Source organism: Petromyzon marinus, chromosome 1 (assembly GCF_048934315.1).
Source record: "Petromyzon marinus isolate PM22_M1 ecotype Great Lakes invasive population chromosome 1, UKy_Petmar_22M1.pri1.0, whole genome shotgun sequence".
Lineage (NCBI taxonomy): Eukaryota > Metazoa > Chordata > Hyperoartia > Petromyzontiformes > Petromyzontidae > Petromyzon > Petromyzon marinus.
Window position 1 is genome coordinate 11823157 of NC_133667.1, and position 60558 is coordinate 11883714.

Here is a 60558-nt window from a genome sequence, read left to right on the forward strand (position 1 = left end):
AAAATCGCGTGACGTCATTTATGGACGGCCCCTTACGAATTGGCTGTGTCGGGTGGTGGCGGGTTTCACGACACAGTGCTGATATATTTACGCTGCTGCTAGAACTCCTCCGAACTCTCAATTCCCCACGACCGGTTAACTCGCAACCCACTGCGATCGGCTCCGTGCACGGCGCGAAAGACGTTCAACACACACACACTATGCGTGCGTGTGACATTCAATGTGAGCAATACAACACACACACGTTGCACAACGTGCGTGTGACATTCAACGTGAGCAATTCAACACACACACGTTGCACAACGTGCGTGTGACATTCAACGTGAGCAATACAACACACACACACAGGCGTTGCGTGCGTGTGACATTCAACGTGAGCAATACAACGCACACACACACAGGCGCTGCGTGCGTGTGACATTCAATGTGAGCAATACAACCCACACACACAGGCGTTGCGTGAGTGTGACATTCAATGTGAGCAATACAACACACACACAGGCGTTGCGTGCGTGTGACATTCAACGGGAGCGGGGCAACGCGCGCTCCCGTTCCTTCCCCTAGATCGACTCGGCCTACCGGCCTTCGGAGGTCCTACGACTCGCAAACGGCACTTGCCCCGACCAGCTTGTGAAGGCTATGAGGGGGATCTTTGTCTTTTGCATTCATGCAACCCGAAATGATCTCTACATGACTCGACACCACTGCTGTAAATCCTACAGATTCACAACCACTGTAAATCCTACAGATTCACATCACTGCTGTAAATCCTAGATTCACACCACTGCTGTAAATCCTACAAATTCACAACCACTGTAAATCCTACAGATTCACACCACTGCTGTAAATCCTACAAATTCACAACCACTGTAAATCCTACAGATTCACACCACTGCTGTAAATCCTAGATTCACACCACTGCTGTAAATCCTACAGATTTACACCACTGCTGTAAATCCTACTAATTCACAACCACTGTAATTCCTACATATTCACACCACTGCTGTAAATCCTACAAATTCACAACCACTGTAAATCCTACAGATTCACACCACTGCTGTAAATCCTACAGATTCACACCACTGTAAATCCTACAGATTCACACCACTGCTGTAAATCCTACAAATTCACAACCACTGTAAATCCTACAGATTCACACCACTGCTGTAAATCCTACAGATTCACACCACTGTAAATCCTACAGATTCACACCACTGCTGTAAATCCGAAGAGCTTCGAAGCTCTTGTTCTCACAGACGCCGTACGCGCGGTGGGGGGGGGGAGCTTCCAATTGGGCTCTCCCTCGACACACCTCGACCGTAAAAATTCCCTCGACAAAAACTCGCCGCTCAGCGTTTATTCGTTCATGAATGCATCGCCGTCAATGTAACCATCAAAACAACACAAGGACAGCGTGTCCGACGGTGGAGCACAGAAAATGTCCCTCCCGATGGGCCTCATCTCTCTGAGCACCTATCGGCAAAAGAGCCTCTCTCCTCGGGAACACCTTTTACTACCCAGTATTCTCTGTTCCCCCCCCCCCCCCACAATTCACTGCGAGAGAGAGGGTGTTTTGTTTTTTGTTTACTTCCCATCGGCCAGCATTCTCGTTAGGGGTTGCCACCTCCTGGGGCACGGCACGGGAAGAATGAAGATTGATGCTGGTTTCCCTCGCTGTTCTCGGTAGCGCGCCATGGTCGCGAGATGTTAACTGCCTCGCCTGGTATGCAGGAGGTCGTGGGTTCGATCCCAACCCGTACGACGCCCGTTGCATATTCGGAGTTTGCGGTGTCTCTCTCTATCTCTCTCCCCGTGGCCACGTGGATTTTATTTTGATTCCGGGTCCTCTGGTCTTTCCCTGCACGTTTGGAATCAACATCGCGCGCTTCGGGCTCACATGGCCGCCACAAATTGTCCGCGTGACGGTGAGCCCACTTCGTTGAGCTGCCATTTGTGACGTCCAGGTCGCTCCTGAAGCACAGCTACAACAAATGAGATGTTCCGCTATGCCGGAAACGGAACAATTTCCCCCCCAAGAATGAAGGTGTGTCCCGTTGACCTGAATCTTCGTGAAGCTCCAGCGAGGGGTGAGGCTGCCCCAGCCGCCTTACGCCTCTCACTCCGCGGTACTCGTCCGCGACCTCGCCGCGCTACGGGAACCAGCGCGAACGTTTGCGCACGTAAAACAAAAAAAAATTCGAATTAAAGCTCTCGTGACTGCAGGGATTCATCTTCTTGGTTCTTTCGGTAAAGTCACCGCCGCGTAGAATGGAAATGAAGTAAGTGACTTTAGCGAAAGAACCAAGAAGGTTCAATTTCCCTGTGACGCGATTTCTACGGGAGCAATTCCCCCGTAAGGTCGGATTTCCGTAAGTCGGGATCTTCCGCAAACCCGGGGTCGACTTTCTGTATATAGCTCGGTGGGACCTTCCGCCTGGAAAAAAATAAAAATACAGGGCGCTTCAAAAAATAATGTTAACACTTAAATGGGACTATCGTTTTTAATGGAAAAAAAAGAACGGACACTACTACACTGTAACGGTGATAACAAATGCAATGTTAATGGCTTCAAAAGAGTCTCCACTTAAATTTTGATTTGAAGCTTTCGTGACTGCAGTAATTCATATTCTTAGCTCTTTCGGTAAAGTCACGTTGAAGGGAAACAATAAAATAATAAAATATATATAACAATTAAAATTCTCACGACGTTTCGACCATAACACAAACGGCGGCCATCATCAGGTGTGAAAAGCAACGGCAAGAAACACCTTCTTTCAAATGTTTCTTGCCGTTGGTTTTTCACACCTGATGACGACCGTTTTGTGTTATGGTCGAAACGTCGTGAGAATTTTTATTGTTTTATATATATTTAATTATTTTATTGTTTCCCTTCAACGTTGGTGACTTTACCGAAAGAGCTAAGAATAAGAGTCTCCACTTGTTCGCCATCGTTGTCAACGCGTTGCCTGGCATCTTCTCCAGGTGGGTGTCCAGAGCCCGGAGGCAGCATTTCTTGTGGTGTTTGTTTGCAAATTCTCGGGAGTGTTAACATTTTTTGAAGCGCCCTGCAGTTACATTTTGTTTTAGTTTTTGCCTGATGCACGTGGGAACATCGCCGCCGCCGCCGGCCACCATACTGTCAAACCTCTCGGGACGTTGCCCAAGAGTATTCGGGCGGTCACCGGCTTACCGACGATCCTCGTTCACGGCGTTTACGCGGACGACGCCGCGCGTATCGACTGACTAACTCTGCACGAAACTCGACTCGCGACACGTCTTTCCCGTGCACGCCTCCCGGCGCATTCGAAGCGGGAGGGTCGGCTCCCGGTTATCCGACGTGACTTGGGCGCGGGGAGCTTTTTGTGTTAACTCTCAAAGGTGTCTTCTTGTTGGTTTTGAACCGATTTAAACGCCCTCGCGTTAAGACACGGCCCAATAGGCGGGAGAAAAAGAACGCACCGCGGCAAGTGATGTTTCTGCTGTCTGCGTGGAAACAGCGGTCCCATTTGCAACAATGGCGGGTTCCAGCAGGGCATAAGAGCCGCCGGGGACCGCCTGTACACAAGCTGAGCGGGGTGTCCCCGGGCCGAGTCAGCTGGCTTTGAACGACAGCCTGCTGGGGTCTCAAACGAATGTTTGCATTCATGCGCGGAGACGCCCTAACATTGGTTAGGCCACTTCCGTTGCGCTGTCATTTGTGATATCCAGAGGTGGCCTCTCAACAAAGGAAACGATAATATCTCAGTGGGCTTTAACTGCCGTGATTTGGGCATCTTCTTTTTTTTTTCAAAGAGATTTGTTCACCTTTCCGATACTCCGCACTCCTACCGCGTTTTGCCGTACTGTGTTTGTTGCTGTAACGTCTTTCTCACTCCATGCCCCTTGCTGGACATCTGTGAAAAAAATAGCTTTATAGCTCTTAGGATTCCTCCTCCAGCTATAAATAAGTATCCTGACTCTGAATTGCCAATTCTCCGTTCAACGCCCCGGTTGATGGTTAAGACAATGTCGTCGTCTGACTGAGCAATGGTGGTGATAAACTACACAAACTATTTATATTTTACCAGGTAAGGCCCGCTACCGAGATGCACAGCTTCCTCTTCCCGAAGCGACCTGGCCAATCACAAACGATAGCTCAACGAACGTGGCTTACCGTCACGTGGACACTTACAGCCGTTGCCAAATCGTCTAAACGGAGCGGGAGTTTCTGCTCATTTCCATTCTCGTTGAGCTTCGACGGCAGGCTTCCCCCGCCGCGCTAGGCCGTCGGTTTCCCAGCAACCCCCGCCGCTGTGGTTTTCCCAGCGTCCCTGCGTGGTGGCGGCGGCGGCGGCGACGGCGGCGGCAGCCAGCCCCTTGCTCCGGAGGAAGGCCAGGTTGTTGGGGTCACGACCCAGGAAGTTCTTGAGCATCACGTCGGCGTCCAGCGAGCCGCCTGGTGTAAGTATGAACCTGCGGTAGTCGTTGCCCACCTGCAACGCACCGCGGCGCACCACGGCGGCCCATTACCACGGTTAACGACGACGCACATCCGACCGTCGCTTAGCTGCCCTGAACAATTCACCGATGAACGGTTGGTTGCACTACCGTTGTGCTCTACCCGTCGTGGTGGTGGCTACGCCGCTGCACGTGTGCGCGCGTGTGTGTGTGTGTCTGTGAGTGGAGTGCACGCGTATGTGTGTGGTTGTGAGTGGAGTGCACGCGTGTGTGTGTGTGTCTGTGAGTGGAGTGCACGCGTGTGTGAGTGTGTGTGTGTCTGTGAGTGGAGTGTACGTGAGTGTGTGTGAGTGGAGTGTACGTGAGTGGAGTGTACGTGAGTGTGTGTGAGTGGAGTGTACGTGATTGTGTGTGAGTGGAGTGTACGTGATTGTGTGTGAGTGGAGTGCACGGGTGTGTGTGAGTGGAGTGCACGGGTGTGTGTGAGTGGAGTGCACACGTGTGTGAGTGTGTGAGTGGAGTGCACGCGTGTGAGTGGAGTGCACGTGCGCGTGTGTGAGTGAGGAGTGGAGTGCATGCATGTCTGTGAGTGGAGTGCAACGTGCGTGTGTGAGTGGCGTGTACACGTGTGTGTGTGCGAGTGGCGTGTACACGTGCGCGTGTGCAAGTGGCGTGTACGTGCGTGTGTGAGTGGCGTGTACACGTGGGTGTGTGTGAGTGGAGTGTACGTGTGTGTGTGTGAGTGGAGTGTACACGTGCGTGTATGCGAGTGGAGTGCACGCGTGTGTGTGTAGTGTACACGTGCGTGCGTGAGAGTCTCACCGCTGGGTCCATGATGCCCTGCTCGCGGAAGCGTGAGTGGAACATGTCGTCAGAGAACACCTGGCTCCACAGGTAGCCGTAGTACTGCGCGTCGTAGCCCCCCGCCAGGTGACCAAACGACGCGCACATGTTGGTGCCTGTGGGGACACGGGGGGGGACACGGGGGGGACACGGGGGGGATGAGGGGGGACACGGGGGGGGACACAAGGGGGGACACGAGGGGGATGAGGGGGGACACGGGGGGAGTGGTGGCGCAGCGGTTAGCGCTACGCTGTGCTCCGAACCCGGCTTCCCGAGTTCAATTCCCGCTCATGGCCAACACCCAGTGACGATGATTTGAACCGGTCCTGGGCCTCCCCTAGGTCGACTCAGCCTCAAATGAGTACCTCGTGCGGTGTGTAAACATCGCCACTAGGGAGACAAAGGCGACCGGGCGTGGTGCTGGCCACCCACCCCCTCGTGTGCCGTGCAGGCCTTCACAGGTGCTGCTCGCTAACAGCACTTGCCCCTACAGTCTGTTAAGGCTATACGGGGGATCTTTGTCTTTGTTGTGTGTGCGTGTGTGTGCATGTGTGTATATATGTGTGTGTGTGTGCACCTGTGTGCGTGCATGTGTGCCGGCGGGCGTGCCTGCGTGCGTGCCCGTGTGTGCGCGCGTGTGCGCGCGTATGCGTGTATACGTATGTATGTGCGCGTGCCTGCCTATGCGTGCGGGTACGCATGCGTGCGTGCGTGTGTGCGGGTACGCGTGCGTGCGTGTACGCGTGCGTGCGCCCACCTGGGGTGGCAGGGATGCCCATGATGTCGGAGCAGAGGCGCGAGTACTCGCGCGCCGTGTCGGCGCTCTCCCCGCTGTGGATCACCTGGTCCAGCTTGCTCAGCACCACCTGCCTCAGCGTGAACACTCCTGCGGAGACAAAGGCAACGCCCCGCGGCCCCGTGGCGCAGGGCCGCCGTCAGCGAGCGCCGAGGGCCCCCAAAGAGGTTCCCCCCCGCCCCCCCCCCCCACCGCAGCGCCGACGGCCCGCGCGAGCCCCGCCGTCGCCCGTACCGACGTTGGCGAGGCGCGACGCGGCCAGCAGGCCGGCGAGCTGCGGGGGCACGGGCGCGCCGTCGCGCACGTGCCCCGACACGAGCGCCAGCGGCGCCGCCTCCCACGCCCAGTTCTCCAGCATCTGCGACGGCGCCTCCACGAAGTCGCGCTCCACGTGGGTGCCGCTGAAGGCCGCGTAGTCCGCCTGCGGCCCCACGGGGTTGGTGGGGTGGAGGGTGGAGGGTGGAGGGGGGTGGAGGGGGTGGGGGGTGAAGGGGGTGGGGGGGGGAGGGACGAATTCGCGTCCGGGGTCGAAACTTGTTCGGCTCCGCCGAGGTCCGTGACGTTCGCGGGTACAGACCGGTGCGCAGGCAGGCTGAGCGCACGTCCGTCCGTACGTCCGTATGTCTGTCCGCGCGCCGGTGCGCGAACTCTCAGCAAGCGCGCGTGTGTTGGTGTTCGCTCGCTCGTACGCTCGGACGAGACAGATGGCTGGTCGGACAGACGGACAGACGGGAAGGCCGGTGGGTGGACGGTCGGACGGACAGACGGTCGGACCGTGCCGCTCACCTGCGCGCACACCGAGTGCATGACGTGGCCGAACTCGTGGAAGAACGTCTCCACCTCACTGTGCGTGAGCAGCGCGGGGACGTCGGCGGACGACGGGCGGCTGAAGTTGGCGACCATCGCCGCCACGGCGGGCTGCCGCTCGCCGCTCGGCAGCAGGCAGCCCGGCTGCAGCCCGAAGCACGCGGCGTGGCCGTACTTGCCATCGCTGCGGGGGGGGGGGGGGAGGGGGGGGGCAGGCGGTGTCGCGAGCGTCGGACAATCGGACTCGCGCGTGTCTGTGTGTGCGCCAGTGTGTGTGTGTTGACGTGTGTGTGTGTTGACGTGTGTGTGTGCGCGAGCGTGTGTGTTGACGTGCGTGTGTGTTGACGTGTGTGTGTGTTGACGTGTGTGTGTGTGTTGACGTGCGTGTGTGTTGACGTGTGTGTGTGCTGACGTGTGTGTGTGTTGACGTGCATGTGTGTGTGTGTGTTGACGTGCGTGTGTGTTGACGTGTGTGTGTGTTGACGTGTGTGTGTGTTGACGTGCGTGTGTGTTGACGTGTGTGTGTGTTGACGTGTGTGTGTGTTGATGTGTGTGTGTTGACGTGTGTGTGTGTTGACGTGTGTGTGTTGACGTGCGTGTGTGTGGACGTGTGTGTGTGTTGATGTGTGTGTGTGTTGATGTGCGTGTGTGTTGATGTGTGTGTGTGTTGACGTGTGTGTGTGTTGACGTGTGTGTGTGCGTGTGTGTTGACATGCGTGTGTGTTGACGTGTGTGTGTTGACGTGTGTGTGTTGACGTGCGTGTGTGTGTGTTGACGTGTGTGTGTTGACGTGTGTGTTGACGTGTGTGTGTGTTGACGTGTGTGTGTGCGTGTGTGTTGACGTGTGTGTGTGTTGACGTGTGTGTGTGTTGACGCGCGTGTGTGTGTGTAGACGTGTGTGTGTGTTGATGTGTGTGTGTGTTGACGTGTGTGTGTGTTGACGTGCGTGTGTGTTGACGTGTGTGTGTGTTGATGTGTGTGTGTGTTGACGTGTGTGTGTGTTGACGTGTGTGTTGACGTGTGTGTGTGTTGACGTGCGTGTGTGTTGACGTGTGTGTTGACGTGTGTGTTGACGTGTGTGTTGACGTGCGTGTGTGTTGACGTGTGTGTGTTGACATGTGTGTTGACGTGTGTGTGTGTTGACGTGTGTGTGTGTTGACGTGCGTGTTGACGTGTGTGTGTGTGTTGATGTGTGTGTTGACGTGTGTGTGTTTTGACGTGCGTGTTGACGTGTGTGTGTGTTGACGTGTGTGTGTGTTGACGTGTGTGTTGACGTGTGTGTGTGTTGACGTGTGTGTGTGTTGACATGTGTGTGTGTGTGTGTTAACGTGTGCGTGTGTGCGTGTGTGTGTTGATGTGTGTGTGTGTTGACGTGTGTGTGTTTTGACGTGCGTGTTGACGTGTGTGTTGATGTGTGTGTTGACGTGTGTGTGTTTTGACGTGCGCACCAGCGTGTCGTCCCTACGTTCCCTCGCTCGTCCCAAACTCTTCCCCCTCCACTGCCCGTCGTCAACACCACCGATACCTGTTCTTCACAACTTCCCGACCGGCTCGTCGCGCCCGGTCATCGTCGACTGCCCACGAGTCGCTTTCGCCGTCACGCATCCGTCACGCATCCGTCACGCCACCCCCCCCACCCCCCCCTCCCCCCACCGTCTCATCCCATTGCGCCGTTTCGCCGAAGCGCTGGCAACGGGCGCCTCCACCGAGGGCGCCGGATGTACAAGTCGAGACGTTGCACCTACGGAGGGCGGCACACGAGGGGGGTGGGTGGGCAGCTCCACCACGCCCGGCCGCCTTTGTCTCCCCCAGTGGCGATGTTTACTACACACACCACCACACCGGGTACTCATTTGAGGCCGAGTCGACCGAGGGGGAGGCCCGGGACCGGTTCAGGCAATCGTCCCTGGGTGTTGGTGTTGGCCGTGGGCGGGACTCGAACTCGGGTCGCCGGGTTCGTAGCGCAGCGCGGCGCTAACCGCGGGTGCGCTCACAGCCACGGGCACGCGCAGCGCGATCGCACGTGGCCACTTAACGTCCGGCCCAACGTGTCGTCCGCGCATCGTTGTTTCGTCCCCGTGCATCCCCGTGCCCCGCTGTATATAAACCAAAAACTAAACTCTCTCTCTTTTTTTTGGTTTCACCAGGTCAAGCCCACTGAGATACGTGGCTCTGTTTCAGGTGCGACCTGGCCATCGCAAACGGGGGTCTCGACGGACGTGGCTTATCGTCGTCACGTGGACATTTGTGGCAGCGGCCAAAGTACTCGAAATGCACAGAGATGCACTTCGGGACCCAGAGAAACTCGTGACGCCGATTCTAAACGTGGCGGGGAAAAACCGCAGGACCCGGAGAAAAATCCACGCGACCACAGGGAGAGAGAGGGAGAGACACCGCAAACTCCAAATATACAGCAGCAGCAGCAGCAGGCGTCGTCAGGGGTCGGGATCGAACCCACGACCTCCTGCATGCCACGGCGTGGTAGTTGACATCTCCTTGCCACAGTGGCGTGCTGTTAAAAGCCAGGCATCAGGGTCGAGATCGAACCCACGACCTCCTGCATGCCAGGCGAGGTAGTTGACATCTCGCGCCCTCCCACCTCATGCCCCCTACCCCATGCCCCCTACCCCATGCCCCCTACCCCATGCCCCTCCCCCTCTGTAACCCCTCCCCCCCCCCACCGCACCGTGGGTGCAGGTCGAGGTAGAAGTGCCCGAGCAGGCGCTGCGAGGCGGCGTCGGTGACGCGGTAGAGCCGCACCTCCTCGTGCCACGCCCCCGCCGCCCCTCCCCCCTCCTCGCGCAGCTCGTAGCGAACGCCCAGCAGCCGCTCGTAGATGCCCAGCAGCCCCTGCGTCACCACCTACACGCGGGCACACGCGGGCAAAAAGACAAAGATCCCCCGTGTAGCCTTAACAGACTGTAGGGGCAAGTGCTGTTAGCGAGCAGCACCTATGAAGGCCGGAACGGTACACGAGGGGGTGGGGTGGCCAGCACCACGCCCGACCGCCTTTGTCTCCCCAGTGGCGATGTTTATTACACACCGCACCAGGTACTCATTTGAGGCTGAGTCGACCTAGGGGAGGCCCGGGACCGGTTCAGATAATCGTCACTGGTGTTGGCCGTGAGCGGGAATCGAACCCGGGTCGCCAGGTTCATAGCGCAGCACGCTAACCACTACACTATCGCTCCCCGCGGACACACGCGCGGACACACGCGGACACACACGCGGACACACACGCGGACACACGCGGACACACACGGACACACACACGGACACACACACGGACACACACGGACACACACGGACACACACGCGGACACACACACGGACACACACACGGACACACACACGGACACACGCGTGTGAATGTTTGCGTTAGTTCCGTGAGCGCAGGCAGCGTGGCCGCCGGTGAGGTCGCGGTTGAGCGTTGCCGCGGAGCGGCGAGGCGTGGAGGCGGCGCTGCCGGGACCGCCTTCAGGACTGCCTGATCCGTAACGCCCGCCGCCACAGCCGATTAGTTAAGGTTTGTCACCTAGTGGGGAGTGGTGGTGGTGGTGGTGGCTTCATCAGGCGGACAGTGAAATCTGGCTGTCGCCTGATGATGCCGGTTGCAATTACCGGCGAAACGTCGTACTCGGATTGTAAAATGTTGCGGATTTGCTCTGCAACACACGACCGGCGCGCTGCTGTACTCGTGACGAACCGGCCGCGTTCCGTTAACGTGACAAGCCTCACCAGCTGGCTGTGGCGGCTCTAACGGCGCATTTGTATGTTTACGCGATCTAAACCCAACAACAACAACAACAACCTGCATTATGGACGATAACGCTCGCGCAAGCCCTGCTGCCTCGTGTCGAACTGAACTGCTGATGTTGAACCCGATGACGAAGACGTTGACGAAGACGTTAACGCCCGCCGCCGCCGCCTCCTCTCCTCTCCTCTTTCCTCACCTAGCAATGAAGTTCGCGATCGTCATCATCATCATCCATCGCGGGAGCAGGAGTGGGAGTGGGGGGGGTACGAATCTTTCACTTTCCGCCGTGCGCAAAATTCGGGTGACGGATCGGAATGAAACCCCCCGAACCGCCGCTGCGTCAAACCCCGGGGGGGGGGGGGGGGGGGGGGGGGTGGACCGCCTCGTTTTCGTATTTGGAGCTCGCCCGTACCCCCCCGGTACCCCGCAACATCGTCAAGATACCCCAACGCCCCCGCCGACCCGCGATCACCTGCAGGGGGAAGTACTGCCTCAGGGCGTCGTGGTCGAGCGTGAACCTCTCCTCCTCGACACGCGTCGCGTAGTAGCGCAGGTCCCACGCGTGGAGGGCCACGTCGGCCCCTCCCCCCGTCTCCTCACGCTTCAGCGCCAGCATCTCGGCGCGCTCGGCCACTCCCAGGGGCGCCAGACGCTCCGCCAGCTCGTCTGCTCCGACCCACCACCACCACCACCACCACCCCGCGGCGACGACAGTAAAGAAGAAGGGATGTTAACGGCCTCGACCTGGTACGCAGGAGGTCGTGGGTTTCGATCGCGACCCCCTGACGGTATTTGGAGTTTGCGCGTCTCCCTCTCTCTCATCATCATCATCACGATGGCAAGGAGATGTTTCTCAACACGCTTCGCCGGAGGACCCCGAGAAAGAAAAACACGCGACCATGGGGAGAGAGAGAGGGAGGGAGGGAGAGACACGCAAACTTCATGTATACAAAAGGCATCGTCAAGGGGTCGGGATTGTTGTTGTGTCACGTGTTGTTGTGTGATGTGTGTCGTGTTGTTGTGTGTCGTGTTGTTGTGTCACGTGTTGTTGTGTGTCGTGTTGTTGTGTGTTGTGTTGTTGTGTGTCGTGTTGTTTTGTGTCATGTTGTTGTGTGTCGTGTTGTTGTGTGTCGTGTTGTTGTGTGTCGTGTTGTTGTGTGTTGTTGTTGTGTGTTGTTGTGTGTCGTGTTGTTGTGTGTCGTGTTGTTGTGTGTCGTGTTGCTGTGTTGTTGTGTGTCGTGTTGTTGTGTGTCGTGTTGTTGTGTGTTGTGTGTCGTGTTGTTGTGTCATGTTGTGTGTCGTGTTGTTGTGTGTCGTGTTGTTGTGTGTCGTGTTGTTGTGTGTCGTGTTGTTGTGTGTCGTGTTGTTGTGTCGTGTTGTTGTGTGTTGTGTTGTTGTGTCGTGTTGTTGTGTGTCGTGTTGTTGTGTGTCGTGTTGTTGTGTGTCGTGTTGTTGTGTTGTGTTGTTGTGTCGTGTTGTTGTGTGTCGTGTTGTTGTGTGTTGTGTTGTTGTGTGTTGTGTTGTTGTGTGTCGTGTTGTTGTGTGTTGTGTTGTTGTGTCGTGTTGTTGTGTGTCGTGTTGTTGTGTGTCGTGTTGTTGTGTGTCGTGTTGTTGTGTGTCGTGTTGTGTGTCGTGTTGTTGTGTTGTTGTGTGTCGTGTTGTTGTGTTGTTGTGTGTCGTGTTGTTGTGTGTCGTGTTGTTGTGTCGTGTTGTTGTGTGTTGTGTTGTTGTGTGTCGTGTTGTTGTGTCATGTGTTGTTGTGTGTCATGTGTTGTTGTGTGTCGTGTTGTTGTGTGTCGTGTTGTTTTGTGTCGTGCTGCATGCCGCCATGTTGCGTCGTATTGGGTCGTGTTGTTGAGTTGTGTCGTGTTGCCATGCATCGTGTTGTCGTCATGACGTCGTGTGGTCCTGTCGTGTCGTCGTCATGACATCGTGTTATCGTGTCGTCGTCATGACGTCGTGTGGTCCTGTCGTGTTGTCGTCATGACGTCGTGTTATCGTGTCGTCGTCATGACGTCGTGTTATCGTGTCGTCGTCATGACATCATGTTATCGTGTCGTCGTCATGACGTCGTGTTATTGTGTCGTCGTCAAGACGTCGTGTGGTCCTGTCGTGTCGTCGTCATGACGTCGTGTTATCGTGTCGTCGTCAAGACGTCGTGTTATTGTGTCGTCGTCATGACGTCGTGTTATCGTGTCGTCGTCATGACGTCGTGTTATCGTGTCGTCGTCATGACGTCGTGTGGTCCTGTCGTGTCGTCGTCATGACGTCGTGTTATCGTGTCGTCGTCATGACGTCGTGTTATCGTGTCGTCGTCATGACGTCGTGTTATCGTGTCGTCGTCAAGACGTCGTGTGGTCCTGTCGTGTCGTCGTCATGACGTCGTGTTATCGTGTCGTCATCATGACGTCGTGTCGTCGCCGCGACGCACCCAGGAAGCGGTTGACGGCCGCCGCCGTCTTGGCCATGTTCAGCTCGACGGCGAAGTCGGCGTGCGACGCAAACGCCAGCAGCTGGGCCTTGCGCCAGCGCAGCCTCAGCAGCTCCTCCAGGATGCGCGTGTTCGCCTGGGGCAAAGACAAAGGTGCCCCCCGGTGGGGCGAGCGCAAGTCACGGGCAGCACCCAGGATGGCCGGCACTGCGGCACACGGAGGGGGTGGGGGGGGGGGGGAGGGGGTGGCCGGCACCAGCACCCCCGCCCGGCCGCCTTTGTCTCCCATTGAGACGCAGACCCACGTGCCACGCAAACACGCGCACACACCAACACCCACAAAGACGCACTCGCAAACGCAGAAGATCCCCCGTGGAGACTTTATCAGACTGTTGGGGCAAGCGCTGTTAGCGAGCAACCAAGGAAGGGCGGCAATGTGGCACAGGAGGGGGTGGGTGGCCAACACCTCGCCCGGCCGCCTTTGTCTCCCCCAGTGGCGATGTTTTTACCAGCATCGCTTCCCGTTACAATACCACCACCGCTCACTACTACACTACCACCACCACTCCCCCCACTGCACTACCACCACCACTCCCTACTACACTACCACCACCGCTCCCCACTGCACTACCACCACCGCTCCCCACTACACTACCACCACCACTCCCCCACTACACTACCACCACCACTCCCCCACTACACTACCACCACCGCTCCCCACTACACTACCACCACCGCTCCGCCACTACACTACCACCACCACTACCCACTACACTACCACCACCACTCCCCACTACACTACCACCACCGCTCCCCCCACTACACTACCACCACCGCTCACTATTACACTACCACCACCACTCACCACTACACTACCACCACCGCTCCCCCCACTACACTACCACCACCGCTCCCCCACTACCCCACAACCCACTTGGCGTGGTGCTGGCCACCCGCCCCCCGTACATGCACACACACAGAGTGAGGCACCCCACCCCGTCACCTCGATGCAGCGCGAGGTGAAGGCGCGCTCCATGCGGGCGCGCGTCTCCTCCACGCTGCACTTCTTCATCAGCGGGAAGTAGTGCGGGTACTTGAGCGTAACCTTCAGGCGGTCGTTCCCCTCCGCCTTCTCCAGCGACGACACAAAGTCCCCGGGCATCCCCTCTGCGGGCGACAGAGACCCCACCGCCCGGTCACCCACCCGGGGGATCGCTGCCACCCCCCCGCCCCCCCACTCCCACGTCGCCCTTTGACGTGTTCCGTCCCAGCGGTCCACTCACCCACCAACTCACTCACCTAGCCACTCACTCACTTAGCCACTCACCCACCAACTCACTCACCTAGCCACTCACACACCTAGCCACTCACTCCCTCACCCACCTACTCACTCACCTAGCCACTCCCTCACCTAGCCACTCACTCACCCACCCACCTACTCACTCACCTAGCCACTCACACACCTAGCCACTCACTCACCTAGCCACTCACACATTAAGCCACTCACTCACCTAGCCACTCACAGACCTAGCCACTCACCCACCAACTCACTCACCTAGCCACTCACTCACTTAGCCACTCACTCCCTCACCCACCTACTCACTCACCTAGCCACTCACACACCTAGCCACTCACTCCCTCACCCACCTACTCACTCACCTAGCCACTCCCTCACCTAGCCACTCACTCACCCACCCACCTACTCACTCACCTAGCCACTCACACACCTAGCCACTCACTCCCTCACCCACCTACTCACTCACCTAGCCACTCACTCACCTAGCCACTCACACATCTAGCCACTCACTCACCTAGCCACTCACACACCTAGCCACTTACTCCCTCACCCACCTACTCACTCACCTAGCCACTCACACACCTAGACACTCACTCACCTAGCCACTCACACACCTAGCCACTCACTCGCCTAGCCACTCACTCACCTAGCCACTAACTCACCTAGCCACTAACTCTCCTAGCCACTCACTCACCTAGCCACTCACTCACCTAGCCACTCACTCACCTAGCCACTCACACACCTAGCCACTCACTCACCCACGAACTCACTCACCTAGCCACTCACTCACCTAGCCACTCACTCACCCACCAACTCACTCACCTAGCCACTCACTCACCTAGCCACTCACTCACCTAGCCAGTCACTCACCTAGCCACTCACTCACCTAGCCACTCACTCACCTAGCCACTCACTCACCTAGCCACTCACTCACCTAGCCACTCACACACCTACTCACTCACTCACCTACTCACTCACCTAGCCACTCACTCACCTAGCCGCTCACTCACCTAGCCACTCACACACCTAGCCACTCACTCACCCACCAACTCACTCACCTAGCCACTCACACACCTAGCCACTCACTCACCTACCCACTCACTCACTTACCCACTCACTCACTCACCTAATCACTCACCTAGCCACTCACTCACCTAGCCACTCACTCACCTAGCCATTCACTCACTTAGCCACTCACTCACCTAGCCACTCACTCACCTAGCCACTCACTCACTCACCCACCTACTCACTCACCTAGCCACTCACTCACCTAGCCACTCACTCACTCACCCACCTACTCACTCACCTAGCCACTCTCTCACCTAGACACTCACTCACCTAGCCACTCACTCACCTAGCCAGTCACCTAGCCACTCACTCACCTAGCCACTCACACACCTACCAACTCACTCACCTAGCCACTCACTCACCTAGCCACTCACTCACCTAGCCACTCACTCACCTAGCCACTCACACACCCAGCCACTCACTCACCTACCCACTCACTCACTTACCCACTCACTCACTCACCTAATCACTCACCTAGCCACTCACTCACATAGCCACTCACTCACATAGCCACTCACTCACTCACCCATCTACTCACTCACCTAGCCACTCACTCACCTAGCCACTCACTCACCTATCCACTCACTCACCTAGCCACTCACTCACCTAGCCACTCACTCACCTACCCACTCACCCACTCACTCACCTACTCACTCACCTAGCCACTCACTCACATAGCCACTCACCTAGCCACTCACTCACTCACCTACTCACACACCTAGCCACTCACTCACCTAGCCACTCACACACCTAGCCACTCACTCACCTAGCCACTCACTCACCTAGTCACTCACACACCTACCCACTCACTCACCTTCCCATTCACTCAATCACCCACCTACCTACTCACCCACCTATCCACTCACCTACTCACCGACTGCCTCACCTACCCGCTCACCTACCCGTTCACCTACCCGCTCACTCACCTACCCACTAACCTGCCCACTCAACTACTCACCGACCCACTCACCCCCGCACTCACCCGCCACTCACCTACCCACTCACCTACCCACTCACCTACTCGCCCTCCACCCCCCCGTCGCACTTTCCCCAAGCGTACTCAGCTCTTCGGCGGTGAACTCCAGGAAGGAGTTGTCTTCTGTGAGGTTGGTGTGGAAGTCGATGCACAGACTGGAAATTTTCTCCTTGATCACCTTGATCTCCTGACGGATGGCACGGCGAGACACTCGATTAAAACTACTAAACTATACGGGGGGGGACTCCTCTACTTACGAACGTTCCACTTACAAACTTTCAGAGATACAAACAAAGCTGGTCCGTATGTCCAGTTGCCCGTTCGGGCCCAGAGTCGTGAGTTCAACCGCCACGCAATATATGGAAGAACCAGTGGCATCTACATCTACAGAACGTGAAGAACCAGTGGCATCTACATCTACAGAAGGTGAAGAACCAGTGGCATCTACATCTACAGAACGTGAAGAACCAGTGGCATCTATATCTGCAGAACGTGAAGAACCAGTGGCATCTACATCTGCAGAACGTGAAGAACCAGTGGCATCTATATCTGCAGAACGTGAAGAACCAGTGGCACCTTCATCTACAGAACGTGAAGACCCAGTGGCATCTACATCTGCAGAACGTGAACCACTGATTCTTCGTGAAGAACCAGTGGCATCTACATCTGCAGAACGTGAATAACCAGTTGCATCTACATCTGCAGAACGTGCATAACCAGTGGCATCTTCATCTGCAGAACGTGAAGAAGCAGTGGCATCTCCATCTGCAGAACGTGAAGAACCAGTGGCATCTACATCTAAAGAACGTGAAGAACCAGTGGCAGCTACATCTGCAGAACCTAAAGAACCAGTGGCATCTACATCTGCAGAACGTGAAGAACCAGTGGCATCTACATCTGCAAAATGTGAAGAACCTGTGGCATCTACATCTGCAGAACGTGAAGAACCAGTGGCATCTACAACTGCAGAACGTGAAGAACCAGTGGCATCTACATCTGCAGAATGTGAAGAACCAGTGGCATCTACATCTGCAAAACGTGAAGAACCAGTGGCATCTACATCTGCAGAACATGAAGAACCAGTGGCATCTACATCTGCAGAACGTGAAGAACCTGTGGTATCTACATCTGCAGAACGTGAGGAACCAGTGGCATCTACATCTGCAGAACGTGAATAACCAGTTGCATCTACATCTGCAGAACGTGCATAACCAGTGGCATCTTCATCTGCAGAACGTGAAGAAGCAGTGGCATCTCCATCTGCAGAACGTGAAGAACCAGTGGCATCTACATCTAAAGAACGTGAAGAACCAGTGGCAGCTACATCTGCAGAACCTAAAGAACCAGTGGCATCTACATCTGCAGAACGTGAAGAACCAGTGGCATCTACATCTGCAGAATGTGAAGAACCTGTGGCATCTACATCTGCAGAACGTGAAGAACCAGTGGCATCTACAACTGCAGAACGTGAAGAACCAGTGGCATCTACAACTGCAGAACGTGAAGAACCAGTGGCATCTACATCTGCAGAATGTGAAGAACCAGTGGCATCTACATCTGCAAAACGTGAAGAACCAGTGGCATCTACATCTGCAGAACATGAAGAACCAGTGGCATCTACATCTGCAGAACGTGAAGAACCTGTGGTATCTACATCTGCAGAACGTGAAGAACCAGTGGCATCTACATCTGCAGAACGTGAAGAACCAGTGGCATCTACATCTGCAGAACATGAAGAACCAGTGGCATCTACATCTGCAGAACGTGAAGAACCTGTGGTATCTACATCTGCAGAACGTGAAGAACCAGTGGCATCTACATCTGCAGAACGTGAAGAACCAGTGGCATCTACATCTGCAGAACATGAAGAACCATTGGCATCTACATCTGTATAACGTGAAGAACCAGTGGCATCTACATCTGCAGAACGTGAAGAACCAGTGGTATCTACATCTGCAGAACATAAAGAACCAGTGGCATCTACAGCTACAGAACGTGAAGAACCAGTGGCTTCTACATCTACAGAACGTGAAGAACCAGTGGTATCTACATCTGCAGAACGTGAAGAACCAGTGGCATCTACATCTGCAGAACGTGAAGAACCAGTGGCATCTACAGAACGTGAAAAACCAGTGGCATCTACATCTGCAGAATGTGAAGAACCAGTGGCATCTACATCTGCAAAACGTGAATAACCAGTGACATCTACATCTGCAGAACGTGAAGAACCAGTGGCATCTTAATCTACAGAACATGAAGAACCAGTGGCATCTACATCTACAGAACATGAAGAACCAGTGGCATCTACATCTGCAGAACGTGAAGAACCTGTGGTATCTACATCTGCAGAACGTGATGAACCAGTGGCATCTACATCTGCAGAACGTGAAGAACCAGTGGCATCTACATCTGCAGAACGTGAAGAACCATTGGCATCTACATATGTATAACGTGAAGAACCAGTGGCATCTACATCTGCAGAACGTGAAGAACCAGTGGCATCTACATCTGCAGAACATGAAGAACCAGTGGCATCTACATCTGCATGAGATTATACAACGTTTAAAGCCATCCCCCGTGTTAAGTGAACATGCCGTACAACATGTTTGGAATCGACAGGAGTAAAGTTGAACTTAAGAAGCCTTACGAACAGACCTCTGGAACCCAAGTCGTTCGTAAGAATATATCTATATTTTACCAGTATATATATTTTACCAGGTAAGATACCCACTGAGCTACGTAGCTCTTTTTCAAAAGCAACCTGAGAATCACAAATTATAGCTCAACGAAGTGGCTCATCATCACGTGGACATTTATAGCAGGCAAGTACTCTAAACGCGTGGATGCCGATTCCAAATGAGGAGGGGAAAAAACCGGAGGACCCGGAGAAAAATCCACGCGACCACGGGGAGAGAGAGCGAGCGAGACACCGCAAACTCCGAATATACAGCAGCAGCAGGCGTCGTCAGGGTCAGAATCAGAACCCGCGACCTCCTGCGTACCAGGCGAGGTAGTCAACATCTCGCCGCTCACCCCCGCCGTAGACGACGGGGCTGTCGGAGGTTCCCGACGGCCGCGGCCTTGGAAGCGTTACGTGCGACCTTCGATTAGCGCGCCGTCATTGTGCGTGCGGGCAATTGGCGCCGTTGAGCGACGCGGGAAGATTGCGGGGCGCGTACCATCCCGCCCCTCCCCTGCCCCTCCACACGAGGTCACCACCACAACTGCCACCACTACCTCCACTGCTGCTGCTGCTGCTACCATTGAGACCCCCACCCCATCTGCCACCACAAACGCTACCACCACCGCTACCATCAAGACCACCAATGCCACCACCGTCATCACCGCAAACCTCTTTCTCATCGCTATCACCACCGGCACCACCATAAAAACCATCGCCTCCGTCACCACCATCACCACCACGACCACCGCAAAACTTTCCATAATCACCATCACCACCTTCAGCTCATTACCACCACCACCACCACCACCAACCACCATCATCACCACTACCGGCAACACCATCACCACCGTTGCCATCTAATCACCACAACCACCACTGTCACCACAACCACCACCACAACCACCACCACCTTCGTTTCATCGCCACCACCAACCACCACCACCACCACCACCCCTCTCCCAGCGTGGGCTCACGGCCTGCTTGTCGGCCGGCAGGTGCAGGCCGTTGCGGAGTCCCGTCTTGACGAGGCGGTCCAGCAGCCGCCGCCCCTCGGGGGTGACGACGCCGACGCCGTCGTCACCGGCGTCGTCGGCGTCGCCGGCGGCGAGACGGGCGACGAGGCGCTCCTGCAGCGCGGCGAGGCGCCGGTGCACGTCCTCGCGCATCGCCGCCTCCACGTCGAAGAGCGAGAGGCGCTTGTCGGCGCGGGTGCTGGCCTCGCGCACGGCACGCGACGGCGACACGTGCTGCAGGAAGTCCAGCTGGTTGCGCCCGACTGCGGCGCGCAGAGAGAGAGCGGGGGGCGGGGGGGATTGAGAGAGAGGGGAGTGAAAAGCGGAGAGGGGGAGGGGGGGTGAGAGCAGAGAGGGTTATTATTAATACTTCCGCAGCGATGAACGTTCTCAATCTCACCGCCACCGCAGCCACCACTCTCACCGTGACGGCCGCTGCCACCGCAGCCGCCACTCTCACCAACACCGCCACTGCCACCACCGCCACACTCACCACCACCACTGCCACCACACTCACCACCACCACCGCCACCACTCTCACCAACACCACACTCACCACCACCACTCTCACCACCACCACCACTCTCACCACCACCACACTCACCACCACCACCACCACTCTCACCACCACTCTCACCACCACTCTCACCACCACCACTCTCACCACCACCACCACTCTCACTGCCGCCACCACCACACTCACCACCACCACACTCACCACCACCACCACCACTCTCACCACCACCACTCTCACCACCACCACCACACTCACCACCACCACCACTCACCACCACCACTCTCACCACCACCACTCTCACCACCACCACCACCACACTCACCACCACCACCACTCACCACCACCACCACCACTCTCACCACCACCACTCTCATCATCACCACCACCACACTCACCACCACCACTCTCACCGCCACCACCACCGCCCTCACCGTCACCGCTCTCACCGTCACCGCTCTCGCCACTCTCACCGCCACCGCTCTCGCCACTCTCACCGCCGCCGCCTGCTCTCACCGGCGTAGGCGTTGGCCGAGTCAGCGAGGGGCTTGAGGACGCTGGCGACGGTGACGTCGGCGAGCGGCACGGCCGCCACGGCGTCGTGCACCGCCTTGGCGGCAGCGATCACCTCCTCGGTGAGGGCGTCCACCTCGTCGGCCGCCACGTTCCAACGCAGGAGAATCTCCGGGACGCCGCCCGCGTCCTTCACGTGCGACGGACCCATCGCTCTGCCGGGGGGCCAACCGGGGCGGGGGAGGGGGCACGCGGCGGTGACGAGATGTTACCTCCCTCGCCCGGTCCGCAGGAGGTTGTGGGTTCGACCCCGACCCTGACGATGCCCGTGTTTTTGGAGTCTCCCTGTTCTCCATGTGTCTCTGCGGGTCTCTATTAATCCTACGGGTCTCTATGTACCTCTGCGAGACGCCGCGGTGGCGAGATGTTACCTCCCTCGCCCGGTCCGCAGGAGGTTGTGGGTTCGACCCCGACTCAGATGTGTATCTGGAGTCTGCGGGTGTCTCTTTTCCTCCGGGATTCTCCGGGTGTTTCCCCTCCACGTTTAGAATCAACGTCGCGCGCTCAGAAAGTATTCGGCCACTGCTGTCATGTCCACATGATAAGCCACTTCGTTGCGCTAACATTTGTGGCCAGGTCGCTGGTAAAACAAAAAAAGTCAAGTGAGTTAAGGTTAGTTAGGAGAGGGTCAGGACATAGGTAAAGTTAGGTTAGGTTTAGGTGAGGGTTGGATGAGGGTTGGCCACGTATGGTGCGAAATAAGTTCAACATACACATAGGGTTAGGTTACTGGCTGTGTTGGATAGTGGAGCGTTACGACACATTTACACTTCACGGGATCTGACCCAAAATCCTTTATTGTGAATAATGTTGGTCGCGAAAGCCTGCTGCTACGTGTTAAACAGAATCAGAATATTTATTTATGCTGGAGCAGGAATCCGATGAGCTATGAAGCTCTTTTTGTTCACAGATGTCCTGTAGCGGCGCGGAGTCAGAACGTTACAACAACAAACGCGACGCAAACACGGTAGTTTAACACGTTGGCTTTCGCGACCAATATGATCCATAATACAGGTTGTTTTGGGTTGGATCGCGTAAATTATATAAATGTGTCGTTAAACCCGCCACCACCCGACACAGCCAACTAGTAAGGGTTGTCATGTAAACAGAACGTGGCCAATTCGTCACTAGTACAGCACACAGGTGGAGTGTAGTGTATAGTGTAGTGTATAGTAGTGTATTGTGTATAGTAGTGTAGTGTATAGTGTAGTAGTGTAGTGTATTGTGTATAGTAGTGTAGTGTATAGTGTAGTGTATAGTAGTGTATTGTGTATAGTAGTGTATAGTGTAGTCTGTAGTAGTGTAGTGTATTTTGTATAGTAGTGTAGTAGCGTAGTGTATTGTGTATAGTAGTGTAGTGTATAGTGTAGTAGTGTAGTGTATTGTGTATAGTAGTGTATTGTGTATAGTAGTGTAGTGTGTAGTAGTGTAGTGTATTGTATTGTGTATAGTAGTCTAGTGTAGTAGTGTATAGTAGTGTAGTGTATAGTGTAGTAGTGTAGTGTATTGTGTATAGTAGTGTAGTGTAGTAGTGTATAGTAGTGTAGTGTATAGTGTAGTATACTAGCACAGCACACCGGTGTGTTGGAGAGCCAAGCCACAAACATTTACAAACCGAGCACGACGTTTCGCCAGTAATTACAACCGGCTTCAGCAGGCGACAGCCAGATTTGTGGGGAAGTCTCCTGTTTCGTTCCTTACATAGAGGCGTAGATGTGGTGACCACGCTTAGAAATGCTGTGACTTTACTCTCCAACACAACCGGTGTGGTGCTGTACTCGTAACCAACTGGCCACGTTGTGTTTACGTGACAAACCCCTTACTAAATTGGCCGTGTTGGGTGGTGGCGGGTTTAACGACACATTTATATATTTACGTGATCTAATAAAAAAAAACTCTATTGTGGACAAACACGATAGTTAGTGCAATTTTACAAGGAAGGTCAACAAATCACCCGAACAAACCACAGGAAAACCTTGGATTGCGAGTAACTTGATCTGCGAGTGATTTGCAAGACGAGAAAAATGCTTTAATAAATATTAATTTGATACACCGAGCGAGGGTCTTGCAATACGAGTAGTAGTACGTACAGACGCATTGTACTGCCGAGCATCACGTGATCACAACTGATATACGAGTGCTTTGATATACGAGTGCTTTGATATACGAGTGCTTTGATATACGAGTGCTTTGGATTACAAACGCGTCTCTGGAACGAATTATGCTCCTCGCAATGCAAGGTGTTACTGTACAAATTAAACTAAACCATCTCCATCCTACCAGGCAAAAGCCCACCGATGGTATGAACTTATTTTTTTTTTGCAGAAGCGACCTGGGCCATCCACAAATGATATCTCAACAGAGTGGCTTAGGGGCCGTCCATAAATGACGTCACGCACCTAGGGGCGGGGTCAGAAACTTGTGACGATGTGTGACGAGGGAGGGGGGCGGGGTTTGAGGAGTGTGACGTCACATCACAATGCGCAACTTTAAATAACTATAGACAACACGTTCCACTTAATTAAATAGACTTTTAAATAAATGTTTTCTCCTACAACATCAGAGTGCAGCGCCACATTAAATACACACTACAATGACAATAGTTTAAAGGGATTTGAAGCATGTTTTATTTTTTGGGGGGGGGGCAGAGCTTTGTGACGTCATATTTGAGGGGGGGGCTGACTTTTCGTGAGGGGGGGGGGTTAAAAATCGTCCGAAATCGCGTGACGTCATTTATGGACGGCCCCTTATCACCACAAACTCAACAGAGTCGCTTATCACGTGGACATTTATAACAGCAGCCAAAGAAATCTCAATTGACACCTAACATTGTTCTATTCCCCTCCTTTGCGTATGTATTTACGTTGTAAATAAACCTTAATTTAACAACAACAACAAAAAGCGTTAACTTTTTTGAGAATGAAATCGAGGGAGGGAGGGAGGGGGTGGTCACAAGACATCTGAACCACCCTGTACGCTACAGATCCCAGCGTCATGATAGTGGTGGTGGTGGTGGTAGGGGGCCATCCATTGAGTTTTGGGTTAACACATTTGGGGGGGGGGGTCTACTGACAATGTGCTACGCATAGGGAACGGGAGGGAGGGAGTGGTGAAGCCTCGATAATAAGTTGTCTACATTGGCCTTCGAATGAGTTAGTCCGGCGATGGACTGTCTGTTTGCTTAAACACGTTAATAATTATTCATCCTTGATCGCTTCTGCGAGGATTAAATATGGGCCGTTCTATAGGATTCGGGGAGGATGGGGGTGCTGTAAAAAGTCGGCGTGCGTGCACGCAGGGGGTGGGGGAGGGGTCAAGTTTTGACAGATTTTTGAGTACACACTCAATGGATGGGCCCTAATGGCGAGGAGCGGTGGTGCAGCGGTTAGCGCTACGCAACACCATCCACCCGGTGACGCTTATCAGAACCGGTCCTCTGAGTCCCTTCCTCTCCCTAGGCCGACTCGGCCCTCAGGATGAGTTCAACCCGGCGCGGTGGTGTGGTTTAAACATCGCCATTGGGGGGGGGGGTTGGGAGGGAGACAAAGGCGGCCGGGCGTGGTGTGGTTGCCCTTCACGGCTGCTGTTCGCTACCAGCCACTCGCCCCTACGGTCTGTTAGAGGCTACGCGGGGGGGAGGGGGAGGGGGGATCTAAGTCTTGGGACCAAACTGCCCCTGGGCAATGCGTGAGGGGGGTACTGGTGGGGGGGGGTGGGAGGGGGGTGTGGGGGGAGGGTGGGAGGGGGGTGTGGGGGGAGGGGGGTGTGGGGGGTGGAGGGGTGGGGCGGTGGGTGGGGGGTGTGGGGGGTGTGGGGGGAGGGGTGGGACGTGGGGGTGTGGGGGGTGGGGGGCGGTGGAGGGGTGGGGGGTGGGTGGGGGTGTGGGTGGTGTGGGGGTAGGGGGTGTGGGGGTGTTGGGGTGTCGGGGGTGGAGGGGTGGGGGGTGTGGGGGGTGGAGGGGTGGGGGGTGTTGGGGGTGGAGGGGTGGGGGGTGTGGGGGGTGGAGGGGTGGGGAGTGTGGGGGGTGGGGGTGACCTCCTTGCCTGCCCAGGCTGACGCCGCCGCAACGCGAATGGGTCGAGGGAGCGAGAGGAGACGGCGGCGCTGAGGAGACGGAGCGGACGGAGGAGACGGAGCGAGACGGAGCGGGGATGGAGGAGGAGACGGAGCGGACGGAGGAGACGGAGCGGGGATGGAGGAGGAGGAGACGGAGCGAGACGGAGCGGGGATGGAGGAGACGGAGCGGCAGGAGCCCAGCGCGAAGCGACATGTGGCGGATCGATTCCTCTCGCCGTCGATCCGAGCCTGTCGACTATTTGTCACGCTGCCGATTCTCATCGATGGGCTGTCTCGCTGTGTAGCGTTGTTTGTGTGTCTGGGACTGCCTCTTGCTGTTGAGCTTGGGAATTCGTGAACTTGCGCAATTTTAATTTGCGGAAGAGGCTTTATATTTTCTTACGTACTCTGGTTCTTTCGGTAAAGTCACGTAGGTAGAAAACAAATTCGATCACGACGTTTCGGGCGCAACACGTGTTTATATATATTTTTTCAGTGATTTTCTTTCCACCCACAGATGTCCAGCCGCCCCTGGACATCTGTGGGGGGGGGGGGGAAATAGCTCCGTAGCTTATCGGATTTTTTCCGGGATAAATGTATTCCGATCGGCGCGTGCGTGCCGCACATTGCGTTGAAAACACATGAACATCACAACACGCGGCACCTTCTCTATCCTCCATCCTCACCTGGTTGACCGTAGTCACGTGCTGTAGTGGCGAGATGGTAGGGGGCCGTCCATAAATGACGTCACGCGATTTTTGACGATTTTTGACACCCCCCCCCCTCGTCACACGGCGTCACAAAAAGTCAGACCCCTCAAATATGACGTCACAAAGCTCTGCCCCCCACCCCCCCAAAAAATATATAAAACACCTTCAAATCGCTTTAAACTATTGTCACTGTAGTGCCGCTGCACTCTGATGTTGTAGGAGAAAACATTTATTAAAAAGTCTATTAAGTAGAACGCGGGTTCGATCCCGACCCTGACGATGCCTACTGCTGCTGCTGTGTATTTAGAAGTTTGCGTCTGTCTCTCTCTCATCATCATCATCACCACTGTAGCTAGGAGATGTTGACTACCTCGCCTGGTGTACAGGAGGTGTCGTGGGTTCGATCTCGACCCTGACGGTGCCTGCTGCTGCTGTGTATTTAGAAGTTTGCGTCTCTCTCTCTCATCATCACCACTGTGGCTACCTCGCCTGGTGTACAGGAGGTGTCGTGGGTTTGATCCCGACCCTGACGATGCCTGCTGCTGCTGCTGTGTATTTAGAAGTTTGCGTCTGTCTCTATCATCATCATCACCACTGTAGCTAGGTGATGTTGACTACCTCGCATGGTGTACAGGAGGTCGTGGGTTCGATCTCGACCCTGACGATGCCTGCTGCTGCTGTGTATTTAGAAGTTTGCGTCTGTCTCTCTCATCATCATCACCACTGTAGCTAGGAGATGTTGACTACCTCGCCTGGTGTACAGGAGGTCGTGGGTTCGATCTCGACCCTGACGATGCCTGCTGCTGTGTATTTAGAAGTTTGCGTCTCTCTCTCTCATCATCATCACCACTGTGGCTAGGAAATGTTGACTACCTCGCCTGGTGTACAGGTGGTGTCGTGGGTTCGATCTCGACCCTGACGGTGCCTGCTGCTGCTGCTGTGTATTTAGAAGTTTGCGTCTCTCTCTCTCATCATCACCACTGTGGCTAGGAGATGTTGACTACCTCGCCTGGTGTACAGGAGGTGTCGTGGGTTTGATCCCGACCCTGACGATGCCTGCTGCTGCTGCTGTGTATTTAGAAGTTTGCGTCTGTCTCTATCATCATCATCATCACCACTGTAGCTAGGAGATGTTGACTACCTCGCCTGGTGTACAGGAGGTCGTGGGTTCGATCTCGACCCTGACGATGCCTGCTGCTGCTGCTGTGTATTTAGAAGTTTGCGTCTGTCTCTCTCATCATCATCACCACTGTAGCTAGGAGATGTTGACTACCTCGCCTGGTGTACAGGTGGTGTCGTGGGTTCGATCTCGACCCTGACGGTGCCTGCTGCTGCTGCTGTGTATTTAGAAGTTTGCGTCTCTCTCTCTCATCATCACCACTGTGGCTAGGAGATGTTGACTACCTCGCCTGGTGTACAGGAGGTGTCGTGGGTTTGATCCCGACCCTGACGATGCCTGCTGCTGCTGCTGTGTATTTAGAAGTTTGCGTCTGTCTCTATCATCATCATCATCACCACTGTAGCTAGGAGATGTTGACTACCTCGCCTGGTGTACAGGAGGTCGTGGGTTCGATCTCGACCCTGACGATGCCTGCTGCTGCTGCTGTGTATTTAGAAGTTTGCGTCTGTCTCTCTCATCATCATCACCACTGTAGCTAGGAGATGTTGACTACCTCGCCTGGTGTACAGGAGGTCGTGGGTTCGATCTCGACCCTGACGATGCCTGCTGCTGCTGCTGTGTATTTAGAAGTTTGCGTCTGTCTCTCTCATCATCATCACCACTGTGGCTAGGAAATGTTGACTACCTCGCCTGGTGTACAGGAGGTCGTGGGTTCGATCTCGACCCTGACGATGCCTGCTGCTGTGTATTTAGAAGTTTGCGTCTGTCTCTCTCTCTCATCATCATCATCATCACCACTGTAGCTAGGAGATGTTGACTACCTCGCCTGGTGTACAGGAGGTCGATTTTTTTTCCCGACCCTTACGATGCCTGCTGCTGCTGTATATTTAGAAGTTGGCGCAGCTGTCAACCCATATGGTTTAGCCCCGTATCCTTGGACAGGGAAATTTCAGGGCCCAAATTTGTTTTTGTATCTATTTTGTGTTTCTCCCTTGTGATGGGACTTTGTAGGGTGAACGTTGAGATTCATAAGGGGCACGGGGTGTGATCAATAAGGTCTGAGTCGGTCTGTAATAATGGAATTTGCGGCGTCTCGCTCTCTCTCTTTCTCACCGTGTTGGTCGCGTGTTTCCCCCACACCCCACAACGTTTAGAATCAACATCACGCCGTCTAAAAATAAGTAATACAGTACAGTATTTAAAAAAAAAACACGCTTTAATGAAACGTACCGTACTAGTAATGTCAGAACTCCCCTACTCCAGGAAGTGTGCCCGAAGCTTGCCACGACGTAAGGGGACCGTGATGATTTACAGCCAACGTGACTTGAGCAGTGGACAATTAAACCAAAGCCGAAACATAACATAAAATACATTTTGATTTAAAGCTTTCGTGACTGCAGGGATTTATATTCTTGGTTCTTTCGGTAAAGTCACCACGTAGAAGGGAAACAATAAAATAATAAAAAAAATATATAAAACAATACAATTCTCACCTGATGATGATTGCTTGTGTTGCAGTCGAAACGTCGTGAGAATTTTATTGTTTTATATTTTTATTATGTTATTGTTTCCCTTCTACGTGGTAACTTTACCGACAGAACCAAGAACATATAAAAGAATGTTTACAAATATTTGTTTTTTGCTAGAATAGAGTAATTGTCATCACTATGACATAAGTATGCCAAGTTAGCATTCGATACATTGGGAGGTGGGGTAAAATTGAGTTACAAGATTTGAGGATACAAGACAGTGATTCATATTTCTTGGTTCTAAAGTCACCACGTAGTAAGGAAACAACAAAATAATAAAAATATAAATGAATAAAATTCGCCCGACGTTTCGACTGCAACACAAGCAAATCGTCATATTTTTATTATTTTATTGTTTCCCTTCTACGTGGTGACTTTCCCGAGAGGACCAATAATATGAATCCCTGCAGTCACGAAAGCTTTCAATCTAAACAGACAGTGAGTTAATAAAAAAGCGTGTAATAATAAACAAAAACAAAGAGTTAATTTGGCCCCTGCCATACAATGTCCATGGCTTTAAGTCCACTTGGTTGTCGTTATCATAATTCGTGACGGACAGGTCGCTTCCCCGTAAGAAAGAAAAAGAGCGACGTCGCCTCAGTGGGAACTTTGTACCTGCTAAAATAAATAGTTAAGACTGTGTTGCTAAATCGTTACCTCCAAGCATTTAGATGTATAAACCTCACCACACATTCAACAAATATTTGTCCACGGATCGAAAACGAATCGATTCCGGCTTTGTTTTTATCGCCGAACGACTCCACGCGGTGAATCACGTGGGGTCGTTAAAGGAATCGATCCTTGCCCAGCGGGGCGGGTGGGGGTTTAGTTGACAAAGGTCCCCCGTGTAGCCTTCACAGACTGTAGGGGCAAGTGGCTGCGAGCGAGCAGCAGCAGCACCTACGAAGGCCGGCAACTGTCGCACACGTGGGGTGGGTTGGCCAGCAACCCACCTCCCGGCCGCCTTTGTCTCCCCCAGTGGCGACGTTTACCGCACGCCGCTACACCTGCAGGTTTACTCTTTTGAGGCCGAGTCGACCTAAAGGCGGAGTGCCCGGGAACCGGGTACCGGAAAATCCGTCACCGCCTCCTTGTCGCGGTGGCCGTGAGCGGGAATCGAACCATGGGGCGCGCTAACCGCTGCGCCACCACTCCCCACCGCGTGCCTTTGGCCTCCTCCATCTGCTTGCGAGGGAGTGGGGCTGGCTGGGTGGGTGGTGGTGGGTGGGGTGAGTGGGTGAGGATGGTGGGTGGGGATGGTGGGTGGGGGCCACGTGACGTAGAGGGAGAGCGATCCCATCGGGTGACGTTGGGGAACAAAAACGGAGCGCTGTGACGTCATCGCACGCGTCGCCCGCCCCCCAAACACCATTCGGTGACGTCGCCACCGCGCCTGTGCCAGGCCACGTGCACTTTGAGGCTACCACGTGAAGTGTCGAAGGCTCGCTGCTGGCAGGGCTCGAGACAGAGCCAGCAGTTGCCATGGGTTGGCTGGCTGGTAGATGCACCACCAGCTGTACCAGGCTGGGTGCAGGTCTCGGGACAGACCCAGGTGCCATGGGTTGGCTGACTGAGATGACCGGTAGATGCACCACCAGCTGTACCAGGCTAGGTGCAGGTCTCGGGACAGACCCAGGTGTCATGGGTTGGCTGACTGAGATGACCGGTAGATGCACCACCAGCTGTACCAGGCTAGGTGCAGGTCTCGGGACAGACACAGGTGCCATGGGTTGGCCGACTGAGATGACCGGTAAATGCACCACCAGCTGTACCAAGCTGGGTGCAGGTCTTGGGACAAACCCAGGTGCCATGGGTTGGCCGAGATGACCGATAGATGCACCACCAGCTGTACCAAGCTAGGTGCAGGTCTCGGGACAGACCCAGGTGCCATGGGTTGGCCAACTGAGATGACCGGTAGATGCACCACCAGCTGTACCAGGCTAGGTGCCATGGGTTGGCCGAGATGACCGGTAGATGCACCACCAGCTGTACCAGGCTAGGTGCAGGTCTCGGGACAGACTCAGTTGCCATGGGTTGGCCAACTGAGATGACCGAGAGATGCACCACCAGCTGTACCAAGCTGGGTGCAGGTCTCGGGACAGACCCAGGTGCCGTGGGTTGGCCGACTGAGATGACCGGTAGATGCACCACCAGCTATACCAGGCTGGGTGCAGGTCTCGGGACAGACCCAGGTGCCATGGTTGGCTGAGATGACCGGTAGATGCACCACCAGCTATACCAGGCTAGGTGCCATGGGTTGGCTGAGATGACCGGTAGAGGCACCACCGGCTGTGCCCCCCATCCCTCCACCAACCCCTCCCTTGTTTGTTGACTTAACTCGCCCGTACTAAGATGGCGGCCATCCCTCCCTACCCCCCCCCACCGAACATTAAACGATGGCGTCACCAGTCATTGCAGAGGCGTCATCGCGCGCCTTTGTGACGTCATTGCGCCGAGCGCCACGGGGCGGGGTGTTTCTGAACTGCTTTTCTCGAGACGCGTCGACGTTATCCTCCTCACGGCGCGCACGGTAGCAAGCACTTCCCGTCACCCGCCCTGACGGAGAGTTCGTCACACGACCATAAAACCTGTTTTTGTTTTCATTTTTAAGAGCTGTAAATTGTGTAATAAGTGGCTCCGGCACGGTAGAGCTTTATTTATTTATTCAAGGTTCTTCACAGCGCGAGCACGGGTGCCGTCGTCGTCTCGCTCCCGGCGTCACTGCGCTGCCCCCGCGCCACGTGGCGCTCACCCCGACGCTCTCCACCACACCGCCGGCTGGCGGCGCGCTGGGAAGCGGCTGGGGGTCGGGCAGCCACGTGGCTGGTGGAGGTGGCTGGGGGGGGGAGGCAGCAGTGACGGGGGAGCTCCTCTTCCAGCTTCAACCACCGACCCGGAACCTTTCGCGACTCCCCGCTTATATCCCCTTTTGTCAGGCTAAGCCCCGCCTCTGGCCACGCCCCTCAACGAACCTTCGAGAGCGTTCCAGAGGGTCTCCTGCCAGCTCCGCCCATTAACCTTTCCCCCAGATAGAATCCCACTACGAATACGGCATGGACTGTCTGACAGTATTTAAAGTGTAACTCCTCAATTATGCAGGGGATAGTGCTCGCTTATTACAATTGAGTACAATTTTGCCTAGAACCAAATCTTAAAGTTTTTATTTCGTACGGCCATTGGGTTGACCCCCGTTCTGTGGCCGATACCATCCACTCAACCACATTTCAGAACCCGGTTCGAATGTCCTCATACGCAGGACCTCGGCGGCTGCAGTACCAGCTGAGTGCTCGGACCCTGAGCTATCGTAGCGGATAGACCGAGACGAACGCCTCAAATAGGGTTCAAACTTGTATGTAACCTTTCAAGAGACAAGCGCTGTAACAAATGCACCACCCTGTGGCAACTGGACTGGGTCACTGGACCAACAAACTAAACCATATTTTTTTTATTTTTCCAGGTAAGACCCAGTGAGCTGTATTAGTTATTATTCAGAAGCGACCTGGCCACCACAAATGATAGCTCAACGAAGTGGCTTAACACGTGGACATGTATAGCAATAGCCAAATACTCTAAACGCTTGTTTGTAAATGTGGAGGGGAAGAAAAACAGAGGTAACATGCAAACTTCAAATGTACAGGTGTCTGAGTTGGAATCAAGCCCACGGGCCTCCTGTATACCAGGCGAGGTAGTTAACATCTCCTAGCCACCGTGGTATGGTAACGATGATCTGGTGGTGGTGGTTGTGGTGATGTACAGGGCTTGATCTTCCGGTTCAAGTTCCTGATGCTGACCACCCTTGGGGCTGTGCTGCTTCTCACAAACGATAGCTCAACGAAGTGACTTATCACGTGGAAAGGTACAGCAGTAGCCAAAACACTCCACACGCGTGATGTTCATTCTAAATGTGGAGGGCGACAAACCGGAGGAGCCGGAGAAAAATCCAAGCGACCACGGGGAGAGAGAGAGACCGCAAACTCCAAATATAGAGCAGCAGGTGTCAGAGATGAAGAACTCCCTATAGGCCGAGCTAACGCATCGGGGTGCACGAGTTTGTCAAGGCAGCAATGACATCAACCGATGCAAGCAACTCGCGGTAGGCTTCGAGGAAGAATGTGTAAAATACTTTATTGTCACTACATTTCGTTTACTCTGGAAAGCCGCGCATCAATAAACCCCCCCAACCCCCCCCCCCCCACCCCTGCAAGTCAACCCTCGGCAAGAGATCTCAGTGTTAGCAATGGCGGTGGGGGGGGGGGGGCGGTGTGGCGATCGAGGCGATTACAAAGACAGCGAGTAGGGTAACAGCAACGGGGGGGGGGGGGGGAGAGGTTATGGCACTGGGCAAACGCCTCGGCAACGTGCCGTCAAATAAACCGCACGACGTGGGAAGGGGGAGGGGGGGGCCCTCATCCAGCAGCGGGGATTGACCGCGCGCGTGCTTGTATACGATACTTGGGTTGCAACGCGAGGCGAGCGGACCCCGTCCGTGGCACTGCACCCCGGGAGAGGCACCTTCGCCACACAACGCAAGGCCAATGTGGCGGCTTTCGATCCGAGGGGTCGTGGTGGGGGGGGGAACACTTCTGGAAAACAGCGCAAGGCACTTAGGGTTGTTAGCTTGTTTTTTTTTGTTGTGTTACCGTTCGCGACAAACACCCCCCTTCCCTCACTACACGCACGCTGCTAACATGATGCTCTACGTTAAAAAAAGAAAATCGAAACGAAAAACTACCTTGCGTCATCATAACGGACGTAAATGTATTCATTTATGTGAGCTACAAAATCTAATGTTCTACCGTTATAAAAAATGATATATATGTGTAATGCTACCTCAGGGGTAGTAACTGATGTACCAACACGATGCTCCTTTATGCACTTAAAAAAACTATCATATGTAGTACAAGACAGAAATATTCTGCGAGTACATATACGCTACTTACGCGCATTAAGGCAACCGGCTCCTGCTTGCTTTAGGCAAAAGAAGAAAAAACGAGCTAAACGCTACTGTTCCACTCCAACCAAAGCATAAATATTCCCCACGTCCGCCGTGAAATGTGAACTCGGTGTTGTGCCGCGTGTGGAAGCGACGCCGAAGTTGGGCACGTAGCGATTTGGCAACTTAAAATCGATTATTAAAGCCGGGTCCCACACCCGAGCGGATCAGCTGCTGCGACCAAAGCCGCTCTCCAATTCGCGGCAAACTTAATCGTCGCCCGCGACTGCTTTTTCAGCATCTGAGCAAATAGTTGCGCCAACAAAGGGTCGTCGTCTGGCATGGCTAAAAGTCGAATTTATCCGCACCCCTTTGAAGCATAACCCCCCCCCCCCCCCCCTTTTCTGGTTAGCTTCACTCCTCCACCGACGTCAGAATTGTACGACAGCCAATCACGTGGCCAAAAAAACATGTGAACGTGATGAAATACTTGAGTTTTTTGGGGGGGGGGGTTAGATCGCGTATATATACATGTGTCGTGAAACCCGCCACCACCCGACATAGCCAATTATTAGCAAGGTCTGTCACGTATGAAAAACGTGCCAATTCGTTACCAGTTTTGTTTGCGAATTGGCCGTGTCGGTTCATTGGCGGGTTTAACGACACATTTACATTTGCGCGATCTAACACATCTCATGGATAACATTTGTCGCCAAAGTCATACTAAGTGTGATGAAATACAGCGCTTTGAATCGCTGAGCTGATCGATTTAAAGTAACGTTTCCACTGGGAGCAAACGCTTGTGCGGCGAGCAACAGAGATAACTTAAAAAAACGATGAACTATTTTTATTTTACCAGGTGAGGCCTTGCTATCACAAATGATAGCTCGACGAAGTGGCTTATCGTTGCGTGGAAATTTATAGCAGTTTCTGAATGTGACGGGAAAAACCGGAGGACCCGGAGAAAAATCCCATGACCACGGGGAGAACACGCAAACTCAAAATATATAGGCGACAGGGTCTGGGTCGAACCCAGGCCCTCCTGTATACAAGGCAAAGTAGTCAACATCTCGTCACTGTGGCACTCAATGATGTCCACGCGCAAGGGATTCCGTTGCGCGCAACAAAGTTGCACGGCAGACGTCTCGGGCGTGGACCCCGCTTGCTTTAACACTTCACGGTTTAAGTGGAAGAGGGGAAAGTGTTTGCGATTTGCGCAAGTTCGCGCCAATGTTAAGTCTAACCATACAATCCGCGACTTTATTTCGCACGGTCTGCGGCCACACGAGGCCTACCAACACTTCGGGGCTGCCACCCTATGGAGGTACAAAAACTGGGACGCGTGTCACGGGAATAAAAATACGCCACGATCCTGGAAGAGGGGGGGGGGAAACTGCATTGTAAACGCGTTGAGTGGCATATCATTTTGCAAACTACAAAACAACCACGGGTGACTTTTAACATCCCGGGGGAAGACTTTCAGATATTAGGCGCCTCGAAAAGAAAAGGACAATCCTGGGCACACCAGGTACGGGTGGCAACGGCAAACCCTACCTCTATCGCTGCAAAAAGGCCCAGAAAACGACTTCTATCCGTCCCGTCTCATTCGGAACTTTCGACCCGACACTGTCGTGCTAGCAAGAGACAAAGCGGTCGCAAGGCATCGCACGTTGGTGTGGTAAAGGCGGGCCCTCCGCTTATTCTCCGCATTATTGTCGGATAACGCCAAGAACGTGCGACGGCTTGCGAACCCGCCGAAGGTATCCGAAAGTCCAATTTGGCCCTCGATAAGGAAAACGTTTTCCCACCGGTGATCTATAGATTCGTGTGTCAATATACTATAAGATACATCTTATCGCTCACACCACTTTAGCGTCCATAGATTTAGTATCGCTATAGGTAGCCCAAGTAAGGCGACGGCAAAAACGTGATAATCGAACCGCGGACAGGGGCTAAATCGTTGCATTCGTAGTGCGCTTGACTGGGTATGCTAAGGTCGAGCGCGCAGTAAGTTCTCCTATAGAGTGAAGCGCGTGAAACTTCCAACAGCGCGAATGTGGTGGGAGTTGTGATCCATTTACCGTGATATGGTGTTTTAATTGTGTACAGTGAAGTGAGAGCGAGGTGTATCCAAGCCGACTTGTATGTACGTAGTGTCGCGCTTCACGTCGCGTTCCCAAAGCGGTGTGCGCAGCTGCTTCAGTTATTGTTTTTACGGCGGAAAATTATGGTGGCGCACAACTGCGTGATGGTGTACAGCGATTTCTGCGTGCACGGTGTAGCAGTGTGTACAGTCGCATTCCATTGTGTATTGTAGTGGTCTCATAGGAGTGTTATATTTTCGTGGTATATAGAAGTGGTCATCAACCTGGTATATAAGCATCATCGTAGTGTTCTATCAGTGTGCTGTGTAAGGCAGCGATCTGTCTGCGGTGTATTCGGTTCACGTGGTAGTATTCCATAAACATGCCGTGTATAGTAGTTTTATGAGTGTGACGCGTAAGAGTAGTATTTTGAGCGTGGCGCATTGTAAAAAAAAAAAAACCCCAGCTTTGTCCACTTAGTTACGCGTATCCTCTACCAGAATTTCATTCGCCAGTATTGTAGCATACGTTAAGTCCTCACTTAACGCGTGTTCGCACTATCACACGTTTTCGCTGTAACGCGGTTATTCCATTGGGGAACAGTTTTCGGTTAAAACGCGGAACGCGCGCACGCCGTTATTACACGTTGCTACTTTCTTGAGCTGCGCGGGCTGAGCAGTGCAGTAATACAGTGTGCAGAATGATACAGTCACGTGGCGGCGGCGTACCCTCACTTATACGTCCCGCCATCTCACCGCGCGGTGTGTGTAGTAGTAGTAAACCGTACCTCGCCAAACTTCATCGTTACATTACTTACGGGGGGGGGGGGGTGTGAACCGTTTTCGCTTTTTGTCTGAACGGGGAACTTTTTATGAAGGCATCTACTACTACTACTACTAGCGCGTTCAACGAGGGCTCACGGCACACACGTAGTGCACTCGCGTCTTGTTCGAGCGTGGAGTAAAATGGGAGCGTTCCACAAGCTGTGTTCTATGGAATCAGTGTGGCGCGCCCAGAGCAGCGTCCTTGTGGTTTGCTGCGGCGTACCATCGCTATCGCCATCACCAAAGCACCGCGCACAGAACGGGGAGGTAACTCGGGATTGTAATCCGATTAACAGAAGACAGGCGACCGTAATCCGGTGTTATTTTGTTGTCTGGTGCATAATCAGATTAACAACTCTCACTCGGCACGTCAATAACTTTGACTTGTAAGAAAATTGAAAAATTGATTCTATAAAACAATTAGAAGCAGGAAATGTGTATGTCAGCCAATGCATAGAGACCAGACTACCAAGTCTGCAAGATACAAACTGGGTGTCCAATTTGCCTATATTCTCCAATCAGTTATCTGTGTGCGCGCCGAAAAAAGGTGTTTTACAAATTAAAATAGGCGGACAAAACACGATCAAATAATGTAACCCACCAAGAAACCAGAACTTATTTTCACGTCCATTAATTTTTTGCGTGTTTACGAATTTAGGAAGCAGTGAATAACGCATCAGCCCGTGTCAATATCCCCTGGAATGACCCCTCAAATGTTTTGCCGTCAGACCACAGAAGCGAAGCAGCTTTGTGCCCGACTAGTGCTTTGACCGGTGACCACCACGCACGGGCGGCTGCGGAAATCTACGCCGCCGGCAGCAGAGGGCAGTGGAGCAACGCCGACGCAGAACATCCCTGGTTTTGATCTTCCACGAAAGCTCGCGGTGCACCCTAAACCCACACCCACTAGACAAACCACACCCACTAGGCCAGACATGGGCAAAGTACGGCCCCCGGGCCCTATACGGCCCGTTGGGCTTTTTAATCCGGCCCGCCGAACTTGTCCAAATATTATTATTGAATTAAATTCTACCTTTCTCCTGCAATGCCCCCATTTCCCCATTAGATGGCGCACTTTGACCGGGAGTTACAAAATGTTTTTGTATTGTTCAAGTTCGTGCAAATTGTTAAATTGCCTTGCAAATAAATGCTTTGCTACCTGTTAAAGGCCAAATCCTTTCATGTAATGATTTGTACACGTCATTTATATTAATTCACACAAACGCTCCATCCATCTGTTCCTGGCCCGGCCGCTCCGTCAAATTTTAGAACCCATTGTGGCCCGCGAGTCAAAAAATTTGCCCACCCCTGCACTAGACAAAGCATGGCAGCTGAAGCACAAATGTAAAATTAAAAACTATCCGACATGCACACTGTAGCCATCCAGAACAGACTGTAGTACACCGTGTATGTAACGATGCAACGCCCGATCCACAAATACGAAGGATACATCGCAGCGATACAACTCCGCCGCTGCTCCTCACGCGGTAAGTCTGGCTTGACCACCTGAAGGTGAAATTGTAGCCGTTGCCCTGCGTCTACATCAGCAGCCATACGTAAAAGACTGTACTTTCTATGCTCCCTTTCCTTCACTAATCCCGCACTGAACTAGCATGGTGAAGTATGGTAAAACAACCCCCACGATCCACGTGGCGTGTGAGGAGGCCCCTCACCCAGCAGTGGATTGATAAAACGGCTGCGCGCGTACATGGCTGTGCACGTAATGCGAAGAACATATTGTTTCGATTCCTCCGAGTGGCAACGTCTCTTTCTACCTCCATGTGGAAACACAGCAACGGCCACCGTGCCATTGTTTCCAAAGTTTTAACGCGCAGCGCTTTAGCGATCCACTGATGGAACGACGATGAAGGCCTCCCTCACCACCTCTCCCCGCCCCCCAATTTCCGTGCGTGTGTTTTTATGGTCATACTTCAACACACCGTCCACTGCTGGGGTTGGTGAAGGAGGGCTGGGAGCACAGGGCCAGCGCAGATTATCACCGGCTTCATAGCGCGGTGCGTTAAAATCACCGCGCCCCCACCGCTCTCTCGCCCAATTCCAAAGTTGTGACCGGCCTAAAAGTGCGTTCATAACTTGGAAGATTATGATGGTCTCAAAAACAAGAGTAATCCGGCAATCCGATTGGGTTGCAGTGAAAAGCACCAAAGCGTGGCGTTGTGCGACTTTGCCCGTAAGTGGAATGACGCCAAAGCATGTTCGGTGTGGATAACCTCGCGGTAGACCGCTTCCAAAAGCCTGCAGATGTGGGAGATGGTAGATATTTAGATTTCTTACAATTTTCCGGAACCTTGGATAAAATGAACGTGCAAACCAATGGGTTCAGGCTGCTGTTTGGACTAATTGCCTCGAGTCTCCCCCTCCAAGCATTGTCGTCACCGCGTCGTCACCGTGTCGTCACCGTGTCAGTCTACGTGACGTCACCGTGACGTCACCGTGTCGTCACCGTGTCAGTCTACACGTCGTCGTTGCCGTGATGACGCCGTAACGTCACCGCGGCAGTCTACGTGACGTCACCGTGACGTCACCGTGTCATCACCGTGTCGTCGCCGTGTCAGTCTACGCGTCGTCGTTGCCGTGATGCCGCCGTGACGTCACCGCGGCAGTCTACGCGTCGTCGTTGCCATGTCGTTGCCGTGATGACACCGTAACGTCGCCGTGTCGTCACCGTGGCAACGCCAGCATCACTCCTGCGCCTCCTTGCCGGCGAGGCGGTAGACCTCGGTGGGTGCCGTGTTAGAGCCTCCTGCCAACGCCGTCGTCGCCGTGGTCAGCTCCTCCCCGTGGGCCAGGGCGATGTCACCTGCCGTGGTGGATGGAGGAGGAACGGTGTGAAAGTCAGCGGTGGCGGTTGCCAAAATAAACAAATGTGCTATCGGCATCGCGCCGTGAGATGCCGCGTGCGGGCCTTTGCTAGGTTCTACTCGCTAACAGCACTTGCCCCCCCAACGTTCTGTTAAGGCTACACGGTGAGAGGGGGGGGGGGCGGGAATCTTTGTGTCTTTGCGTGACGGAGCGAGCGTCACCTTCGGAGCGGTCGGCATCCCCGTAGCGCTTGTGCGAGGGCGCGTAGAGGAACATGACGGAGAAGACGTACATGTTCCACATGCCGTACACGCCCGTGAAGAACGCCGCGTTCACGTGCACCGTACGGTCGCCCCACTTCCAGTGACCCTCGTTCACCTACAAGGGGGTGTGGGGGGTAAGGGTGAGGACGCGTTGAACACGGTCATTGTCATCATCGATACCGTCGCGAGCAGCATCGTCATCGTAATCGCCATTATCATCCTCACGACTACCATCACTGTCTAATCATCATCGTCGTCCTCATCACTGTCAACATCGCCATCTTAATCATCTTCATCTTACATCCTCATCATCGATGTCATCTTCACCGTCATCACTATCGCCGTCATCGTCATCACTGCTCTCGCCAAAGATCCCCCCTCCAAAGTGCTGTTAGCGAGCACCTACAAAGGTCAGCATGGCACACAAGGGAGTGGGTGGCCAGCACCACGCCCGCCCGCCTTTGTCTCCCTACTTGCAATATTTTCACACCGCACCAGGTACTCATTTGAGGCCGAGTCGACCTAGGGGAGGCCCGGTACCTGTTCAGATAATCGTCACTGGTGTTCGTGGACGTGAGCGGGAATCTAAACTACAACCACTACCCTACAGCTCTACATTAAAGACAAGACAACATACTCTTTGGTTTTTCGGTAAAGTCAGCATAACAAAAGGCGGCTTAACTTAGCCCTCCCCCCCACCCACGTCCCTTCCTGGCTCCTCCCCCCCCCCCTTAACCTGTATATAATCTCGGGTGTCTCAGAGCTCTTCAATTGATACAGCTATTCTGCTGCGACTGTTCCACCTGAAGACGGAAGCTTGTGTTGCCTCCGAAACGTCGTGATTTAATTTAGTTGTTTTCATTTTATGTCACCTACGTGACTTTACCGAAAAAACAAAGAGTATGAATCCTTGCAGTCACGAAAGCTTCAAATCTAGGACAAGACAACACACAGCGAGGCAGGCAAGACTGAAGAACGGATGTCACCGAGGTTGTGGGCGTGGTGTGTGGGGGCGAAGAGTGCTACACACACCTGGCTGATGATGAAGAAGATGACAGTGAGAGCAGCACAGCCCAAGGTGGTCAGCATCAGGAACTTGAACCGGAAGATCAAACCCTACACATCACCACCACAACCATCACCACCAGCTCATCATGACCATCTCACGTTGGCACGATGGTAACTACTTCGCCTGGTTTACAGGTGGTCATGGGTTCGATCCCGACCCTGATGATGCCCGTATATTGGGAGTTTGCATGCCTCTCTTCCTGTGGTTGTGTGGATTTTTCTCCGGGTCCTCAGAAAATTCCCTCCAAATTTAGAATCAACATCACACGTTTAGAGTATTTGGCTACTGCTCTGTATTGCCACGTGACGATAAGCCACTTCGTTGAGCTATCATACGTGGCCAAGTCGCTTATGAAAAAGAGCTACGTAGCTCAGCGGGCCTAAGTTGGTAACATAAAAAAACAGTTATGTACAGTTTTTTTGAGTAAATCTACATTTACAACAATGGCAGTGTAGTGACCTATTTGTTATTTAAAATCAAATTGTGAATCTGAATCGTGGCAATTCAAGCATATCATGAGTGAGCAAGTAAGCGTGTGATTGAGTGGGCAAGTTAGCGCTTATTAAGCGTCCGTGCGAGTGAGTGGGCGAGCGAGAAAGTTACTAAGCGCCCATGCGAGTGAGCGAGTGAGTGAGCGAACAAGCGCTTAATCAGTGTCCGTGCAAGTGAGCGAGCGTGTGAGCGAGCGAGCTAGCGAGTTAGTAAGCGTGCATCTGTGTGACTGAGTGTGCGAGTGAGTGAGCAAGCGAGGAAGCTAGTGAGTTACTAAGCTTTTGTACGAGTGAGCGAGCGAGAAAGCATGCGAGTTAGCAAGCCATCCAGCGCTTAGTAATCATGTGAGTGAGCAAGCTATCTAGTGCTTAGTAAGCGTCTGCGCAAGAAAGCGTGCGAGTGAGCGAGTTAGTAAGCGTGCATCCGTGCGAGCGAGTGAACGAATGAGCGTGGGGAGTGAGCGAGCTAGCGAGCTACTAAGCATCCGTGCGAGCGAGTGAAAGCGCCACCTCATAATGCAGCCGTCGCACGCGAGACATGGCGGGCAGGAAGGAGCGTTTGCCGCCGATGTTGCGGAACACTTGGTAGACCATGAAAGTGAGGAAGAGGAAGTAGAGGCATGCGCACACGCCCGCCAGCACGATGAACGCCGTCTGGTACGACGCCGTTAAGGAAATGGAACCGAGGCAGGTTGGGCAGCAAAAACGAAGACGACACGAAAACGGAGTGATCTGCAGTTACACTGCAAGGGATGTGGTTACGGGCTGTACGGACATGAGACCCAAGCAGTGTCCATTTCTGAGTCAAGTTACTTTCCAGGACACTGCCATAACGCGCCATAAGTAACGTCACATTCCACGCCGCACACATAGCTGAAATGTATAACCAGGTGAGAACGCAACGAGGCGAGTCTCTTGTTTAACAAGGGGACACCTGGCGGTGCGAGGTGCAGTACCAGACCTGGATTTTGAAATCATAACCTTTTCATATGTGAAGTCGGTGCTTTTGACATCGAGCCGGGCGGAGTGACAGTGCACTGGCAGACGGAAATTACAGCAAGCGGATTCGAGAATCGGTCAGTGCTGTCCACCCCTATGCCTGAGTTTTCTTCGTGTACTCCAGTTTGCTCACACACTTAACACTGCTTCTTGACAAGGAATTGGCCAAATATACCAAATTCAGGACCCTCTCAGGCGTGTCCAGATATGGCGAGGCAATCTTGGATAAATTCAATATAATTTTTTGCACGTTATTTTGAGGCGCGTCATGAAAATCTATCATCTCACAATGCGTGCATCATGTGTCTAATGAAAGCATTAGTTATGTTAAATGAAAATTGTACGCTGACATAGATATACATTTACGCTAGTAGAACAACACGACAGAATGCGGTAATACCCCGGTGCACGTCGGAAAAGGCGTTCCTGAAAGGTGCGATGATGAATATCGAAACGACGTCAATCGAAGCGGTTTAAAGGGTAGTAGTGGGTGGTGGAGGCGAAGGCTGAGAGGCGACGGATAACGAGAAAGGACGGACGATGACGCTGTCAGTGACGTGACTGCATGTGGGGTTGAGGCGATGCAAACATCGGGTAGCGGTGTCAATAATAAAACGATGGCGTATTTGCGAAACTACGTAAAAGGGGGGAAGACGTAAATCAGGCCATTGCTGTATATATGAAACAAAAAATAAGACACGTGTTAGTTTTTTAAAAATCCAATCTTGACCTTGAATCGTGATCCTGAATTGAAAGTATTAATTGGATCATTGGGGATGGGGTGGTGGGTATCGGAACTGCTACAAGTTTGATTGAACAGGCCAGATTGCCCAGCAAAAGTGAGCGACTCGCTACCAAAAAGGTACGAGTTCAAATCCTGGTCGGGGAGTGACACAGCCCCATCATCCCTCCGGGGGGGGGGGGGGGGGGGTCGCTAAATTAGGTACCACTTAGTGGCGAAGACAACGGTGGTGATTATCCTGTGGGTCGACTCGCCTCCGCCATAGCAATCTAGAGCTCGACCACTGGCTCAGGGGCTGGCTGTAAACACGAGATTCCCGCACCTCCGATTAGCACGGTTGGCTACATACGGTGAAAAAGAAATTCAACATACATACAGAGTTGACACGTCTAACTATTGTACTACCTCGGCTCAGAGGAATATTGGCATGAACCTGTGTTTGATTGTGGTCAGTGCGTGTTTGTTAACGCGCCCAAAACGCACACAGCCGTTAGACAAACGCACACGGACTCCGGCCGGCCCCGGCCGAGGCCCGCGAGGCCAGGGCAGTTATCCAGCCGTCGTCAAGGATACAGCCAGGTGGCTCCCTGTTTCCGTGGCCCAGATGCTGTAGAATGGGTTCGTCAGCTGCACACCTCTGCACACACAAAGAGGAGCACCATCCCCCCACTTTACACACACACACACAAAACATGCAGGTACACATGCACACACAAAGACAGAGATCCCCCCCCCATATAGCCTTAACAAACTGTTTGACTAAGTGCTGTGAGCGAGCACCTATGAAGAAGGCCCGCACAGCACATGAGGGAGTGGGTGGCCAGCACCATGCCCGACCACCTTTGTCTCCTGAGTGGCGATGTTTACACACAGAACCAGGTACTCATTTGAGTGGAGGGGCCCGGGACTGGTTCAGATATTCATCACCAGTGTTGCTTGTGAGCGGGAATCGAACTCGGGTCACCGGGTTCATAATGCAACGCGCGAACCGCTACACCATCGCTCCCCACATACACGCACGCAGTGAAATCTCGATGTCATGTTCATCGTGGGATCAGAAAAGTAGAACGTTAGATCAGGGACGCTATTTAATGCCATGGAAGGCATGTAATGTATGCTGTGTGTGTCTCACATTCTCCGTTTCGCTTTCTCTCTCCGATTCTGTACATCTCGATACAATGCTTCTCTCTCACACTCTATCCCAGCGTTCTTCACTAATCTTCAGAGGGGGCCACTTTCGGCGATAAGGCATCATCAGTGTGCGAGGGCCGCCACACATTTACAACCATTGCGGGTTTGACAGCACCATGCTGCCGGGGGATATTTTCACATTTGTGTACTGTCGAGGGGACCGCACGTCAGGGGCCGCACTAAAGGCCACCAGGGGCCGCCAGTGGCCCCACGGGCCTTGCAATGAAGGACACTGCTCTATACATGCCTCTTTCACGCTACATCTGCTTCTCTCTCTCAATTCAACATTGGATTCTCTCACGCCATGTAATATCTCCTTGCTATCCATCTCTACTTCCCTCGCGTGTTTTCAGAAGGCGAATCGGATATAACGCCACGAGTGTATTAGGGAACACTTTTTTTTATAACGCAGATGCAAATTGGATATGACGGCGATCGAGCGAACGAAACTACGTCGCGCGAGAAGGAACAAGCGCTCGTACGGCTGCCAGCAGCGTAGCATCGCACAAGGCATTGGGGATGCTGCTGGATGCTTCTAGATGCTACCCACGCGCCTCAGTCTTTGTTCAGCCTGCATACTCTATGTTATATTATTTATTATAACGCGATTTTTCCATAACACGGTGTTCTTCGGGAACGCAACTAGTCCCGCGTTACAGGAGAAACAGACTGTACATCTCTGACCTGTCCCTCCCTAGTATCATGACACCATAACGTCCGTCATGAAATGGTTCACTTGGCTCTCTGTTGTTCTCTCATCCCACCCATTGGAAATGTTTTGGCTCGGCGAGCCGCATTTTTCGACGGGCCAAAAGCCTCTGCGGATTACATCTGCCCGGCAGGCTGCCAGTTTAATATAACCCTGATGCAGTCCACGAAAAAACCTGCCCTTCGTTGCACAAACACTCCAGGCAAATCATCTAATAAAGGATCTAGTTATTATTATTTACGTTTTTATAAGGCGCAGCAGACCCAACAAAGGGCTTTAGAGCACCGTACGGTAAAAACAAGTATATAAAATCACATCTCAAGTCTATCAAAACATATCGTAGAAAATAAGTAGGTTTTTGAGTTTTATTTCTTTCTGAAATAGGAGAATCTGAGTGGTCAGGCGCAGCAGGTTCTTCCCGGGACACAGAGTTCCAAATCTAACGGTCAAGAACCAAGAGGAAAAAAAATCGCCCGAGCTCCAAAAGTTTTATGTTGTTGCCGAAAGCGTAGCCGACGAGAGGCAGCCACTGTCGTCATGGCGTTGTGTGTCTGTAAGGATCCTCAAACTCTCAGAACAAGGAATTGCAAAAAAACCTGCACAGTTTGTTGGCCAAGTATATAAATACACACACGAGATAAATCGCTGAAAGAGCGCCGTGTGAATTTAGCACGGCAATTTGAATCGCGCAGCGCTGGAAGGGAGTTGTAAGGCCCAGTAAAGTTTGGGAGATTGACTATCGACGAAAACGAGCGGTCGAAAGGCTGCGTAGAGGGCGTGCGTCGGCTCTGCCGGTGGGGGGGGGAGGGGGGGGGAGTGTGGCACCTTTCACACATGTCGAAGATGAACAGGGACAGGGACCCGAAGGCGATGGCTCCCACTTGCTTCCAGTAAACTCCAAGGCGGTTTCTCTGAGTCTGGTCCTGAACAACAAAGACAAAGATACCCATCACAGACTGTTGGGGGCAAGTGCTGCTAAGTGGGGACCTACGAAGGCCGGCACGGCACACGAGGGGGGTTCGTGACTAGCACTACGCCTCGACCGCCTTTGTCTCCCTAGTGGTGATGTTTACACACCAAACCAGGTTCTCATTTGAGGCCGAGTTGACCTAGGGGAGGCTCAAGACCGTTTAATATATTCATCACTGGTAACACAACATAGATACCCCGTATAGCCTGTAACAGACTCTTGAGACGAGATCTGTTAGCTAGCACATATAAAGCCCAGTATGGCATACTAGGGGGATGGGTGGCCAGCACCACACCCCGGCTGCCTTTGTCTCCCTAGTGGTGATGTTTACACACCGAACCAGGTTCTCATTTGAGGCTGAGCCGACCTAGGAAAGGCCCAAGACCGGTTCAAATAATCGTCACTGGCGTTAGCCGTGAGCGTGAATCGAACTCGGGTTCCCGAGTTCATAGAGCAGTGCGTTTACCGCTACACACACAGACAAAAGAAAAAGGTATCACATTTAGCACGGTTGGCTACATACGGTGTGAAAGAAGTTCAACATGCATACGTTTTGCCCGACAAACTGTTGCAGCCAGCGCTGTTAGCAAGAACCAACCAGGGCTGGAACACCACAAACAAGGGAACGGTATGTGACCAACCCTTTAGAGTGGCTACATGTTAAGCTTTTCAAAGGGTGTTGTATAAATCAACCTATTTAGCTTTTGCTTCATTTTTAATTTCCCCCCCCCCCACAAATGTTATCTCCACAGTGCTATCCGTGTCGTGTTGTAGCAAGAAATATCCATGTAGAGCTCACGCAGAGTAGCGCAACGTTCTGTGTTCAAGGATAGCTCAGAGAAGTGGACATGAACATACGTACCTCTGAGATCCCTTCAAGTGGAGTCTGACCAAGTGAAGTCTGCTATAGAGTCATTATATGTTGCATTATTATTATCATCATCATCATGCTTGTTTGTTTGTTTCTTTACCGAAGCCTCACAACTCTTTTTCCAGAGGGTCCTTCCAAGTTCTCGCAAGTAGGGAGCGAATTGCTGCCGTGCACAATCCCAAATGAACAATTTGCAGGTCACTTTTCAAATGTGGAAACAGTTTTACCACGACGCTGGCACGCAGTGGCCGACTACTCTTACAAACGCCGCCGTGGGATCTTTAAACGTCCGCCATCAAGCGGACGGTGCGTGCGTATTTTCACGTCCGATGCACGCCGCAGCGAGTCGATTCATCAGATTTTAAATCAAGACATCGTTACGCTGCACGCATTCCCTCCCTCTCTCCGTCTCAGTCGCTCACCATGAGGTGCTCCCCGCAGAAGATGATCCAGAAGGAGAGCAGCACGACGTAGAACAAGCCCTGCCGGATGTCTCCAAACAGCAGCATCCACGTCCAGTTGAGCCCCACGGAAAGCCACTCCAGAGGGAGGTTAATCATCGTCATCGATACGCCCAGCGCCAAGATCATCCTGCAGGCGGCCATAGTAATACGTGCGTTTGTAGAGTATTTTACTACTTGTGTAGATTTCCACAAGATAAGCCCAATTCGTTTTGAGCTATCATTTGTGATGCCCAGGTCGCTTCTGAAAAAGAGCTACATAGCTCAGTGGGCCTTACCCGGTAAAATAAAAATAGTAAATGAGCACCTTGTTGTGACGTGTAAAAATTGCATTGGGGAGACAAAGGCGGCCCGACGTAGCGCTGGCCACACAATGCCCTCCTCTCATGTGCCGTTCCGGCCTACATAGGCGCTCACGAACAGCAACCTGCTCCGACAGCCTGTGAAAGGCTATAACGCAGCGTTCTTCACTAATTTCCAGAGGGGGGCCACTTTCGCCGATAAGGCAATATCAGTGTGAGGGCCGCCACACATTTGAAACCATTGCCGTTTGACAGCATGATGAGGGTGTTTTCACTTTTGTGTATTCACCATTTCTACTTTACCGGGTAAGGCCCACTGAGCTATATGGCTTTTTTTCAGAAGCGCGTTTCTAATTGTGGAGGGAAAAACCTGGAGAGCCCCCTGAGAAAAATCCAAGCTACCACAGGGGAAGAACATGCAATCTCCAAATATACAGGCGTCACGGCCTTCTGTTTAACAGGCGAGGTAGTTAACATCTCGCCACTGTGGCGCCTCTATTGTCGGGGAGCCGCACATCAGTGGGCTGGACGAAAGGCCAGTGGCCCGTGGGCCTTGCAATGAAGAACACCGGCCTATAACGGATGGAGCTTTGTCTTTTTATTTCTTGTGTGTGCGTGCGTGCGTGTCCAGGAGGCGCGGAATGGGGGTCCCTTGCTTTTCGAGCAGCACGGGCGGCCGGGCCAGCTGGGACAGGCGCCTCCAGAACCAGACGAGCGTGACGAGCACGAGCGGAGTGAGGAAGGTCTTCATGGCGAACCACACCTGCGTGAAGCCGCCGTTCTGGTGGATGCCCTGCATGTGCAGCGATGCAGCAGCACAACAACAACATCCGCAGTAGGTATTGCATTAATAATAATCGCAACCGTGACTACGATACAGCAACACAGCAGCGAAGCTATCACAATAATAATCGCAACCACAACTACAATACAGCACTACTAGAACTATAGTACAGCAACACATTAGCACAACACCACAGGTATCACAATAATAATCAGATCCATAACTACAATACAGCACTACTAGAATTACAATACAGCAGTACTACACAGCAACACCACTGCTGTTACAACCAAAATAGGAATACAACATTACCGCAATGCGCTTTTGGTCAATGTCTTTGTGTGAAAGTAGGTTCATGCGTTGGGAGTGTGCCGGTCTGCGTATTGGTTTGTGTTGGTGTGTGGGCTCACAGGTTGGGGCACTGTATGTGTAGGGACGCGTGTCCATGTGTGTGGGGAGTAGTGCAGCAGTTAGGGCGCAGCGCTACGAGCCCAGCGACCCGAGTTGCATTTCCACTCAAGGCCAACACCAGTGACGAAAATCTGCACTGGTCCTTGGCCTTCCCTAGGCCGACTCAGCCTCAAATGAGTACCTGGCACGGTGTGTAAACGTCGCCACTGGGGAGACAAAGGCGGCCAGGCGTGGTGCTGGCCACCCACCCCCTCGTGTGCCGTGCAGGCCTTCAGCACTTGCCCCAACAGCCTGTTAAAGCTATACGGGGATCTTTGTCTTGGCCTAATGTTTGTTAGTGACCACAGACTACTGTGTGGTCTACGCGATGGTCCACACTTTTGCACATGCGCCGGCCATCTCGTGGGTGCACGTTGACCCGCACGTTATCACGAACATATGACGAGCGCACGTGTAACAGAAGGCAGAGACGCCCTGTAACGTCCACGACCACGTCACACGTCCCAAACAAGCAAGAGCGTCCGGCGTAGCCCGTGCCGCCCCCCCCCCCAGCCAACATCCCCCTGGGCGTGTGCTGTGCGCACCGTGAGGTTGATGTCCAGGATCTTGCCGATGCCCATGTTGATGTTGCGCTGCTCGCTGGTCGGCAGGCGCATGTTGACGAGGTAATACTTGTGGCCGATGGAGCCCAGCTCCAGCAGCGGCAGCATCTCGCACTCGTACAGGCGGCCCTCGTTATCTGACGTCTGAATGGTGACGAAATTGGCGGCGATGGTTACGGTGGGCGAGGCAGCGGTGAGAGAAAGAAAAAAAACAAGCGGGGGGAAAAAAATAACAACACGCAAGCCAAGTGGATTGTGCGACCGTTTCCAACGTACATTTGTCCTCGGCGAGTATTTAGTTGCCGGTGGTAACGGCAGTGATCGTGCTCGGGATAGCGGGTTTGCCAATGGGAACGCGCCTCCATTGGCAGGGCTGGAATGCCGGGGCACGTCGTTTTAGCGCTGCATCTTAGCCTCCAGGTTTTTCCGGTTAACCATTTCACTTGGAAAGTTTTTTTTTTAATGTATATCGGGCAACTTTTTAATAGAAACACCACTTTATACTGGAAGTTTTGTTCACATTAGATCATCTTTACAACAGTTAGCGCGCCTTTCCCATTACAGACAGCCGACCAAACGGACAGATATAAAATTGGTCGCGAAAGTCGACGTGCTTAATGTACAGATATAATATATAAATGCTTATCTTAGTTGCAGAGCATTGAAAACCACAGAAAACTTCATCACAACCAACACTTGAATCACAAACACAAATGGTGCCACAGCCAACATCACCGTCAACTTCGTCACCGTTAACATTTGCTCCCTTACTGCCACCAATCACCTCCATCACCACCATCATCTCCATAAAAAACACCACTCCCATTATTCACTGCCTCCATTACCCAAGACCATCAGCCACTAATAAATCACCCACTTTCTCCATTACAGCCACCATGCATTGCCATCACCACCATTACCAACACCACCACCACTGCAATCACCACCATTATCATCAACATTGTGTTCATGACACCAGCAGCACTATGCCCTCATCATCGCAACTACCTTCCCCGTACATAAAACAATTTCTCCATCAATCACTACCATCACCACTTCCATTCTGAATACAAAATCCACCATCTCCATCACAGCCACCACCATTTCCAACAGCCACCATCATATTCATTAACACCACCACACCATCTTCTCCATCAGAAACATTACCCTCTATTGACCGATTTGGGAGTCTTACAATCATCTAAATAATCCACTAACTCTTGCCTTCACACTGCAGGATCAAGGCAGGTGCCTCTCAACTTTCATGATCACTACCCACCACCGCTGCCACCATCACCAACAACAAAAACAGCTGCCATTCGCCACTAAGTGGCGGTGACATCACCACGGTGCCTGTGCCAGGCAAGGTGCACTTTGAGGCCACGTGAAGTGTCGAAGGCTTGCCGACAGGTCACGGGACAGACCCAACTACCGTGGGTTGACTGACTGAGATGACTGGCAGATGCACCAGCTGTGCCCCCTACTGTGCCAAATATTACCACCACCTCCATTACCACCACTAAAGACATTACAACCACCTGTAGAGCCTTAACAGACTATCCGGGCATATGCAGTTCGCGAGCACCTATTAAGGCCGGAACGTCACACGAAGGGGGTGGGTGGCTACCGCCATCACCACCACTGCCCACCACCTCACCATGGTGTGGCTGAATTGGCAGTTGAGGCGCCGATGCTCCACCGAGCGCGCCAGCTCCGTCCAGTTGTCCGCATGGCTGTCCTTGTATCCCATCTTCACTTCCAGCGTCACCTCGGCCTTGTCCACTGGCCAGGCACGCACAACATCACGCCGCTAGCACCGACTCTCCCTTGTCCCATTGCAATCGTTCCCCTTTCCGTGCCCGGCTTGTAATGACGATACAATCAATTTGAGAAAACCTCTTAAAAAGCTACTTTTTTTTTACGTATGAAGAGTAGTTTTAAGGCCATTTTAAGAGCATTTCTCAGACATCGAGCCATGAAAACCTACATCGATACATCAATTGATTGGCTGAATTCAATTCTTCCGCTTATAATACATGCATAGAGTTGTACGTGTATGAATAGAATATTTAAGATTCGTGCAAAGATGTTGAAGTTAAATTTAGGCTAATGCACGTCAATTGACCAAGTTCGCAGCCGAGTGCACTAACCGCTAAACCACACCAAAGACAAAGATCCCCCGTACTAGCCTTAACAGACTGTAGGGGTGCTGGATTTTGGAAATAATTTGGATTTTGGAAATTATTTTGGAAATGATTTCCGAAATCATGAACAAACATAAGATCCAGGTCCGATTTAACAAAGTACATAAAATTCGTGATCTGATCCCATCTGTGAAGGACAAGATTCCTGACATGCAATATCCCGGCATCTACAAACTAAGCTGTATCTGCGGCAGCAGTTACATTTGGGAAACTAAGTGACATGTCTCGGACCGTGTTCGTGAACATAAGGCACATTTGAAACACGGTAGGACCAATACTTCTGCCGTGGCTGATCATTATTTTAATGCGGCTGGCTCACACGAAATTTATTTATCTAAGATGATGGTACTTTGCAAGCCAACTGGCTATCAACAAAGATTAATTCATGAAGCCATCCATATATATACAGACACAGAGACAATTTCAAACGAGAGGAAAGTTATAGACTCGGCAATCATTGGAAATGTCATCAACCACTTTGGGTCATGACTTGACTTGTGTTTTCTTGTCAATCAACCTCCACCATCAGCAGTGTGGTGTGTGGAGTGGGGTGCAGGGATTTCTTGGCAGCCCTTTGCTGCATTGGCATTGCTGCTCCATAGGCATTGTTGCTGCATTGGCATTGCTGCACCGCCCATGCTCCTGGTGCTGCTGATACACTTGGGCTACGCCCATTTCCAAACTTTTTATAAACAGTTTGCCTTTAGACGCTAACTCCTTTGCCTGATGACGACCACTTGTGTTGCGCTCGAAACGTCGTGATATTTTTATTCACTTTATTTTCATAATTATTTTTCTATCTACGTGACTTTACCGAAAGAACCAAAGAATATCCAAATCAGGCGTCAGGGGTCGGGATTGAAACCCATGACCTCCTGCATGCCAGGCGAGGGAGATAACATCTCGCCACCGCGGCACCCATACACTACACGCGTAAAAACGCACGGCGAGGCACGGCGGCTGCGGGGTGTACCGATGGGGTTGTGCTTCCAGTACTGGATGTCGAACTCGAGGACGACGAGCAGGTACTGGAACCAGGCGTTCATCTCCAGTCCCGGGTGGGGCATGTGGATGCTGAAGACGATGCGGTTCGCCTCGATCCTGCGCTCCGTCGCCTCGTCCAGATCACGCAGCTTCACGCATGCCGCCGGTCCCCACGGCTCCAGCCACGAGTTGGGGCCCGAGTCGCGCTCACGCACGCACTTTGTGGCCAGGTAGCGCATGGCGGCAGTCGGGTTCGGTGCTGCAGGGGAGGTGGGGGGGGGTGACGAGTGGTGGTGTTGGGTTTGGGACCCCATTTGGCAATTACGATTTGTCCCATTTCACGTTCCGAGACGTCTGCAAGTTCAGAATCAGAATATTTATTTATACTGGAGGAATCCGATGAGCTATAAAGCTCTTTTTCACAGATGTCCAGTAACGGCACGGGGTAAGTACGTTACAACAACAAACAATACAAAAACATGATAGCAGTGCAATGTACAAGAAAGGTAAACGGATCACCCAAACACATACAATGAAAACGAAACCATCCCCATCCTACCAGGTAAAGCCCACCGAGGTATTAGCTTATTTTTCAAAAGTGACCTGGCCACTGGTGAAAAGTGCCTGGGACCCGTGTGGTTAATGCCAGCAAGTGCGTGACGTCAGATGTGGCGATGCCAGCAAATGAAGCGTTGCACGGCCGAGTGACCGCGATAACGTCAACGAAGATCATCATCAAGCGATGACGGAACACTTGCTCGTAAGCATTTTCAGCAGACCCACCTGTTTTGCGTTTCCAGACTCGCCACTTAAAAGTCATAGAGAAACCGGCGACTATAAGAATTTTGCTAAGGGCACCGCTGCGGTGCATTAGGCGCGTTTCCACACTCAGGAGCGACATCTGCAAGGTTATTTCTACTACGAGAGAACCTCCCGAGGGATGAAAAATAAACTAGGTGCACGTTTGGCTTGCGGGCAAGGCGGACAGATGCGTGCACGCACGCGCGAATACACCGATGTAATGTCGGGATGCATGAGAGCAAAATATCAGCAAGCGCACACGTGCATGCGTGAGTGCACGGACGCAAGTGCGGTGGCAGCAGGAGCGAGCGTGCGAATGCGCATACGCGTTGAGCGAGGCGGCTGTAATGAGCGCACACGTAGATAAGACTATGAAAACAGACACTGGGCAATGCACGCGCATGAACAAGCAACTGCAGCCACGCAATCTACTGCTCCCCTTCTACTGCTGTGCCCACTCACTGCGGCCATTCTGCAGCTTAATTTTTTTTGCCTGCCAGCCACCGTACAATTACATTTCTAGAGATACTGTGCAGCTTCATCTTTAACATGTGCTCCTAGAACTGCAGTCACTTCACAGCCACACCGAAAACTCCCCACTGCTACACTTTACAGCCTATGAGACCACATCGCCTGGAATGTGCTCAATCTCGTCAAGTCTCAGAAGCGGAGAGGATGAGCCTGGATAATGCCTGAATGGGTGATCACCATACACCAAATGTTGTTATCGGCTGCGGGATTTCGTGGTGGGCAGCAGACGGTAGTGCAATACTTGCTATGCTCCCACAAACCATAAAAGCTAAAATATTTTAGATTTTACCAGGTAAGGCCCACCGAGCTGTACAGCTTTTTTTTCAGAAGTGACCTGGCCACAAACGACAGCTCAACGAAGTGGCTTATCGCATGGAAATGTCTAGCAGCCAAATTACTCCATGATCTTCACCTTTACCAACCCACACTGACCAGCGTGGGTGGTGACATCTGGTCAAATAACTCTGACTGTGGGGAGGACTTGTCTGTATTGTCCTCTCATACTACCATTGCCTGTTCAAATTCCTCACCCTGGTCTACAAATCCCTTCATGGTCCTGCCCCCACCGTATCTTGCCACTCTTGCATCTTTCTACGTGTCGCCTTCTCGCCCCTTATACATTCTCAGTCTTTGCCGTCTCTCTCTGTTCCTCCTCCTCTGCCTTGCGTTCAATCCACGCTTTCGCTCTTAATCTCTTGTCGCCCTCCTTCACTGGAACAAAAACCTCTCCACATAAAAGTCACCTTCGTTCACTAATTTCCGCTCCTCACTCAAAACTCACCTATTTTCCGTAGCTCACCCCACGACCCCTTAATCTCCCCCTCATAACCACCACCGTTACTTTTCCCTCTTCATATTCTCATTAGATGTCTATCACTCATTCCCCATTCATTCATCCATTCATCATCGTTTACTGTCATCAACTTCACTTTCACCGAATTCACGCATCACAGATTTTCCCTCATTGCTTCCTCTCATCCATTTCATTCACCTAATTTCCACCATTACATTCATATGTGCCATTCTTAATTCTTCGTAAAGCGCCTTGATTAAGACGCCTTGATTAAGGCACCTTGATTAAGGCGCTTTATAAATTCCTTTAAGATAAGATGTTGATCCTCTTTCGCACCTTACGAAGCCAACCCTGCTAATCGGAGGTGCGACTTCATCCTGACCCTTAAGGTCATGCAGGAATACAAAACCCTTCCTGTCAGTATCCCTATCCAAGCTCTGACGAGGTGGCCAACAGCATCACCATCTAAGGGGATGGGGGCTAAGCTGAGACTTGGGGATTATTGTGCTTTGCCTACCCCCTAACTTGTCCTTGCATGCCTCAGGTCCAAACGGCTGGCACCTTGATTTTCTGGAAGCTGCATTCAAATAGTCTGTTCTCCAATAACGCGGTAGTAGTTGCGTTTCTTAGGAACACCGCGTTAAGTTGAAATCGCGTCATAATAAATAATATAGGGCAAAGCACAGTCCGCAATAATACGTGTGATGCGTGTGAACAAAAACTGCGGCACGCGGGTAGCATCTAGAAGCATCCAACAGCATCCCGCCTCGTGTGATGCTACGCCGAGGCAGCCGCACAACCGCGTGTTCCTACTCGCGTATTCCTACTCGCGCAACGTAGTTCCGTTCACTCGATCGCGTTTTATCCAATTCGCATCCGTGTTATTAAAAAAAGTGCTCCCTAATACATTCGCCGCGTTACGTAAAATTCGCGTTGTGAAAACAACAGCACGCGTTATAGAACAGACCATAATTTGATTTTGCGATGTGCACAGCTACTCTCCGCGACTTCACCTAAAAGCAACTCCCACAGCCACACAAACTCGACACTGGTACACGTCACGGCTACATTCCTCACGGCTAGCCCTGTAGCCACAGATATGCAGACAATGTGCTTTTGGGCCCAGAGGTACACTTTCACAGCTGCAACCACTTGAGTCTCAAGAATTCCCAGATACTACCGCTGCAGCAAAGCAGGTTCCGCTTAACCTGACGGCTCCAATCACATACACACAGTGGTCCTAGACATGTAGGTATATATGTTGAACTTCTTTCGTACAGTATGTAGCCAACCATGATAATCGGAGGTGCTGGGAAGGGCAACAAACTAAACACAAAAAGCAGTTCTAAAGAAACGAAAACTGATATAAATCTAGAATTTTTTTTAAAATCTAGAACAAGAAAGTCACAGCTGGTATCTACACATAGCAACAGCTATACATGCAGGGAAGAATTCAAAATGTGTGTATTCATCCGATAAAAACATCCAAAAACCGGGCCTTCATTTAAACCGAAAATGTGAGATCACGTTTTCTGACAAAATTTGTATCCATGCAATCAGGTGATGTAAATTTATTATCACGAAGATAGGTTTAAATTATTAAGCAATGTGAATGATCTGTTACTTCATAAAAAAATAATTCTGACATTTGACCTAAAATACAAAAATATTACATTTTAACATCCAAAAACCCCATCCTTACCGCACACCCATGTGTTACAATTTATACAACTGTCAGCATGTTGCTGTTTCATGCAAATTTCACTTGGCTTTTGCACCCCCAAGAGGTCAACAGAAACAGACCAACAAGCCCGCTACTCTTCTAATGTGCATCTTTGATCGCTGAATATGTCCGCCACCAGGCTGCAAAAAATATAATTATAAGATTACCATGGTAACGATACCAGCATTCACCCAAGCAATATTACCGAAATCCAGAATAGGCCAGAGTCCTCATTAAAAATATCTAAAATATAATTAGTCCGTTTATCAATCCAAGTGCTAGATGCACCTAACTTGCTTCTCGGACAAGTAATAAAGCAAACAAGACACCGAATACATTTTGACAGACAAATTCTAGGTACAAAAAAAATCCAGGGAAGACAGCAGCTTAAGTACACCTGAAATTTGAACAACTGGATGCAACTGAGCGCATCTAATGAAGAGTTCTTGAGTAAATATCATGGATAGAGAGCTAAATCATGGATAGAGAGCTAAACGGAAGGGCCACGATTTCCGGTGTCGTTGACCCAGAACATGGCATAGAGCGTTGAATGAAGGCCGCACCAAACTGTGTCAGTCATGGGAGTTGTTTGCCCATATTTCGAACTAAAACTAAACAATCATTATTTGACCAGGTGATGCCCCACTGAGCTGTGTGTAGCTCTTCTTCAGAAACGACCTGGCGATCACAAAGCATAGCTCAAGGAAGTGGCTCATCATCAGGTGGAAATGTATATCGACCAAATACTCTAAACGCGTGACGTTGATTCTAAATGCGGAGGGAAAAGCCGGAGAACCCAGAGAAAAATCCACGCGACCACGGGCAGAGAGAAACGTACGCAAACTCCAAATATAGAGCAGGCGTCAGGGTCTGGATGGAACCCACCACGACCTCCTGTATACCATGCGAGGGAGTTAATATCTCGCCACCGTGGCAGTCTGCGCTGGTTGGTGAAGGCGACGCCGCAGCATCCTATGTGGCAGCATCGGAGCAGCCCGATGGCACAACCTGCTTGTGCACTTCCAAGGTGGGCCCACCCATATCCAAGGAAAATCCAGGCTCAACCCTGCCTTAGCTTAGATACCTGGAACATTCCCAGTGACTACGGGTCAAACTACGAGACACATTTCCACTGACCACAGATCAACCTCCGTGACCTCAAGAGACGTTGGCTGCTTCTCCATTTGTCACCATCAGCGACCCATGGGGCAAGATGGCCCCGTAAGGTGTCCCACTGCACATTTCGTCATGTTTCCACTTTCCTCTGTGGTCGTAGTGCCAATATGCTCCATCAAGTGCCACATCTTTCGGGCACCAATCTCTTATGACGTCGCCATCATTCTCTGCTAGGTCTTACACCGAACAACCTTTTCTCGAATGCACCTCCAATTTTCTTTGGTTCTTTCGGTAAAGTCACGTAGAATGAGAATAAAATAATAAATTAATAAAATAACACAATAAAATTCTCACGACGTTTCGGTCACAACACAAGTGGCCTTCATCAGGTGAAGGGACAAGACTGTCTGGAGGACAGTGCTGGGTTCACTCCAGCGCTGTCCAGCGCTGTCCTCCAGACAGTCTCGTCCCTTCACCTGATGAAGGCCACTTGTGTTGTGGCCGAAACGTCGTGAGAATTTTATTGTGTTATTTTATTCTCATTCTACGTGACTTTACCGAAAGAACCAAAGAAGATGAATCCTTGCAGTCACGAAAGCTTTAAATCGAAATTTCACCTCCAATTTACCAAGAAGACGCCTCCATTGACCCCAGATGCATTTCCATTGACCACACATTGACCTCCCCTTTATCTCGGATACATTTACTGCGTATATATTTACTTCAAGATTCATTCACATTTTTTTTTACCAACAGACGCATCAGCTGACACCTCATTATGCGTTACCGTTTTATCCGTATTTTATAAGACGCTCCTTAAAGTAAGACAATAATAAAGTTCTACGAATCTGGTCACACACGGACACGTAAAACAAACATAACCAGACGACAGTACTGGATAAGACGCCCCCCCCCCGTCCCCACAGCCGCCCCCAACTTTAAAATTAACAAATAAAAAGTTATCTTATTCTTTTGCTGCTATACATTTCTTACACGATAAGCCAATTTTCGTTGCGCTATCATTTGTGGCCAGGTCGCTTCTGAAAAAAGAAGCCAATAAGCCAAGTGGGACCCTTATCCTGGTAAGATACTTTAACAAAAAAAAGTTTTGTATATGTTTCGTTAAATTATTTGTTCACATCTGCTATACTTTGAACTCGGACACGTTTTTTTTGTGCATTGTTTGATGTTGTTAGGTTCTGACCTCCTTGCCCCCGACTGACCATCTGTGCGGGGGTGAGGAAGAGCTTTATAGCTCTTCAGATTCCTACCTTCCCGTCTAAATAAAACATTCCGATAATCACGATAAGTATATCCAGTTTTAACATTATTACACCCCATCTCAATGTGCCCCCCCCCTCTCTCCCAAAACAACAACAAAAGTAGCGGTGGAATCATCGCGGTGCTTAGTGCCAGGCTAGGTGCACCTTAGCCCCCATTCAAACTCCAACAACAAAAACAACAACCACCCCCAAATCCTCGCGAGTTCCTCACAGATAAGTCCGCCGACGAGGAAGGCCAGCGTCTGCAGCAGCAGCACCACGGCGCCCACCGCCAGCAGCTTTCGGCTGCTCATGTTCTCGATGATCGCGCCCTCCGCCATCTCGACTCGCTCCTCCTTCTTCTTCTCGCTCTCTGCTCTGCCGCTCTTATCGCGCCTCTCCTTCACCGCGTGTGGCGACTGCGGCGGCGACGACGGCGTTGGGGTCAGCGAGTTAAGCAAGGCGGCAGCCACAACGATAACAACCCCCAAGTCGTTGCGGTAGCGGCAGCGGCGGCGGCTGCTGCGGCGGCTGCTGCTGCTGCGGTGGGCGACCTAAGGGCCTCGTCGAGCCCTCCGACCTTGCCTGAGAAGATTGGCCGCGGGCTCGTCGGGTGGGAGCGCGCAACCCAAACCTCCACCCTCTCTCTCTCTCCTCCTGAACTCCCGAGTGGCTCAACTCGCGCCTCTTACTTCACCTCGCTCCTCTTCCCGCCCTTTTGTTACACTTACAAACTCGGATCGTCAGGGTGTTTTGGGCGAGGTGGAGGGGGGGCGGTCACCTTTGCCCCCCACAGTCCCCACTTACAATCACCTCACAAATCACCTCACAGTCCCCACTTACAATCACCTCACAGTCGCCCTTACAATCACCTCACAGTCGTCCCCCTTACAAATCACCTCACAGTCCTTACAATCACCTCACAGTCGTCCCCTTTATTAATAACCTCGCAGTCGTCCCTCTTACTAATCACACTTACAAATCACCTCACAGTCGTCCTTACTAATCACCTTGTAGTCGTCCCCCTTACTAATCCCCCTTACTAATCACCTCACAGTCATCCCTCTTACTAATCACCCTTACTAATCACCTCACAGTCGTCCCCCTTACACATCACCTCACAGTCGTCCCCCTTACTAATCACCCTTACCAATCACCTCACAGTCGCCCTTACTAATCCCCTTACAATCACCTCACAGTCGTCCCCCTTACTAATCACCTCAGTCGCCCTTATTACAAATCACCTCACAGTCGTCCTCCTTACTAATCACCTCACAATCGCCCCCCCTCACTAATCACCTCACAGTCGTCCCCCTTACTAATCACCTCAGTCGTCCCCCTCACTAATCACCTCACAGTCGTCCCCCTCACTAATCACCTCACAGTCGTCCCCCTTACAAGTCACCTCACAGTCGTCCTTACTAATCACCTCACAGTCGCCCTTCTTACTAATCACCTCACAGTCGTCCCCCTCACTAATCACCTCACAGTCGTCCTTACTAATCACCTCACAGTCGTCCCCCCTCACTAATACACTCACAGTCGTCCCCCTTACTAATCACCTCACAGTCGTCCCCCTTACTAATCACCTCACAGTCGTCCCCCTCACTAATCACCTCACAGTCGTCCCCCTTACAAGTCACCTCACAGTCGTCCTTACTAATCACCTCACAGTCGCCCCCCTTACTAATCACCTCACAGTCGTCCCCCTTACTAATCACCCTTACACATCACCTCACAGTCGTACCCCTCACCAATCACCTCACAGTCGTCCTTACTAATCACCTCACAGTCGTCCCCCTCACTAATCACCTCACAGTCGTCCTTACTAATCACCTCACAGTCGTCCCCCTCACTAATCACCTCACAGTCGTCCCCCTTACTAATCCACTCACAGTCGTCCCCCTTACTAATCACCCTTACACATCACCTCACAGTCGCCCTTACTAATCACCTCACAGTCGCCCTTCTTACTAATCACCTCACAATCGCCCCCCTCACTAAT

At 52.3% G+C, this 60558-nt stretch overlaps 2 protein-coding genes across 5 annotated transcripts; both read right to left on the reverse strand.

The window, feature by feature from the left end:
- Nucleotides 1-1342: 1342 nt before the first annotated feature.
- Nucleotides 1343-29817, reverse strand: THOP1 (thimet oligopeptidase 1). Of its 4 annotated transcripts, none has more exons than XM_032954016.2 (13): nt 28312-29817; nt 21139-21350; nt 20070-20371; nt 16497-16599; nt 14075-14238; nt 13072-13207; nt 11113-11306; nt 9570-9745; nt 6863-7067; nt 6311-6497; nt 6038-6166; nt 5260-5396; nt 1343-4472 (listed from the first exon to the last, which is right to left on the reverse strand). In XM_032954016.2, exons 1-13 carry the CDS (start codon nt 28452-28454, stop codon nt 4212-4214), a joined length of 2349 nt encoding a protein of 782 aa, XP_032809907.2. In that variant the 5' UTR covers nt 28455-29817; the 3' UTR covers nt 1343-4211. The 4 variants fall into 4 exon arrangements, with proteins under 4 accessions (XP_032809907.2, XP_032809925.2, XP_032809898.2 ...); XM_032954034.2 differs by lacking the exon at nt 28312-29817 and adding an exon at nt 25938-26033; XM_032954007.2 differs by lacking the exon at nt 28312-29817 and adding an exon at nt 25239-25929.
- Nucleotides 29818-32716: 2899 nt separating this feature from the next.
- Nucleotides 32717-59856, reverse strand: WLS (Wnt ligand secretion mediator). Its single transcript, XM_032954460.2, has 12 exons — nt 58786-59856; nt 52317-52586; nt 50797-50921; nt 49122-49283; nt 47999-48135; nt 47002-47170; nt 45564-45661; nt 43412-43475; nt 41608-41751; nt 40570-40653; nt 39496-39652; nt 32717-39272 (listed from the first exon to the last, which is right to left on the reverse strand). The coding sequence occupies exons 1-12, from the start codon at nt 58892-58894 to the stop codon at nt 39154-39156; spliced, it is 1638 nt and encodes a 545-aa protein (XP_032810351.1). The 5' UTR covers nt 58895-59856; the 3' UTR covers nt 32717-39153.
- Nucleotides 59857-60558: the final 702 nt, after the last annotated feature.

Bases quoted from the DNA above. Each gene is read 5' to 3' on its own strand.
- THOP1 (XM_032954007.2), bottom strand. From the start codon at position 25,465: ATGTCGCTTCGCGCTGGGCTCCTGCCGCTCCGTCTCCTCCATCCCCGC. The intron at 16,600-20,069 runs GTGAGCCCACGC...GCCATCCGTCAG, and splicing joins TGCCGGCCGACAAGCAGGCC to GAGATCAAGGTGATCAAGGA. The intron at 13,208-14,074 runs GTGACGGGGTGG...TCTTTGCCCCAG, and splicing joins TCACCTCGCGCTGCATCGAG to GCGAACACGCGCATCCTGGA.
- WLS (XM_032954460.2), bottom strand. From the start codon at position 58,894: ATGGCGGAGGGCGCGATCATCGAGAACATGAGCAGCCGAAAGCTGCTG. The intron at 48,136-49,121 runs GTGCGCACAGCA...CTGCACATGCAG, and splicing joins TCCTGGACATCAACCTCACG to GGCATCCACCAGAACGGCGG. The intron at 47,171-47,998 runs GCAAGGGACCCC...GGCCGCCTGCAG, and splicing joins CCGCCCGTGCTGCTCGAAAA to GATGATCTTGGCGCTGGGCG.